This window comes from Coregonus clupeaformis, chromosome 23 (assembly GCF_020615455.1).
Source record: "Coregonus clupeaformis isolate EN_2021a chromosome 23, ASM2061545v1, whole genome shotgun sequence".
Lineage (NCBI taxonomy): Eukaryota > Metazoa > Chordata > Actinopteri > Salmoniformes > Salmonidae > Coregonus > Coregonus clupeaformis.
The window spans coordinates 4,953,181-5,014,128 of NC_059214.1; the positions used below are offsets into that span (position 1 = coordinate 4,953,181).

Below are 60,948 nucleotides of genomic sequence, written 5' to 3' on the forward strand. Positions count from 1 at the left end.
TCCCCATTTCCTGTTGTGCCACAGAACGGCCATCATTCAGCTTCCGCAGTCTAGCAAATCACCCAGCGCAGCCACAGGCCAGCAGAAAGTCAACACTTTATGGAGTTATGCCTCTCAGTGCCCATAGTGACCTCCATTATCTGCTAAGGTGTTGCGCATCGAGCATCTATGACTGAAACACTTTATATTTCAGTTGGAAAACCTCAAACAGACAACTGGATTGTCTGCGTTACAGAACCACAGTGCAACTCAACCACAGCCTGCAGCTCAGCTGGTAGAGCATGGCGCATGTAACGCCAGGGTAGTGGGTTCGATCCCCGGGACCACCCAGACGTAAAATGTATGCACACGTGACTGTAAGTCGCTTTGGATAAAAGCATCTGCTAAATGGCATATTATTATAATATGATTTAATTCTCAGTAGAACAATAATTAAACTCTTGCAACATTTCTTTAAATCACTAACAACTCTACCACAGGTCATTGCTGGTAGTTAATAAGAGTGTGTTCTCACTACTCAGCCAAGTTCATTGCTAAATTAAGGAGTAAGGAGTTGATGGCAGAATGCCATGTGATCGCTATGGACACTGCCCCTTTGCCCAGCTGCAGAGTCCACACACACACACACTGGAGAAGGACTGCTGAATGAAGGGTCTGTGAGACCAAATGGTAGCATGCCAAACTAGGGAGCGTCATGCCAATCCCGTCGCCGCACACACACACGACTTCACACACTCAGACTCTTTAGCAAACACAACAATCGTCCGGCTGTGCCATAGCACAATTCACTCAGTGTGTACACTCTGAGGATACACACCGCATTAAAAATGTCACTAGCTGCGTCCCCGACGAATGAAATACAACGTTGCAGTGAAACAAGGCAAGACCGGGCCTCTAAAACCCTCTTTCTTCCTCTATAGGATCATTCACATGTTGCAACTAAACCAGCCTGTAGCTCCGTCTGGAGCCAAATCAAAGGCTTCCATTCAAACCTCACGCATATATTATTCTAGGCAGCGAAAGAGAGAGGAGATGAGTACAAAGCAAACAGCATGAGGGTTCTGTGGGCCTGGATTGGAACGCAGCCCATCCTAGCAGCCAAGAGCTGTGGTTGGTCGGTTGGGACTCCATGGAAGGCCATCCCAGGCTGCTGTGGCGCACCTGGGTCATGTTAAGTAAGGCCCACCGTAGCGAAACGCTTTACAACAGAAAATCTCCCTGTTTCAAACCGTTCTCTCTTTATTTCCTCTGATGTTAATGTGGTGAATCAGGGCAGAGAACAGAGAATAGGAATGTCCTCATTCGGTTGACTATAAAAGAGGATAGCTGAGGGATCTCTGGTATAAAAGCACAACATTCTTGATTTTCACCAGGTGAGTGGTGTCTTATTCTAAGGTAGCCCTTTTTTCCTGCTCCTTTGTTTGAACACAAACCCTACAATCCAATAATCAAGGTGTGCATCGAGGGCAATGATTGGCTACAAGGACAGAAGCAAGACCACTGATTGGCTACAAGGACAGAAGTAAGACCACTGATTGGCTACAAGGTCAGAAGCAAGACCACTGATTGGCTACAAGGACAGAAGTAAGACCACTGATTGGCTACAGGTCAGAAGCAAGACCACTGATTGGCTACAGGTCAGAAGCAAGACCACTGATTGGCTACAGGTCAGAAGCAAGACCACTGATTGGCTACAGGTCAGAAGCAAGACCAACGGCAGGATGAGCGGAGGTTGGTTTAATCAGGGCTCAACGACGTCAATTGGATTTCTGCTTTCGATGACACAAATCTGTTGTTAAATTTCCCCTCAGCCTACGTAGGCAACCCATGAGCCCTAACCACGTACCCATAAAAATTCACTCACTGACTAGTGACGCACTGAATTAATATGCCAACTGGATAAGACTGGTATTGGAAAAACAGTAAATCTCTTTGTTGTGCTTGTGATGCTTGTATGTTGTGTCAAAGACCATGTCTGGGAATTAAGGGATCATTAGGAAATGCGCAACTATGCAAGAGCAGACGCTGTCGATTCCCCTTTGTAACACAAATACACATGTAAATATTTAAAATCGGTTGGTACTTACGGTTATCCGACTGGAAATCTGGGACAAACTGTTCATCATCAGGCACCTGAGCTGAAAGAGGGAACAGAGAGAGTTAAATGACTAACTTATGGATGGCATGCCACATGGCTGAGTCACTTTAATAGGCGTAAATAGAACAAACATAATGCACTTGATACAGTACAGTAAAAAAAACTTAAATATTTATGATGCACTTGATGCAGTACAGAAAAAAAAAAACGGTAAATATTTATGATGCACTTGTTAAAAAGAGGAAGTCATATAAAGTTTTAAATAACAACCTATATTTTCCTGTTTTTCCTGATTTAATAGCCTCGGGTAAACCACTGATGTTACTAAAAACAATGAGCATGATGCAAGATTGAAAACCTACTGAAAGACAAGAGCAGAACTCACCTTCTGCAATCCATGCCTCTTGAAGTTGCAAGAGGTCTTGAAAGAGATCTTCTGTGTCCTGGGCAAGCTCGGTGTCCACAAACTTTCTCTTCCGGTCGTTGAATGGCGCGTTCGCTGGTTCTTCCATGTGAGAATTCTGCTAGGACAATGTTTAAAATACCTACAACATTAGCGATTGCATTGATGTGGAAATGAACAATGATTAGCCTAAACATGATTGGTATCAAAAAATCCCTAAGCATCTATGTATCCTAAAAAGTAAATCAGGTGCTATCTTAATCCACTCTATGAAAAGTTTCAGATTAGTGCTTTGATCAAAATCCTACGTGGAAAAAATATCAGAGAAAACGTCCAGAGAATAGTCTAAATACTCACACTAGGGGGGGACATGAAAGGGACTTGCTGGTCGTAAAATCCGTCCATGTTGCCTGAATGTCTTCACACCCTCTGGACTGAAGTTGGTGTTGGAGGGGCTGACTGTAGCAGCAGGAGATCCTCGTCCGTCGGTCTGTTCTTTCTGTGGAGAGCCGAGAAAAGTGGCACGCAAGTGCGTCCCCTGGTCAGTAGCCTATACCCAAATCACCTGTCATTTAACGTCAACACAGACATAGGATGTTTCCCCAAATGGCAACCTAACCTATTCCCTGTATAGTGCACTATGCCCTTTGGGCCCTGGTCAAAAGTAGTGCACTAAAGGGCAAAGGAAGCCATTTGGGATACAACCTCAGCCTGCCTTCAGGATAAAACAGTTGTTCCTTTCCTCTGTCTTGGGTGTTTGTTTTGTGTTGTTTGTTTGCGTAACCCTCCCTGCATCGGAGTGTTGGCGGACTGTACACCATGTCAGTGAGCATGTACTCAATAGGCTGGGGACAAAGTCCTTACATAGGCATGGCAGCAAGGCACAGTAAGCTATCTGGGGATGAGACTGTTGACATTACAGTCTTTACATTAAGTAGAAGGACTAGGCGGGAGCGGTTTTGAATAAGTGTTCAACTGAGTGCTAGTAAAATAGGATTCAAATCAGGGGCTTGAGTTTAGTAGTCCTTGATATATGTAAAGATTGGATAAACTATTATTTAGGAATATTTAATTTCGAGTCAATAACAGAACGTATAAAAGTATACATGCAATAATCTGAATCAAAACATTATAGGTGACGTTTCAACATTATTTGACAAGTATTGGATAAAGTTAAGTTTTCAGGGCAGCAGGGTAGGAGAGGGTTAATCTCAGCAAAGAAAATCTAACCCAGTTCAAGAAGTAGCTAAACTCCCCACCCCCCCGCAGACCCTCCTCCCTCTACCGTTTCTTATTCCCCCCTCATGGCCCCAGCTTGTTTTTCTCAATGAAGTGAAATTTGATCCCTGAGCGAAAAGATGGGGGTGGGGGAAGGAGTCGAACCTTCCATTCATAAAATGTTAGAATCGTCTATGAAGATTCTGCATGCGCAGTAGCACGCCAAAATACTGCAACATAAACAATCCCACCTCAAAGTAAGTCATGTAAAAACATTTTCCTACGAATAAGAAAATGGTTGCCAAATTAAGATACATATAAAATGGCGTTCACATTGCTGCCCCCCCCCCACCAGATAGCTAGAAAATGCTTGCCAGAGAACTCGCATTCTATGGATGCAAGTCGGTCAAAGTTAATGCATCATTACAGGCGCTTGAAATAAACTAACGCAAAAACCTTATACGCATCTTTTTGTTGCGGTTGATAATTTGATGTGAAACTCACCTTTGCGAAGATGTAATTCCTTTGCAATGTTGAAAATAAGTTATGTTTCACTCCACGCTGTTGCAAACGTCCTTTCAGAATTGACGTCTATGCTCTTCTCACACAAAGCTTGATTGTGGATTTCTGAATGGAATCGTCTGGTTTTCCCTTAAGCGAAAATAGAGGACTCCATAATACACGCCCATTGGTTGTTACACTATGCCATTCAAGTGACTGACCAATCGACGTTCAGAGAGCTCTTTGGACCCCAGTGACCAATGGTGAGCGACCTTGTCTTGTTTTTTATGAATGACTGCTTTTCATTCACGTCAGACGGCCAGACACGGGGTGGAACGAAAAAGTTACAGTAGAAACAGATACTGACATCTTGAAACATATAAACTCGAGTACATTCACACAACAACCAGATAAAATGTTTTGCTACAAAGTTGTTACATAGTTATTACAGCATCTTGCTACATTGTTATTACAATATCTTGCTACATATTTGCCATTTTCAGTTTAGAAAAACAGTCTTGTCTGGGAGAACAGCAGGATATGCAGTGTCCAGTTTCACATGTTTTTTAGTTTTTTCTTCTGACATTGATTAACTGCTCAGGACAGAGCTGGCTGTATGGAGTCTGGACACAGTCGATCACACACACTTTACACGCAAACACACACACACTATTCTGCCCAGGGTTGAACTGCAGTCAGATAAGAAAATGTTAAAATGGTTACAGTCGATTAAATGCCAAACATGATCTGAGTTGCAGGGTAATTATAATGACCTCATACTACCTTGTTATGTAAAATGTTATGGTGGTACAGAGGATGCTCCATTGTCTGCACAGACTCTATAGTATTAAAGAGATATAACTATGGTGTTACAGAGATATACACTGAGTATACCCAGGGGTGTAAAGTACTTATGTAAAAATACTTTAAAGTACTACTTAAGTTGTTTTTTGAGGTATCTGTACTTTACTATACTATTTATATTTTTTTACTACTTTTACTTTTACTTCACTACATTCCTAAATAAAAGTATGTACTTTTTACTCCATACATTTCCCCTGACACTCAAAAGTACTCGTTACATTTTGACTACTTAGCAGGACAAGAAAATGGTCCAATTCACACACTTATCAAGAGAACATCCCTGATCAACCCTACTGCCTCTGATCTGGCGGACTCACTAAACACAAATGCTTCGTTTGTAAATGATGTCTGAGTGTTGGAGTGTGCCCCTGGCTATCTGTAGATTAGAAAACAATAACATTGTGTCATTTGGTTTGCTTAATATAAGGAATTGGAAATGATTTATACTTGTACTTTTGATACTTAACTATATTTTTTGCAGTTACATTTACTTTTGATACTTAAGTATATTTAAAACCAAATACTTTTAGACTTTAGCTCAAGTAGTATCTTACCGGGTGACTTTCACCTTTACTTGAGTCATTTTCTATTAAGGTATCTTTACTTTTACTCAAGTATGACAATTGGGTACTTTTTTCCCACCACTGAGTATACCTAACATTAGGAACACCTTCGTGATATTGAGTTGTCCCACCACAATCCATGTCTCAATTGTCTCAAAGCTTAAAAATCCTTCTTTAACCTGTCTCTCCCCTTCATCTACACTGATTGAAGTGGATTTAACAAGTGACATCAATAAGGGATCATAGCTTTCACCTGGATTCACCTGGTCAGTCTGTTTCATGGAAAGAGCAGGTGTCCTTAATGTTTTGTCCACTCGGTGTAACTCTATGGTGTAACAGGGATAGATAGTTAGTTACACATCCTAGCCTTCACATTGGTTCTATTCCCCTGGTATTTGTATTTACTGGTTATATATTGTCATGTCTGTATGTGTGGCTTTTTATTTAAACCAAGGTCTATGCCTTTAGGCTGCATTACAACAATCCACTTTGCACTGTTGTTAATTGACTAATCACCACACCACCACTGTCGTTATTCACCAATCACCACACTTTACACTGTCGTTATTGACCAATCACCACACTTTACACTGTCGTTATTGACCAATCACCATACTTTTTTCCATTCACCCGGTCGAAACTCAAGAGCGAAGGATAGGAGCATTACATTTACCTTTACATCATTTAGCAGACACTCTTATCCAGAGCGACTTACAAATTGGTGCATTCAACTTATGATAGCCAGTGGGACAACCACTTTAGAAGTAGAAGGATTACTTTTATACTATTGCAGTTCCCTTGGAGTTAGCTTTCTCCATGCTCACTCCTTCCATAATACATTGTCTCTCTGTTCCATCTCTGCTGTGTGGATTGCAGTAGGACTGGATCAGAGACCTGGTGTTAGTGGTGAGTGCTTGTCATACATTATTCATACAAGGGTTGTTATTCAGTAGTGCACACCCTAGCAAAATGTTTAGCAACGGAAAACAAAATGAGTGTTTCTTATTGGACAAGTCCAGGTAGTCCCTCCTTGTTTCAGTCAGGTTTCTTCCGTTTAGCGTCTAATGAACACGACACAGGTTTTCAAAGGGTCTTTCCACCACCCTATGCAGTCTAATCTTTGGAGTATTTGTACCCAAACCCACTGGCCTACTGACCCCTTCTCACCCTACGTTGGTACCCTTGGTACAGGCATGCACCAACATCAGCCCAGCCCAGGGTGCACATTCACAAGACCCCCAAATTCACACAGTCCTGTGATCCAATACAGCTCCCTTTGTCCTCATTGGCTGTGGTCCCAGATCACCCTCCAGGTCTCCTAGCCTCCTCCCTCTGAAGCCTGCAGACACCGTTACAGGCTTAGTCTTAAATGGCACCCTATTCCTTATGTAGTGTACTACTTTTGATCAGGTCCTTGTCAAAAGTAGTTCACTACATAGGGAATGTGGTACCATTTGGGACACACCCACAGTTTGGTAACAGTTCTCGGGGCTCTTTGATAGTATTTACCATGCAGTATCATGACTGTATGCTTCAAAGACTCTTCATCTCTCCCCCCTCCCTCCTGCCTTATTTCAAGCAGTATGTCTATCCAGCTAGAAGCAGCAGATTCCTCTCTAATTCCCCTTTGAACTAATTCCAGTTCATTACCCTTCCCATTGTTCCAAAGCACGAGGGATCTAGACCATGAAGCTCACCTCTCTCACCCACCGTTATCATAGTCTCTCTCTGTCTCTCTCTGTCTCTCTGTCTCTCTCTCTCTCTCTCTCTCTCTGTCCCCCCTATCTCTCTCTCTCCCCGAGGGTCGGCAGGTGTGGCGCGGAGTCCCCCTCTACTGTATCATTAGTGCTCTACTCTACTGTATCACTAGTGCTCTACTCTACTGTATCATTAGTGCTCTACTCTACTGTATCACTAGTGCTCTACTCTACTGTATGATTAGTGCTCTACTCTACTGTATCATTAGTGGTCTACTGTATTGTATCACTAGTGCTCTACTCTACTGTATCATTAGTGCTCTACTCTACTGTATCACTAGTGCTCTACTCTACTGTATCATTAGTGCTCTACTCTACTGTATCACTAGTGCTCTACTCTACTGTATAACTAGTGCTCTACTCTACTGTATCATTAGTGCTCTACTATACTGTATCACTAGTGCTCTACTCTACTGTATCATTAGTGCTCTACTCTACTGTATCACTAGTGCTTTACTCTACTGTATCACTAGTGCTCTACTCTACTGTATCATTAGTGGTCTACTCTACTGTATCACTAGTGCTCTACTCTACTGCATCACTAGTGCTCTTCTCTACTGTATAATTAGTTCTCTACTCTACTGTGTCACTAGTGCTCTACTGTATCACTAGTGCTCTACTCTACTGTATCATTAGTGCTCTACTCTACTGTATCCCTAGTGCTTTACTCTACTGTATCACTAGTGCTCTACTCTACTGTATCATTAGTGGTCTACTCTACTGTATCACTAGTGCTCTACTCTACTGTATCACTAGTGCTCTACTCTACTGTATCATTAGTGGTCTACTCTACTGTATCACTAGTGCTCTACTCTACTGTATCATTAGTGCTCTACTCTACTGTATCACTAGTGCTCTACTCTACTGTATCATTAGTGCTCTACTCTACTGTATCATTAGTGCTCTACTCTACTGTATCACTAGTGCTCTACTCTACTGTATCACTAGTGCTCTACTCTACTGTATCATTAGTGCTCTACTCTACTGTATCACTAGTGCTCTACTCTACTGTATCATTAGTGCTCTACTCTACTGTATCATTAGTGGTCTACTATACTGTATCACTAGTGCTCTACTCTACTGTGTCACTAGTGCTATACTGTATCACTAGTGCTCTACTCTACCGTATAATTAGTGCTCTACTCTACTGTATCACTATTGCTCTACCCTACTGCATCACTAGTGCTCTTCTCTACTGTATAATTAGTTCTCTACTCTACTGTGTCACTAGTGCTCTACTGTATCACTAGTGCTCTACTCTACTGTATAATTAGTGCTCTACTCTACTGTATCACTAGTGCTCTTCTCTACTGTATAGTTAGTGCTCTACTTTACTGTATCACTAGTGCTCTTCTCTACTGTATAATTAGTACTCTACTCTACTGTATCACTAGTGCTCTTCTCTACTGTATAATTAGTGCTCTACTCTACTGTGTCACTAGTGCTCTACTGTATCACTAGTGCTCTACTCTACTCCACTCTACTTGAAAATTCCCAAATTAGCTAACTTTTTACTCTCTGATACAAAACACATGGAATACACACATCTGAACAGGGACGGCCTGTTCAATAGGGCGATATGGCGACGCACTGCCAAACGGGAAAAGGAAGGGATTTTTTTTCTAATCAATTATATCACGGCAACAGTAGTTATCAGTGTTCACGTCTGATCTGCCAGCCACTAAATGTCAAATCAGGCTGAAGTCGTGCTTCAAATGGCCCCGCCCGTTTTTGGGGCGATTTCAGTCAGGTTGAAAATCGCCCAGAAGTCTCTCATAGCCTGTCATGTAAAATCTATTTTTTTCAAATTTCAAAGCTTTCAATACATTCTCTATGGGTGTCTGTGGGCTTGCACTTACGCGCTTTCGTCATACGTGACGTAACCATGAACGTAACTAAGACAATAGCGGCTAGCAGCGTCTCTGTTGCGACCTGCAGTGTGGCGTTATTTTATGTTTTTAATTTGTAGACTTAGTTTACAAACATTCTGCCAACCCTGGATTTCCAGTGGTGGTGTCATGAGGTGAGGTGTATGTGTGGTGGAAGTCAGGCGCAGGACACCGAGGCTCAGTCCAACAGAGTTTACTCAACAATTCCAAAGGAAACGGTAAACAAACGACCTCCAAAAATAAGAGGCGAGCATTTCCGCAACAAGCGTAAAACACTAAAATAACAAACAAGAAGCAAAACACGCAGCACAACGACAGGCGTAACAACAACACACAATCCTACCAAGAAAAAAAGACGGAACTTATAGGACAGGTGATGAATAGCAACAATAGACACAGGTGTGACAGACAGACAAAGGCAATCACACAGAAACATAGATCGGTGGCAGAGACTCCGGGGAGCGACCGCCGATGCCTGCTCGTACCAGGAGGGGAGCAGCCTCGGCAGAATCGTGACAGTACCCCCCTTGACGCCGCGGCTCCAGCCGTGCGCCGACCCGACCTCGGGGACGGCCAGGAGGACGCGGACCCGGCGCGTGGGATGTCCATACGGTGGAAATCAGTCAGGAGGGATGGATCGAGATGTCCCTCCTGGGCACCCAGCACCGTTCCTCCGGACCGCATCTCCCACTCCACGGAGATACTGGAGACCACTCATCCGGCGCCTCGAGTCCAAGATGGTCGGACTCTGTACGGGGGCTTCTCGATGTCCAAAAGAGCGGAGGGTCTCTCCTATCTCATTATCCTGGAGTGGACCAGCTACCACCGGCCTGAGAAGAGACACATGGAACGAGGGGTTAATATTTTTGTACTCTATAGGCAGTTGTAACCTGTAACACACCTCGTTCAACCTTCTCAGGACTTTCAAGGGGCCCACAAACCCGCCGACCCAGCTTCCGGCAGGGCAGGCGGAGGGGCAGGTTTCGAGTCGAGAGCCGACTCGATCTCCCGGTGCGTACACCGGCCCCTCACTGCGGTGGCGATCGGCGCTCGCCTTTTGTTGACGGATGGCACGCTGCAGATGGACATGGGCAGCGTCCCACGTCTCCTCCGAGCGCCGAATCCACTTTCGTCCACCGCAGGGGCCTCCCGGTCTGGCCTCGTGCGACGGTGCCAGGACCGGCTGATACCTAAAATACACTGGAAAGGTGTTAATCCGGTGGAGGAGTGGCGGAGAGAGTTCTGGGCTATCTCTGCCCAGGGATATACCTCGACCACTCCTCCGGCCGGTCCCGGCAATAGGACCTCAAAAACCTACCCACATCCTGGTTCGCACGTTCAACCTGCCCATTGCTCTCTGGGTGGTACCCCGAGGTAAGGCTAACCGAGACCCCCAGGCGTTCTGAAAGCCCCCAGACTCTGGAGGTGAACTGGGGACCTCGGTCGGACACAATATCCTCGGGGACCCCATAGTGCCGGAACACGTGGGTAAGAGGGCCTCGGCGGTCTGTAGGGCAGTAGGGAGACCCGGCAGTGGGAGGAGACGACAGGCCTTAGAAAACCGATCCACAACGACCAAGATGGTGGTATTACCCTGGGAAGGGTAGATCGGTCACAAAATCTACCAGAGGTGGGACCATGGTCGTTTATGGAACGGGCAGAGGATGTAACTTACCTCTGGGCAAATGTCTAGGTGCCTTACACTGGGCACATACCCGAGCAGGAGGAGACATAAACCCTCACATCCCCCTGGCTAACGTTCACCATATTTTCGCTAAGGCAGTGCACCGTGACCAATACCAGGATGTCAGAGGAGGGTGATGGTTTGGCAAGAAATAAGCCGATCCACGAACCTCGGCGGAACGTACGTCCCCCCACAGACACTCGGGGGAGTAGGGTCTAATACGCAGCGCCCGCTCGATTTTCGCATCGACCTCCCATACTACCGGAGCCACCAGACAAGACTCCGGCAGTATGGAGAATAGGCTCAATGGACCTCTCCTCTGTGTCATACTGCCGGGACAGGGCGTCTGCTTACCGTTCTGGGACCCAGGGATGTATGTGATCTTAAAAACAAACCGGGTCAGGAACATGTTCCACCTAGCCTGACGAGGGTTCAATCTCCTAGCTGCCCCGGATGTACTCAGGTTCACGGTGATCAGTCAGAATGAGGAAAGGGTGTTGAGCCCCCTCAAGCCAATGCCTCCACACCTTTAGGGCCTGGACTACAGCTAACAGCTCCCTGTCCCTAACGCCATAATTGCGCTCCGCCGAGCTGAGCTTCTTAGAGTAGAATGCACAGGGCGGAGCTTAGGTGCGTGCCGGACGTTGCTGACAGGACTGCCCCAATACCGGTCTCGGACGCGCCCACCTCTACTTGGAAAGGCAAGAGGGATCCGGATGCGCCAGCACCGGGGCCGAGGCGAACAGGTTCTTCAGCTTGACAAATGCCCTGTCCGCCTCAGCTGACCCACTGCAAGCGCACCAGACCCCCTTTAGCAGGGACGTAATGGGAACTGCAACCTGTCCAAAGCCCCGGATAAACCTCCGTGAGTAATTAGCAAAACCCAAGAACCGCTGCACCTCTTTTACGGTGGTTGGAGTTTGCCAATTACGCACAGCCGATACCCGATCTACCTCTATCTCCACGCCAGACGCGGACAAACGATAACCCAAAGAGACGGACTCCTGGAAGAACAGGCATTTCTCTGCCTTGACATAAGTCATGCTCCAACAGTCGTTCTCAATACTCGCGCACCTGGGCTACATGCTCGGCTTCGTGTAGAAGAGTACACCAGGATGTCGTCGATGTAAACTCGACACCCTGCCCATGCATGTCCGGAAAATCTCGTCAACAAAAGGATTGGAAGACTGAAGGAGCATTCATTAACTCCGTATGGCATGACGAGATACTCGTAATGACCCGAGGTGGTACTAAATGCTGTCTTCCATTCATCCCCCTTAATGCGCACCAGATTGTACGCTCCTGAGATCTAACTTTGTGAAGAATCTCCCGCGTAATGATTCCGTATCGCCGCAATCAGTGGCAGTGGGTAGCTGTATTTAACTGTAATCTGATTGAGACTACGATAATCAATACCGGGCGCAATCCCCCCGTCCTTCTTCTTCACAAAGAAGAAACTCGAGGAGACTGGGGAAGTAGAGGGCCGTATGTATCCCTGGTGCCAAGGACTCAGCTATGTATGTCTCCATAGCCGCTGTCTCCTCTTGAGACAGGGGATCACACATGACTCCTGGGAAGAGCTGCTCCAGTCTGGATATTTATCGCACAGTCCCCCTGTCTATGAGGAGGTAGCCTTGCTGCCCTCGATTTACTAAATACCAGTGCTAAATCCTCATACTCGGGGAATGCGCAGTGCGGGCACTTGCTTGGACTCTCTACCGAGGTCGCCCCTATGGAAACACCTAGACATCTCCCTACACACTGGGCACACCACTCCATAAGAGCCCTCTGTTGCCCACGCTATGGTAGGATCTGGGTACTTAACAGGGAAGCCCCAACCCCACTGGGTACGAGGAGAGTCAATCAGATAGGAACTGAATGATCTCCTCATGACCCCCCTGCGTAGTCATCGTCAGCGGTGCTGTGACATCCCTGATAAGACCCGACCCCAAATCGGCCGGCTGTCTAATGCATGGACAGGGAATGGACTTCTACCGGCCCAAGGGGAACTCCTAACCTAGCACAAAATTCTACGATCAATAAAGTTCCCAGCTGCGCCTGAATCTACTAGCGCCTTATGCTGGGAATGAGGTGCCACCTGTGGAACACGACCAGGAATACTCATGCTTGACCAACAGAGAGCTCTCTGGGTAAGTGTGGGCGCCTACTCACCTGGACTGACTCCCCTGTGCGTGACCTGTTGTCCCCTCTCTCAGAAGACCCTCCCCAGCACCTGGCCGTGGTGTGTCCTCCACGGCCACAGTTGGTGCAGGGGTTGGCCCTCCGGTTCTCCCTCCTCCTCTCTCTAGGGCCAGCACCCCCCGAGCTCCATAGGAATAGGCTCGGGAGGTGCTGGAGGATGGAATAGACGACCCCCACTCGGGACGTCCGCGGGTAGCCAGCAGGGTGTCTAGACTGATGGAGATGTCCACCAGCTGGTCGAACGAGACAGGTTGGTGTCCCTGCAGGCCATCTCACCTGACGAACGTCCTCTCGTAGGCTACACCGATAGTGGTCAATGAGGGGCCCCCTCTCATTCCATCCCGCATCCGCTGCTAGTGTCCGGAACTCCAGTGCGAACTCCTGTGCGCTCCTCTTCCCCTGTCGGAGGTGGAATAGACGGCTCTCCCGCCGCTTTCCCCTCAGGTGGATGATCGAAGACCAGTCCTGAAGCGGCGGGGAAAACTCGCGTAGGTGAGTGGTGGCGGCGTCTATTCCCCTCCATTCGGCGTTGGCCCACTCCAACGCTTTCCCGGAGACAGGAGATGAGGCGGAGACGCTCTCGTATCCCGAGGCGCCGGGTGTATGGTGGCAAGGTAAAGTTCTACCTGTAGGAGAAAGCCCTGACACCCGGCTGCAGAATTCGTCATATGCCCTCGGGAGCGAGAGCCGAATGCCACTGGGTTCCGGTGCTGAGAGAGGAGGATCTAGCCGTGGTGCTGGGAGAGTGGTGTGGAGACAACTTGGGCACCTCCCGATTCATCAACCCGGCGCAGTCTGTTGGACACCTCGTCTATGGCGACCCGAGTTGCCGGATCATGGCGTCCTGGTAATTAATCCGGTCCTCCAGGGAATCGGTATCGCCGCTGTTCCTGCTGACTCCATGGAGATGGTGTGTTGTTCTGTCATGAGGTGAGGTGTATGTGTGGTGGAAGTCAGGCGCAGGACACCGAGGCTCAGTCCAACAGAGTTTACTCAACAATTCCAAAAGGAAACGGTAAACAAACGACCTCCAAAAATAAGAGGCGAGCATTTACGCAAAAAGCGTAAAACACTAAAATAACAAACAAGAAGCAAAACACGCAGCACAACGACAGACGAACAACAACACACAATCCTACCAAGAAAAAAAAGACGGAACTTATAGGACAGGTGATGAATACACACATAGGACACAGGTGTGACAGACAGACAAAGGCAATCACACACAGAAACATAGATCGGTGGCAGCTAGTACTCCGGGGACGGCGACCGCCGATGCCTGCTCGTACCAGGAGGGAGCAGCCTCGGCAGAATCCGTGACAGGTGGGTTTTTGGACTGATCTTGTTGATCGTGTACATACCCGCTACTGAACGGACTAAATAATGAAAACGCTGCTGGCAGCGGAATCCCAATACAGCTGGGAGACTTGGCTGGATGACAGAGTCCCCGGACAGAGAAGTGGAGCCGGCCGGCTTCACCCTGGTCAGAGCGGACGCGATCCTGGTAGAGAGAGCGACTCTGTACCCCGACATTGAACTGCTTTCTGTGTCATTGCGACCTTACTATCTGCCCCGTGAGTTCCCCCAATTGTTTGTTACCGTTGTGCAGTGGCGGCTCCTGAAAAAATTCTCAGGGGGGCAATTTTTCTGATGATTTAGGTGACCTACACACATTTTTAAAAAGATATGTCCAGCAACAACATGAAGACAGGGGCAGCATATAAGTCAATACCAGAAGCATTTATTGACTGATCTCAAAAGTGTTGGCTTACAAAATCAAAATAAGTTATCACAGTAAAAATAATCAAGGGTGTTCTTTCACATTCCTCAACACTGCATAAACAATATGCATTTCCATAAACAAATGAAATATCAGCTGAAAATACAGCATCTTGGTATTTGTTCAGATTGCAGGATCAACAAGAGCTTTTACCACATTTTTTGCCTCATGGTTGAATTGGAAATATGTGCACCTGAGCATAATTCACAACAAGCAAGCAGGAGCTTTTGATAGAGGCTACTGAAAACATTGATGCAAGTTATTGGTAATAAGACATTTTTATAGACTTCCATATTCTGCCCTCTTGTATAGATTTGTGAAAATGAACAGTGATAGACATTTTGCTTGAAAACAGAATTTGAAAGTAATTTCTAGAAAAGGTAAACACAGCTATCTGTATGGCTTTGTAAAAATGAACAACCATATTCTGGCCAATTGTATAGATTTGTAAATATAAACAACCATATTCTGGCCAATTGTATAGATTTGTAAAATGAACATGAACAGATATTTTTTTTTGTTTTACTTTTTAAAAATGAAAAATAACTATTTTAAACAACATCAACTGTGAACTGATTTGGGCGTGTGTGTGTTAAAGAGACAGGGAGGGAGGGACAAAGAGAGAGAGAGGCTACATTACTTGTACTGAAACTGTTCTCTTCTCTGTTTCAATACAGCAAAGCGTTCAATGACTTTCTCATTGAAATCAGGCATGCTGAGGACTAGTTCCCCTCTCCATGGAAAGCATGGCCAGTGCATTCAGACGTTCCTGGCCCATTGAATTTCGCAGGAATGTCTTAACTCGTGTCAAAGTTGAGAAACATCTCTCAGCTTCAGCTGTTGTCATGGGAGTAGTTATGAGGATGTTCAACAGAGTCACAGTCTCAGAGAACGTCTCCTGGAGGTTGTAGCTCATGAGAACCTGGTACAGTGCCAGTGCACCACAGCCTCCCTTGAATTCAGGATTCTCATAGATCAGAGATAGTTCTGTCTTGAGCTTTGCCTTGCTCAGCATGGGGTATGCATTCACAGTGGCATTCAGAGCCTCATCAGGAAATGAATGGCAGTACCTTTCAAACATGTCTGCTTGCAGTAAGGTAGCACTCACAAGGTGGCCAGAGAAAGAGAACCTTTCTTTGGTGTGATCCAGGATGGTGTTGCAGACCTCTTCAGACAGCCTCTGCTTCTCCTCTTCTCTCAAAGCTGTTCTGGGTCTTTTGGCTCCTGTTGCTTCTTGCAGCTGCTGTTGAGAGGAGTCCCTGAAGGCAAACAGACCAATGTGTTTGTTGGCTTTGTACAGTATTGTTGTCTATGTGATGCACAGGTATATGCAATGTATCCATGATGTATAGTACAAATACTTCAGTTCCACTTAAAATGGGCAGGGATGCATAAAGTCTTTAGTGTTTAAGTTAGCCTTTGTGTCTCACATAGCCTGGATGTTCAGCACAGTATACAGTGGTGCTCATAAGCTTATGATCCCATGCTAAAGTTGACTAAAAAGAGGAATAAAAAAGAAAAGAAAATTGGTGTCCATAAAGGTTGGATTTTCCAACTTTTTAATTAAGTCATTAAGATAAATTTCCAAAGATTATTTTTTTATTTTTTTATTCCTCTTTTTAGTCAACTTTAGAATGTGTTCATACACTTATGAGCACCACTGCACAGTACACATAGTATATAAAATAAAATAGATTACACCACTGGCCATATATAATGAGAATAATGTAATTTCAAACACAAATGCAGTCTCCTTTCATGCATACATTTTTAAATAAAGCTCTGCTTTGAGAAAGATCGAATGATATTGTTTAATCTTACCTTATGGCCTGCACACTGCTTGTGAAGCTGTCGAGGCACTTTTGATAAAGACAGCATCGATGTCCTTCTTCTGTAGCTTCTGGTACAGAATGTCGACGTGGGGCATGATTTTTGTGAAAAAGCCGCAGGAAAAAAATAAAATCTTCATCATGCAGCATCCTCACGTAGCCAGATGCCTCTCTCACTGTGCCCTGGTCAAATGAACCCAATGAACCCGTCGGATGGCTTCAAAACATTCTATGAGGTCGTCTCGATTCTCGTAGACAGTGTTCACGACTCTGCTGTTGAAGTTCCACCGTGTGGATGAAGGTCTGGGCAGTCTTCGTGCAACAGTCTGGTCAAGAATGCTGGTGCGTTTGGGTGACCGGGAAAAAAAAGTTGTATGATCAAATTCAGCTGATGCGCATAGCAATGCACGTAATGGGCATTCTTGAAATGCTCACGCGACCTTTTCTGCACACCAGCCTTCTCTCCCCTCATCACACTGGCTCCATCGTAGCTTGCGCAATGAGTTTGACTTTCTGGTCATCGGCAAAAAGACCCGTTCAGTCTCTCCAAAAGTACACTGGCGATTGAGACAGGTTGATTCCGAGATGGGAAGGAACTCAAAAAAGCGCTCCTGCACTTTGTGCTTGCTATCTATGTACCTCAGCACAAGCACCAACTGTGTCTGTGTAGAAACGTCCGTGGTCTCGTCAGCTTGGATAGCTACGAGGTTCGCAGACTTCACCTCCTCCACAATATGTTCCCTCGTGACCGCTAGCATACACTCCAGTAGCTCGTTTTGAATGGTCTTTGATGTGCCCTTGAAAACTTTAGCATTTTTAAGATGGTCATCAAACACCTCATCTAATTGTGCCACAAAGTTGACAAGTCCAAGAAAAATACCAGGGTTGGTGGAGCCCTCAGTTTCATCTTTGCCTCGGCAAAGCTAACTCAAACACGCCGCAAAACTTCACACACTGGATTAGCCGGCTGAGGATATGGCGGTTCTTGCTAACCTCATCGTTGTGGCGGCGGACAGCTAGCCTGTATCCCTCATCCAGTTGAGTGGCAATATTCACTCTCCCCAAAGCAGAAATTCTCAAACAGCTATCCATGTGGGTCTTTGACAGCTCATGTTTCTTAATCTTTTCTGAAAGATGGTGCATACTCGGTTACACCAGTCGCTGTCCAAGCGGTGCTGTCTGAAGTGCCGCCTTCAGGGTGAATGAGTAAGCAGGGGTAGCAGAAAACTGCATTAGCTACATCGCAGCCTGCTAGCCAGGTTTTTCGTTTCATACCAATTTTTGGAAAATCCTCGGGTGTAGGACTTCCCCCCCCTTTAGTAGAAACCTGTTGAATTATTAAATTTGGTCTGGGAGGTCCTAATTGTTTCGTTGCCAATTTATCTTCATTTGTTCGCCGACAAAAAAGGAACTTATTTCAAAGACACAATCGAGTTGCACTGAAGCCTAGCCATGTTGATAGTAGTAGTGAATTGATTGAGGCTGCTACCCTCTCTTTTCTTAGTTACGTTCATGTGACGAAAGCGCGTAAGTGCAAGCCCAGAGACACCCATTGAGATTGTATTGAAGGCTCTGAAATTTGAAAAAAATAGATTTTACATGGGAGTCTATGACAGAAGTTCTGGGCGATTTTCAATCTGACTGAAATCGCCCCAAAAGGGGGTGGAGCCATTTGAAGCACGACTTTAGCCTGATTGGACATTTAGTGGCAGTGTGGCACTGTGGCAGATCAGACGTATAGATTACAACACTGATAACTACTGTTGCCGTGATATAATTGATTAGAAAAAAAATCCCTTCCTTTTCCCGTTTGGCAGTGCGTCGCCCATATCGCCCTATTGAACAGGCCGTCCCTGCCGTTGTGTACTGTTGATAATCACAAGTTTACTGGAGAACTGAGACCAAGTAGAGACTTTGGACAGGGTGGATATGGTATAATAAAGGCAGTTTATTCAGAGGTAAAGATATCTGGAATCGCGTGCATGGACTCGTTCGTCAAACTCTTAGGGAGAAGAGAGCCCCCGAAAACATTGTGTGCAGACATTTTATACAATAAATGATGTAGGTTGAATCTAGTAGTTCTGATCTTCTGATTGGTCCTGATGAGTTGAGGCGAGGTCCCTCCACTGTTGCATTGGCTCTGAGTCGGGTTCTCTGTCTTCAAATGTTCAGCCTAAAGAGAGGGGATTTTTGTGTGTGTGTGTGTGTGTGTTTAACAGTGATGATGTGTGTGTGTGTGTGTGTTATCAGTGATGAGTGTGTGTGTGTGTGTGTGTGTGTGTGTGTCCTCAGAGCAAGAACTCGTGAGTTGGAAGAACTGAGAGACCTATGGCGTGGGTGTTGTCCTTGGCCACCTGCTGACAAGGCTGACAAGATAGGACTCTTTTTGTCCATTGTTATAGGATAGGAACAGCATTGATTGAAAACAAACGCCCAACACAAAATGGGTCATGCACAAGATTTTAGTCAGACCAAGCTATAACATTATATATTTACTACGACAGTACATTCAACCAAAAGCTAATATAACAAAGGCATCAGAGATTATTTATAATCTGTCACAGAAACTGGAATCCATCTCCCCAGATCAGTCAATAAATGCTTCTGGTATTGACTTATATGCTGCCCCTGTCTTCATGTTGTTGCTGGACATATCTTTTTTAAAATGTGTGTAGGTCACCTAAATCATCAGAAAAATTGCCCCTCCTGAGAATTTTTTCAGGAGCCGCCACTGCATCTGAATAGTTTATGAAGTTATCTTTATAATCCCAAACATTGGGAAAAAATGATTATGGGGTCTCTATCACCTCCCTGACCCCTTCATGTTGCATCATGTGCTAGGCCTATATTCTTCCTCCAACTAACAAGCAAAGCAGCCAATCTGAAAGGGTCATTCCATCCCTATAACTAAGAATTTTTAACGTTCAACCTAATCATATTCACATTAAATTTTTTGTCATTTAGCAGACGCTCTTATCCAGAGCGACTTACAGTTAGTGAATACATCTTTTTTTTTAATACTGGCCCCCGTGGGAATCGAACCCACAACCCTGGCGTTGCAAACGCCATGCTCTATCAACTGAGCTACATCCCTGCCGGCCATTCCCTCCCTACCCTGGACGACGCTGGGCCAACTGTGCGCCGCCCATGAGTCTCCCCCCGTCGCGGCCGGCTGCGACAGAGCCTGGATTCGAACCAGGATCTCTAGTGGCACAGTTAGCACTGCGATGCAGTGCCTTAGACCACTGCGCCACTCAGGAGCACAGATCTACCACAGAGCCTGTCAGTTGTTCAGAGAGAAGGGTTTCTCTGGTTAGATCTTCTGCTTCACAACGTTTCTTTCTCACCGAGGCTATACTTAAAATCACCTCCAAATGGCCTCTTACATAAGACTGCTCAGTGATGCTCAGTGATGCTCAGTGATACTCAGTGCTTCAAGAGATTCCTGTTACTGCTGCTGATGCTGGTAATGCTGGTGATCTCTCTCCCTTTCTCTCTCTCTCTCTCTCTCTCTCTCTCGCTCTCTCGCTCTCTCTCTCTCTCTCTCTCTCTCTCTCTCTCGTTCTCTCTTTCTTTTTCTCTTTCTCTCTCTCTCTCTTTCTCTTGTTCTCTCTCTCTCTTTCTCTTGTTCTCTCTCTTTCTCGCTCTCTCTTTTTCTCTCTCACACACAAGACAAACTATCTCTCTCTATTTGTTCTACTGAGGGAGGATGGCTGCCAAACAGATCATGTCCAGACTTGCCCCCCTTTTAAATGCCCTGGATCAGGTAAGATAGGATGACTGAGATAGAAAGAGTTTTTAAATTAGTTAAACCAGTCATAAGTCAAGAGGAAGAGCCCTGGGTGGTTTATTACATTTAAACACGGTCATGCATAATGACAGGGGGAGTTTTTTATTAGACGATCTGAACTCTGTTTGGAGTTTTTGGCTTTGAAGTGGGTTCCATGTCACCATCATCAGCAGCATCATCCTCTATTCAGCCAGGCTTTGGAAAATATCACTGAGGACACATTCCAGTGCTGCTAGATGTACATATGTGTGAGTGCTGTTTTTTTCATACAAATGCGCTCACTCACTGCAGGACTGTTTCTTAAAGTTGTACTGTGGAAGTCATTGCATGATAAATGACCCACCAGTGTGTGGATCGATGCTTGGGCTTGCACTGCTTATTTGTGTGTTGAGGGAAGCAGGAAAAGAGTGTGTAATGATTTAGCTAAAGTGGAAATACAAGAGGCTGTGATATAAGTAAAGAGAATAGAGGATTGTGGGAAAGGAAACTACTGTATCGGTTTAATTTAACCCTTACTTTACCGGGTAAGTTAACTGAGAGCACATTCTCATTTACAGCAACAACTTAAGGAATAGTTACAGGGGAGAGGAGGGGGGTGAAAGAACCAATGAATTAAAGTGAAGTGTGTGTGAAAGCTTTTGATTATGTCATGAGCCAGATGACTTACAGTACATTGCTGCCAGATACAAGCACTCATACTGTATGTATAGACTGGGGAGATTAGATTAGAATCAGGGTTTCTTAAACTATGGGTCGGGACCCAAAGTGGGCCCTGGGCATGTGAGAGGTGGGTCGCATGTTTTGAGAATACATCTATAATAGCACACTATTTCTTCTTATTGGGGTCGTTGGAGGACGATTTCGGTCACGGGAGGATGGTCAATTTCTCATTTGGGTCTCGAGCTGAAAAAAGTTTAAGAACCCCAGGATTAGATAGTACATTATTGTCGGTTTTCACAGAAGTTTGTATTACGTTCAGAAATTGGACTGCTTAAAAGAGATCTACATCAAAAATCTCATCACGTCCACTTGTAAACCTATCAGGGACACATCACGTCCCCTTATAAACCTACTAGGGACACATCACGTCCATTTATGAACCTATCAGGTACTCATCACGTCCACTTAGAAACCTATCAGGGACAATGGCCTGTGTTGTCCTACTTAATCAAATATCCATTGTATTTATCCATCCTCTTATATCCTATATCCATGGTATTCATCCTCTTATATCTTATATCCATTGTATTAATCCATCATCTTATATCCTATATCCATTGTGACACAGTGATTGCATCAACTCATACACAGTATCACTTCATCTTGTCATTGTAATGTAAACAACAATAGTGAAGAAAGGCAACCAGCCTGACTGAGTGTGGATGGAGTTACTGATCACATATGGGTTTTCTGTAATATTTCAGGTAGCTTTGTATATTCAGGTATGTTTTCAATTGTGGGTATATTTTGTTATGAGCGAGGCCCTAATGTTTAACTGACTGACTGACTGACTGACTGGCTGGCTGACTGAATGACTGGCTAACTGAATGACTGGCTGACTGGCTGACTGACTGACTGACCGACTGACTGACTGGCTGACTGGCTGACTGGCTGACTGGCTGACTGGCTGACTGACTGGCTGACTGGCTGACTGATATCATAGGTGGAGCAACAGACAGAACTGTCCATTAGAGAGCAAGGGAGAGGAAGAGGCATGATTGTGACGATTAGAGTGAATAAATTCCTAAATTATGAAATTGGGCTACTGATTAGGTAATAGCAGCAACGATAATGAACCACTTCTCTCTACATTGTGTTTGTTCTACAAAAGAAAGGGTCGTTTCAGCAAAAGGCAAAATGTTGATCAACATTAATCAAATCTATAAGATCCTTCTCTATGCAAAGGAGGGCAACCGTTTCCATAACTATACAGTTAGTGCTAGAACCCATGTGACAACCTGTCAGTTGAACCAATCAGCTGAAGACCATTATTACCTGGGCCAGTGACTATTTTGAGCCTGGCTGTTGTGAATATCATCTGTGGGGATTATCACTAATCATCAAATTAAAAGCTAAAAGAAAACTAAAGCCAAATAAAGGTAAACTAGTAATATCCAACAAGATAGAAAAGATAGTCTGAAAAAGGTATGTTTCTATCCATGAGGAAATATTCTCTACTGTTGAAAACATACCCAGAACCAAATCAAACGTTTCCTACTTTAGTAATACCACAACTGCCTCCCAGACATTTTACCTTTTGACATAACAGAGGATCATGCGCTATGCTTGAATAACACTGTGAGTTGAGCAGTTTACATTGCAGTGTTGTAATGATGTATAATATGAAAGAGCAGAGTGCAGCAGGGTCGTATTCATTAGTGCAAAAACGAAGCAAAAAGGTTTTGCAACGGAAAACAAAAACAAGAGTTTCTTATTGGACAAGTTCAGCTAGTCCCTCCCATGCTGAGGGGAACACAACCCAGGTTTCTGAGTCAGATTCACTCTACGTTCTCCATATGCCAGAACCATGGCTGATTGGCTCTTATATAAAAACATGAAGCTGCAGGCATGGAGCCAAAAGAACACTGCAGCCTTAGCTACCTATCTGTGTTTAGCTCTCTCTCTGCAGCTGGTGTTGGATCTATTTTGGTTGTCTTGGCATTTTTTAGGACAACATTGAGCTGTTTTGTCACAGACGCATCCCCTTTATGTAAATGCTACTCTCCTATTAATTATGTTGTTGTGTGGGCAGAAACAAGTAGGACAATAATTTTTAGGAAGAAATGGAGCTGAGCACTGTGCCTTGGGGGATCCCAATCAAACAAATGAAATATTTTTGCAACAGACGGTTAAGGGAGAGAGATGTAGAATGAGAGGAGGATGATGGAGGAGGAGGAACACACAAACAAAGAAACCCTGGCAACTCAGGTAAAGTCAATTATAGCTTCAACAACAGGCCATTTCCGTTCACTCGCTCCTCAGAGTGAACTTCTCCCAGTGCGTGGAATCTCTGAGGACTAACGATGTATGACACGCACACAGTGAAAATGAAAGCCTGTACTCTGTGAGCATATCTTCAGGTCATATAATGAAAGCTTGTACTCTGTGAGCATATCTTCAGGTCATATAATGAAAGCCTGTACTCTGTAAGCATATCTTCAGTTCATATACTGTAATGAAAGCTTGTACTCAATGAGCATGTCTTCAGGTCATATAATGAAAGTGTTGCAGGACCGTGCACTGCGTTTTAGCCTGACTCATAGGGCCAAGATCCCACGCTCTGACTGATCTTCCTCAGTTGGAGTCAGGAATCAAACTGTACTCCATTAGCCTCCCTGTATTTATAGACCTTTAGGCTTCTAGGCTTATCGTTTTCTGCTTGCTGTTCAGTTGGATCTATTTTTATTTTAGTCACAGCTCAAATAAGGTTAGTGCATGTATTACTCATAAGAATGTGTGTGTGAGTGTGTGTGTAGACTATAGAGACCCTGTCACATGCCCATGCCTATTGTGTGTGTAGGCACTCCTTTGATGACCTACTTCGACTCTATACAGTACGCCATTCCATGTGAGAACGTTCTAGAAGCTAAGGCATATGTTTTCAACAGTCATTTCAGCCAAAGTCAAAACGATTCATAATGTTGGAGCAAAGACATGCAGCGTTAAACACGTTTGTAAGATCCAATTGTCCTCTGTGCAAAGAGAGGAGGTCGCTGCCACTTGTAATTCTACAATCTGGACAGGATTGTAGAAGAGATAGAAGGTTTAAAAGTTGGGCCTGGGCAAACGATGGTGAACTCTCCTGTGATAATCCACGTGATGGACTGGAATATGGGCTATAATATGCTACCAGCTCACAGTGTCACGTCAGAATTAGACGTTCATCCATGTTTCTGAAACGTCAAATTTCTATCTTGTTCCAAATATCAAATGTCGAAGTGTTTAAGGTTAAGTTTAGGCATTAACTCTGAATTTGTAAGGTTAGGATTAAGTTCAGGCATTAACTCCAAATTCTTAAGGTTAGGCATTAACTCTGAATGGTTAATGTTTGGTATAGGCTTAAAACAAAAATATCAAAAACAACTTTCTATCGCTGGATTCAAACTTGCAACCTTCGGAAATGGAGGCAGATGCTTAAATCCATCCCTGTCCACAATGGCCTAGCAAAACCGAAACCTACTTCAAAGTAACAGGCTCACTGTTGCCCCTAGTGGCCGGTTTCACGTCATCTCCCGACGTCCTCAGACAAGGATGGACGTCTAATACTGACTTGTATCACAGGTGACCTGACTGATAGTATGAGAATCATATCTAACTCTGGATCTACTGTGGTGTATCTACTCGGGATTGGATCTACTCGGGATTGGATCTACTCTGGATTGGATCTACTCTGGATTGGATCTACTTTGGATTGGATCTACTCGGATTGGATCTACTCTGAATTAGATCTACTCTGAATTGGATATACTCTGAATTGAATTGAATTTATTTTGGGTTACAGACATATACAACAGAATGTACAATGTGGACCCAGAGGATATCACTTGAAAGTATTGATTAAAAACGTTTGTTTCCAAAGTGGTCCTCCATGGTAAAAACAATAACACATATAATGATTAAAAGGCAAGACAAAATGACAAACAACCATAAATACATTCATTTATATTGACACTGCACTTTCCCCTAACCTTAAAACGAACTATATTAATTTCACATTAAAACAATCTATTCATTGCACAGCATGCTTATCATTCAAATAAATAAGGTCTCCCGAGTGACGCAGTGGTCTAAGGCACTGCATCGCAGTGCTAGCTGTGCCACTAGAGATCCTGGTTCGAATCCAGGCTCTGTCGTAGCCGGCCGCGACTGGGAGACCCATGGGGCGGCGCACAATTGGCCCAGGGTATGGGAGGGAATGGCCGGCAGGGTTGTAGCTCAGTTGGTAGAGCATGGCGTTTGCAACGCCAGGTTTGTGGGTTCGATTCCCACGGGGGGCCAGTATGAAAAAAATATAAAAAAATAATAATGTATGCACTCACTACCTGTAAGTCGCTCTGGATAAGAGTGTCTGCTAAATGACTAAAATGTAAATACACATGACCAGCAGTAGGGGGCACAAGGGGCAGTGGAGTGGTTTCTCTCACTTAGACAACCTTGTACAAATGAAAACCTTTGCCTGCTATTTCTACTTTTCTTTGCTTGATCTCCAAGGGAGGCTATTCCGTAGACAAATGCCTGTATAGAAAAACATTCCCGGCAGTACTGTTTACTCTTGGGATTTTACAAGACATGAACTAGCTCTGGTATTGTAGCTCTGGTACTGTGTTGGTTATAGACCATATCAATGTGGTTTTTCATATAACCTGGGGGCACAATCATTTAAGATGTCAAACATATGATTAAGTTTAGTTGGTCCACTCTGGACTCCAAAGGCAACAAGCCCACCTCCCGGAACTCCTGTACCCCTATGGGTCCTAGGGGGAACATTCAGCATATACCTGATAACATTATGTTGCATCACCTGCATTCTCTTTTTCAGCTTTTCTGATAGCCCACTATACCAAGCAGAGCATAATCAAAATGACACTGAATCAAGGTTGAGACAAGCAGCTTCTTAACTTTGATGTTAAAATATCTAGTGATAAGATATAACAATTTCAATTTGTTTGCCATTTTAGAAAGCATTTTAGCAGCAATCAGGTCTCCAGAAGGAAGGGTTTGATCTAGGGACACACCAAGGTAAGTTACACTTGTTTTAGATTCAATCTCCTTGCCTGCACAGTTTACCTTTTATCTTGTCAGCCCAAGCAATCTACGTTTTGTTCCAAACAAAATCGATTCAGTTTTTCCCAAATGTAGCAACAATTTGTTGTCAGTTTTCCAATCTCTAACAAAATGCAATTCCTTACTCAGGGTCTCCTCTATGTAAACTGTATCCTTCCCTGATAGCAGTATGGCTGAGTCATCAGCATAAAGCAGGAGTTTGCACTTTACTGTATCGGGCATATCATTAACGTATATAAGAAATAAGAGAGGCCCTAAAATTGATCCCTGCGGTACTCCACAGGATATTTCTTTGGCCTCTGACAGAACATCACCAACATTACATACTTGTGTTCTGTTGGTCAGATAAGACCTAAACCAATTCGCTGCTGCATCATTTAGACCCATGCCTTTTAATTTCATCAGGAGAATATCATGGTCCACAGTGTCAAAACTTTCTGCAAGTCTAACATGACCATACCTGTACAGTCGTGGCCAAATGTTTTGAGAATGACACAAATATTAATTTTCACAAAGTCTGCTGCCTCAGTTTTTATGATGGCAATTTGCAGATACTCCAGAATGTTATGAAGAGTGATCAGATGAATTGCAATTAATTGCAAAGTCCCTCTTTGCCATGAAAATGAACTTAATCCGCAAAAAACATTTCCACTGAATTTCAGCACTGCCACAAAAGGACCAGCTGACATCATGTCAGTGATTCTCTGTTAACACAGGTGAGAGTGTTGACGAGGACAAGGCTGGAGATCACTCTGTCATGCTGATTGAGTTAGAATAACAGACTGGAAGCTTTAAAAGGAGGGTGGTGCTTGAAATCATTGTTCTTCCTCTGTTAACCATGGTTGCATGCAGAAACACGTGCCGTCATCATTGCTTTGCACAAAAAGGGCTTCACAGGCAAGGATATTGCTGCTAGTAAGATTGCACCTAAATCAACCATTTATCGGATCATCAAGAACTTCAAGAAGAGAGGTTCAATTGTTGTGAAGAAGGCTTCAGGGCGCCCAAGAAAGTCCAGCAAGTGCCAGGACCGTCTCCTAAAGTTGATTCAGCTGCGGGATCAGGGCACCACCAGTGCAGAGCTTGCTCAGGAATGGGAGCAGGTAGGTGTGAGTGCATCTGCATGCACAGTGAGGCGAAGACTTTTGGAGGATGGCCTGCTACTTCTCTCCAGAAAAAACACCAGGGACAGACTGATATTCTGCAAAAGGTACAGGGATTGGACTGCTGAGGACTGGGGTAAAGTAATTTTCTCTGATGAATCCCCTTTCCGATTGTATGGGGCATCCGGAAAAAAGCTTGTCCGGAGAAGACAAGGTGAGTGCTACCATCAGTCCTGTGTCATGCCAACAGTAAAGCATCCTGAGACCATTCATGTGGGGGTTGCTTCTCAGCCAAGGGAGTGGGCTCACTCACAATTTTGCCTAAGAACACAGCCATGAATAAAGAATGGTACCAACACATCCTCCGAGAGCAACTTCTCCCAACCATCCAAGAACAGTTTGGTGACGAACAATGCCTTTTCCAGCATGATGGAGCACCTTGCCATAAGGGGCAAAAGTGATAACTAAGTGGCTCGGGAACAAAACATCGACATCTTGGGTCCATGGCCAGGAAACTCCCCCAGACCTTAATCCCATTTGAGAACTTGTGGTCAATCCTCAAGAGGCGGGTGGACAAACAAAACCCACAAATTCTGACAAACTCCAAGCATTGATTATGCAAGAATGGGCTCAACACTGCCAAATATTGACTCTTTGCATAAACTTAATGTAATTGTCAATAAAAGCCTTTGACACTTATGGAATGCTTGTAATTATACTTAAGTATACCATAGTAACATCTAACTAAAAATATTTAAAAACACTGAAGCAGCAAACTTTGTGAAGACTTCAATACTTGTGTCATTCTCAAAACTTTTGACCACGACTGTATAGTTCCCCTTCTCACTTTCTGCTTGATGTGGTCAAAAAGGTGGATAACAAGTATCAGTGGAATAGCTGTTCTAAACCAGGTTGGAGTTCATAAAGAGTTTGTGCTTAGAGGTATCCCTCAAGTTGATTAGGAGCGAATCTCTCAACAACTTTGGATAAGGTGCTGAGGATCGACACAGGCCTGTAATTTCCTCTACATTTGTTTTACTGCTCTCTTCTTGTGTGGGAACCTCTAGGGTTGTTTTGAGATCATTGGGAAATGTACCACTACAAGTAGAAATGTTTACAATATGCGTTATCATTTTAGCAGTGACACAAGCACTATCCTTTATGAATCTTGCAGCAAGGTTATCCAGCCCAGTTTCTTTGTTTGTGCTCATTAAGCATAGTAGATTGGAAACGTTGTCCTCTGTTACCATGCACAGCTCAAACAAATAATTTGTGATACCTTTGTTGGTAAAAGTTGTTAATGAAAGACTGGTCATAGTGTCCAGAGCAGTCGGTAACTTCTTAACCAGAGATGAGGCCTATCGTGGAAAAAAAAATAATTATAAAATAATTTGCAACCTTTGCCTGGTCATAGCATAAACATCATCAATATCCAGGCCAATACTATAGGATTCTACTTTATGGGGGAGTTTTTCAGCCAATGTCCTTTAAACTATTCCACAGTTTACGAGACTTATGTAAGTTGTCATTAACAGCGTCTATGTAATGTTGGGATTTGGCCTTATCCATTTTGTATCTTGCCTGGTTTCTACAGTTAATATAACCATCATAATCTTGTTGTAGATTTGTCCTTCTGAATTTGGCCAGGTAGAGATCCCTTTTCCTTATGAGGTCGAATTTGTTTAATTGGAGCCAGAGAGTCAAGTGCAGACAGAAACAGATCTTTAAAAAGATACCAAGTTTGATCAACATCATCACAGTTTAGTACATGAGACCAATTCAAAATTCCAAGTACTTCTACAAAACGTTCCTTTGAGTATTTTTTAAATTTATTTTTAATTTCACCTTTATTTAATCAGGTAGCCAGTTGAGAACAAGTTCTCATTTACAACTGCGACCTGGCCAAGATAAAGCAAAGCAGTGCGATAAAAACAACAACACAGAGTTACATATGGGGTAAAAACAAAACAAAGTCAAAAATACAACAGAAATAAGTATATATACAGTGTGTGCAAATGTAGCAAGTTATGGAGGTAAGGCAATAAATAGGCTATAGTGCAAAAATAATTACAATTAGTATTAACACTGGAATGATAGATGTGCAAGAGATGATGTGCAAATAGAGAAACTGGGGTACAAATTAGCAAAATAAATAACAATATAAGGATGAGGTAGTTGACGGGCTAATTTCAGATGGGCTGTGTACAGGTGCAGTGATCGGTAAGGTGCTCTGACAACTGATGCTTAAAGTTAGTGAGGGAGATAAGTGTCTCCAGCTTCAGAGATTTTTGCAATTTGTTCCAGTCATTGGCAGCAGAGAACTGGAAGGAATGGCGGCCAAAGGAGGTGTTGGCTTTGGGGATGACCAGTGAGATATACCTGCTGGAGCGCATACTACGGGTGGGTGTTGCTATGGTGACCAATGAGCTAAGATAAGGCGGGATTTGCCTAGCAGTGATTTATAGATGGCCTGGAGCCAGTATTGTTTCATAGATCACTAAAAACAATATTTAAGACTCCTGACTGACAGATGTTCTCTTGGTCTGATACAATAATCAAATCCAAAGTTGATTTAATGTCATTACACACCGGGTTGGCTCAACAATCAGTTGTTTCAGTCCAAATAACTGATTAAATGTATACAGGGCATTTACTAGTGTACTTTTCTTGGGTGATAACTGCACATTTGTATTAAAATCGCCAAGCAGAATACATTCCCTATCAGCAAATACATTGTGATCACAGCAAAGTATTCTGCTTAGGAGGCCGATAGCACACCAACAAGTATAGGACAACATTTAGGAAGGAGTATATCTACCCATGCAACCTCAAGACCATCCATTTTTAGATCTGAACGAGGGGTTAAAATGCACATAATTCCTAGTAAAAGCAACACGCCGTGGATTGGATCTACTGTGGATTGGATCTACTCTGGATTGGATCTACTGTGGAGTGTATCTACTGTGGAGTGTTGTCACTTTCAGAATGTGTCCTACTACTGCTACAACTACTACTACTGTTAGCTAAATGTTACGGACATGTTTTTGTGGTGGTATCTGGGATTCACACCCCGGCTCTCGTGTTCAGTGTCCCAGTCTTAACGCTGGCCGATTGGGCAGACGCTGTTCTTAAAATAGGCCAGCTGCCAGGGTGAAGTGCCCAGGCGATCGCTCTTCCCGCATGCATGGTGAGAGTGGCGCTAACTGGGGCGTGATGGTGCCCACTGCACAGAGCTCAACCCCCTCCTCTCCCTTGCACTCGTCTCCTATCCCTCCCGCAACACAGTGAAGAAATAAATGGAGATTAAATTAGATTAGATCAGAAAATCTTTCAAATTCACATTGAGGCAATTCATTTCGCTGCATACATAATACACATACACACCACTACACAGCAGGCCTGTTTAAGAGGCTGGAGGGGTCACTAGAGAAAAAACACTGCCATATAGGATAATGACCAGGATAATGACCTTGATAATAGATATACAGTACCAGTCAAAAGTTTGGACACACCTACTCATTCCAGTTTTTATTTTTATTTATTTTTAAACTATTTTCTACATTGTAGAATAATAGGAAGACATCAAAACTATGAAATAATAAATATGGAATCATGTAGTAACCAAAAAAGTGTTAAACAAATCAAAATACATTTTTATATTTGAGATTCTTCAAATAGCCACCCTTTGCCTTGATGACAGCTTTGCACACTCTTGACATTCTCTCAACCAGCTTCATAAGGAATGCTTTTCCAACAGTCTTGAAGGAGTTCCCACATATGCTGAGCACTTGTTGGCTGCTTTTCCTTCACTCTGCCATCCGACTCATCCCAAACCATCTCAATTGGGTTGAGGTCAGGGGATTGTGGCCAGGTCATCTGATGCAGCACTCCATCACTCCTTCTTGGTAAAATAGCCCTTACACAGCCTGGAAGTGTGTTTTGTCATTTTCCTGTGAAAACAAATGATAGTCCAACTAAGCCCAAACCAGATGGGATGGCGTATCGCTGCAGAATGCTGTGGTAGCCATGCTGGTTAAGTGTGCCTTGAATTCTAAATAAATCACAGACAGTGTCACCAGCAAAGCACCCCACACCATAACACCTCCTCCTCCATGCTTTACAGTGGGAACTACACATGCAGAGATAATCCGTTCACCCACACCGCGTCTCACAAATACCGGCGGTTGGAACCAAAAATCTCCAAATTGGACTCCAGATCAAAGGACACATTTCCACCGGTCTAATGTCCATTGCTCATGTTTCTTGGCCCAAGCAGGTCTCTTCTTATTATTGGTGTCCTTTAGTAGTGGTTTCTTTGCAGCAATTCAACCATGAAGGCCTGATTCACACAGTCCCCTCTGAACAGTTGATGTTGAGATGTGAAGCATTTATTTGGGCTGCAATTTCTGAGGCTGGTAACTCTAATGAACTTATCCTCTGCAGCAGAGGTAACTCTTCCATTCCTGTGGTGGTCCTCATGAGAGCCAGTTTCATCATAGAGCTTGATGGTTTTTGCGACTGCACTTGAAGAAACTTTAAAAGTTCTTGAAATGTTCTGTATTAACTGACCTTCATGTCTTAAAGTAATGATGGACTATCGTTTCTCTTTGATTATTTGAGCTGTTCTTTCCATAATATGGACTTAGTCTTTTACCAAATAGGGCTATCTTCTGTATACCCCCTACCTTGTCACAACACAACTGAGTGGCTCAAACGCATTAAGAAGGAAATAAATCCCACAAATTAACTTTTAAGAAGGCACACCTGTTAATTGAAATGCATTCCAGGTGACTACCTCATGAAGCTGGTTGAGAGAATGTCAAGAGTGTGCAAAGCTGTCATCAATGCAAAGGGTGGCTACTTTGAAGAATCTCAAATATAAAATATATTTTGATTTGTTTAACACTTTTTTTGGTTACTACATGATTCCATATGTGTTATTTCATAGTTTGATGTCTTCACTATTATTCTACAATGTAGAAAATAGTAAAAATAAAATAAAGCATTTTTTTCTGTTGATAAGACTATCCAGGTGTGAGTCACTATAGTAACCTTTGGCGAGCGTCAGACTTTCCTATTAATTCGAATGAATCCTGGGCTCAAGCAGTGCGGCTCCACGAGAGTCTGTCGCTGCTCATCTTAAAATTACGCTCTGGTTCTGTTTTCAAGAATTTGACGCACGACCCACGTCCGAGAACACTTGATAAAGTGTCTCGCAGCTGGATCATGCAGGCAAAGTTACTCATCCCCAGTGTAGCAGCTAAAAACCTACTGTTTTCTCCACACCCCAGTGTAGCTCCCCACCTGTCTGAGCATGGTTATCTCAGTAGCTCTATCACAGACACCTCCCTGTGACTTCTCTGCTTGACCTCCCTGTGACTTCTCTGTGACCTCCCTGTGACCTCCCTGTGACTTCTCTGTGACCTCCCTGTGACCTCCCCTGACCTCCTGTGACCTCCCTGTGACTTCTCTGTGACCTCCTGTGACCTCCCTGTGACTTCTCTGTGACCTCCCTGAGACCTTGAGTCTCATCTCCAGACCACCACTCCCTCTGGCCTCTCACTACCCTCACAGGACTTCTGATTAGTCAAGGAAATGCGCTCAGAAACCTTATTGGCCGTGGAGAACGGTGAGGTGCCCCAGCTGCTTTGCCCTTAGTCAGAATAATGTGTTCACCTCTTTAAGATACCTGGAAATAATTTACGAGCTATATCGGGAACCAAAAGTGCCAGCATAGATACAAAATCAGACTAAGCCTTGAAGGATAGATTTCACTGTTGATTATGGCTGAAGAAATCCAGTCCAAAAGACAAGTCTTTGCTGGCATGTTTCCTGGTACAGTATGTTGCTGACTGGCATGTTCTGCTCTGCACAAGGACCGTTCATTCAGGTAGCACTGAGTTATAGACTGCAGTTTATAGGCTGAGCTTGCAGTACGTGCTTGATTAGCTTAGGTCTGTGAGATAACAGAGATAAAACTAACTGAATATTTCCATTCTGTCCTCTGAGGTCAGTATTGTTAGACCCCTCTGTCACTGATTACCCAATGCTCTTGTTTACATCTCTCCTGGGCTAGTACACACACACACACACACACACACACACACACACACACACACACATGCACGCGAACGCATGCGCACATGCAAGCGCTTGCACACACACACACACACACACACACACACAGTAATGAGTTTATTGGGACTTTTCTTGTCCTTCTTGACGTTATAAATGACAATATTACATCCTGTATGGCGATTAGATTACTATATCAAAGGCCTTCTAGAAGAATGCGATTATTTTAAGATAGAATCAAAGTATGAAATGGAATCAACTGAAGGGCAATCAGTACCAGTGTAACCTCTGGGGAGGTCAGTCCACGGCCGGAATGAGTCACGTACAGATGTTGGATCTTAATTTGATCACCCTTGCAGGAGAACTTTCCTGCAATGCAGGACTTTTTAAACTTGTAGTGCATTTGAGGTTTCGAAAGGCTTCTGAATTTTGTAATTTCCACTTTGAAATTTCAGACTTGATTTTCCCTCACATAAAATGTATCAACCCCTACAAAAATGTCCATTAATTATAATCCACATAATAATTCAAAATGTCTGTTGCTGCAGGATTCTTTTCCTGCTGTAGCAAACTGGATCAAATTAAGATCCTACATCTGTTGTTCGCAAACAGAACAGCACCGTTTCTTTCTAATAGTTTAGTTGTGCTTGATTGAGCTTTCTAGACACAATGGAACCAATGGAATAAACCCAAAGTGCAAAGCCCACCCATCTGGCACTCAAGGCAGGCTCAATCAAACGTTCAATCAGACACTTTAAAGAAAACAAATACAATGTGATTACAGCTCGTTGGAGTGATATTGTCAAGGAGGACTAGAAATATCAATGTGTTCATAATGTATTTCTTTTTTTATTGAACAATCTCTAACGCTCTATCAATGAAAAACATGGTGTAAAAGATAGATGAACAGAGGACTGATTATAGTGTGTTTGGCTGGCAGAGTGTTCCTCTCTACCAAGGAACAACATGCAGTAAAAGATAGATGAACAGAGGACTGTGTTTGGCTGGCAGAGTGCCACAGGGGCAGAAGTGGATTAAAAACATCCAGTAGAGGCATCAACAGAGCTTGTCTTATGACATTGACTCTCTCTGTAACACTGCTGAGTTGTGTAGTGGCTACAGTACAGAGTGATCATTGTTCCTCAGATGCCTCCCCATGCAGTCCTCCCTTTCTCCCTCTCTCTCTCTCTCTCTCTCTCTCTCTCTCTCTCTCTCTCTCTCTCTCCCTCTGTCTCTCCCTCTCTCTGTGTCTCTCTCTCCCCTCTCCTCTCTCCTCTCTCTCTCTCTCTCTCTCTCTCTCTCTCTCTCTCTCTCTCTCTCTCTCTCTCTCTCTCTCTCTGTATCTCCTTCTGTCTCTCTCTCTACCTCTGTCTCTCCTTCTGCAGTCCTCCCTTTCTCCCATCTCTCTCTCTCTCTCTCTCTCTCTCTCTCTATTTCCCTATCTCTATTTCCCTATCTCTATTTCCCTCTCTCTCTCTCTCTCTCTCTCTCTCTCTCTCTCTCTCTCTCTCTCTCTCTCTCTCACTGTCTCTCTCTCCCCTCTCTCTCCCCCCTCTCTCTGCCACTAGTCTGATTAGCTAACAATATCACAACAAAGTAAACATTCCCACACCACAAACATAACATGAGGACATTAAGTGATATTGCGCAACATGGCTTCAGTCGGATGAATTGAACATTTCCAACTGACCCAAACCCTGTTGCGTAAAATGAAGCCAAAAGTGCAAGATGACAAAACATGACATAACCAGGCTAACAACTCTCAGGTTTTGGCCATGACTGTTCGGGTTTTGGTCACTAGATGTCCCCATTGCACCTTTTTTGTACCTTTTGTTTTTCTTGCTCTAATTATTGTTTGCACCTGTAGGTCATTCCCTTGTTAGTATTTAAACCCTGTGTGTTCCTCAGTTCCTTGCTCAGTGTTTGTAGTTAGCACCCAGCCCCAGCCCAAGCCTTGTTTTATATAGATATTTCTCTGGTGGGATTTTCCAGAGGTTCTCTGGTTTAGTTCTTGTGTTTTGTTTGAGTAGTCTTTTGAGGTTTGTTTTTCCCTGCTGTTTTTTACCACTTTGTGGAGTTTCTTTGTTTTTTGGAGGTTTTCCTCTTTGTGCCTCTTGGCTTTATTTTTTGGACTTTGTGGATTTAGTTTCTTTGCCTGAAGATGTTGTTCTTTGATTAAACCACCATCTCTAGTACTGCTGTGTCTGCCTCCATCCTCTGGGTTCTGACAATTATTAGTGACTGTTTCTTGCACCGGGTCGTGACAGAAACACTGAGCCATTATTATGAAACCAGAGGCAGCCAGTACCAGGATCTTTTTTCCATGCTGTCCCACCATGGGGGGACTGTCCAACGCCACGAGGCTGCTCTGGTTCAGCAAGAGGCCCTTAATGGCTAGACATTCTCAACTTCTGTCAGAGATGCTGACTTCCATAAAGCAGATTTCGGATCGACTTTCCCCGGCAACCGCTTCTGCTCCAGTTCATCCGATTCAAGGGCCCCTGGCAGTTAATCCCCTGGCTGAACCTCGTCTGCCGCCTCCCCAACGGTTCTCAGGGGATCCAGTGTTTGTAAGGGGTTTTTTCACCCAATGTTCTCTCTCCTTTGAGCTGCAACCATCGTCGTTTCCCACCGACCGGTCCAAGATAGCATATATCATCACCCTGCTGTCGGAAAAGGCCTAGCCTGGGCTACTGCTGTGTGGGATGCCCAAAGTCCCTGCTGTGCCAGCTACTCTACCTTTGCTGAAGAATTCAAGCGAGTGTTTCAAGGTCCTACCAACGGCCCTGACTCAGCCAAACAGCTTCCTGACTCTCCGCCAAGGTCGGGCGCAGCGTGACGGACTATGCCATCCAGTTCCGCACTGTGGCAGCAGCAAGTGGCTGGAACGACGAGGCGCTCACAGTGTGTTTTTGAAGGGTCTTTCTGACACCGTCCAAGATGAACTGGCCACTCGGGAACCACCGGACAACCTCGAGTCCCTTATCAAGTTGGCTTCACGCATAGACCAGCGTCTGAGAGAGAGAGAACAAAACCATGGACCGCTCACTAGCTCCTATCGGTTCCAGCTCCGAGTCTCCACCTTTATCCTCGCTGGCTCCACCAGAACCCATGCAGGTTGGACGCATCTCCCAGGCTGAGAAGGCCGCCGGATGAGGGAGCGATGCTGTCTAATTGCGGCAAACTGGGCCATTTCCGCTCCACGTGTCCCGGGCTCCAGGGAAACGCACTCTCCCGTGCAGGCCTGGGAGGACTGTAACGAAACATAACCTCCTCCCATCCATCCAACTCCCGCCTGCTCATTCCAGTTACCCTTTCCTGGGACGACCACGAAGTTTTCTCTTCAAGCCTTGGTAGACTCTGGAGCCGCAGGTAACTTCATGGATGGGATCTGGGCGAAGGAGAATGGCGTTCCTTCTGAACCTCTAAGTGACCCCATAAGGTTACTACGTTGGATAGAAGTCCTTTGGGATCTGGACTTGTCACTCGTGCCACTACCCCCCTTACGACTTTCAGTTTCCCAACACCAGGAAGTGATGAACTTTCATCTGATCTCCTGTTCCAGTTCCCTCTCGTCCTTGGTTATCCCTGGCTTCACAGCCATAACCCTCCATCGACTGGTCTGTGGGCACTATCAAGCAGTGGGGTCCTACGTGCCAAGCCACTTGTATCTTCCCCGAGTTCCCAGAGTTCTCCTTCCGAGTCTCTAGAATCCATCGACTTGTCCCGAGTTCCCGAGTGTTACCATGACCTCAAACTGGTATTTAGCAAACAGAGGCCACCAAACTACCACCCCATAGACCTTACGATTGCACCATCGACCTGTTGCCGGGGACCTGCCCTCCCAGGGGTCGGATCTTTTCCCTTTCTCCTCCCGAACGAGCTGCTATGGATACCTACATCAAGGACGCTCTGACAGCAGGCCTCATGCGTCCATCTACCTCGCGGCGGGAGCAGGGTTTTCTTTGTGGCCAAGAAAGACGGTGGATTACGACCCTTGCATCGACTACCGGGGACTCAATGCCATAACCGTCCGTAACCGCTACCCGCTACCCCCTTATGGCCACAGCCTTTGAGCTGCTCCAGGAAGCAGTTGTCTTCACTAAAGCTTGACCTGCGGAACGCATACCATCTTGTGCGGATCAAACCCGGGAACGAGTGGAAGACCGCTTTCAACACGCCTACTGGTCACTACGAATACTCGGTGATGCCCTTCGGCCTGACCAACGCTCTGTGTTCCAAGCGCTCATAAACGTGTGCTTAGAGATATGCTTAACATCTTTGTGTTTGTTTACTTGGATGACATCCTCATCTTTTCGAGCTCCCTTCAAGAACACACTAAGCATGTCAGACAAGTGCTCAACGCCTCCTAGACAGTCATTTGTACGTTAAGCCGGAGAAGTGTGAATTCCATTCCTCTCGAGTACAATTCCTGGGATTTATAGTGGAACCCGGATGAGTCCAGATGGACCCCAAGAAGGTAGAGGCGGTAGCGGATTGGCCCACCCCCAAGTCCGTTAAGGAAGTTCAGCGTTTCCTGGGCTTCACCAACTTTTACCGCAAGTTCATCAAGAACTTCAGCTCGGTGGCAGCCCCTCTCTGGCGGTAACCAAGGGTGGCAACACAAGGTTTCTGTGGGGAAGAGAAGCTGAGACGGCCTTCCAGGACTCAAGCAGCGCATCCTCTCTGCTCCCATCCTGACACTACCACGGCGGATGAACCTTTTGTGGTGGAGGTAGACGCATCAGAGGTTGGGGTTGGAGCTGTCCTGTCTCAGAGGTGAAGACAAGAAGCTTCATCCTTGCGCCTTCTTCTCTCACCGGCTTACCCCGGCCGAGAGGAATTACGATGTGGGGATCGTGAACTCCTAGCGGTTAAGATGGCATTGAAGGAATGGGACACTGGCTCGAGGGGGCTTCTCAACCGTTTCAAGTGCTTACGGACACAAGAATCTGGAGTATATCCAGCAGGCGAAGCGGTTGAACGCCAGACAAGCTCGATGGTCTCTTTTCTTCAGCCGATTTCAGTTTATCCTCACCTATAGACCGGGTCGAAGAATCTCAAACCGGACGCCTTGTCACGAATCTACTCTCCTGCCATTCGAGAAGATACTGGCACGACTGTCCTTCCGGCCGCTAAGATCGTGGCTCCGATCTCGTGGCAAGTGGAGGATACCGTGAAACAAGCTCAAGCCATCGAACCGGGCCCTGGAGGAGGTCCTGCTAATCGGTTGTTTTGTTCCCAAGGCAGCAAGGTCCCAAGTCCTTCGGTGGGGGCACTCCTCTCGCCTCACCTGTCACCCGGGCGTAGGCCGACCTTGGAGTTCATCCAGCGTAAGTTCTGGTGGCCCACCATAAAAGAAGACGTTGCCACTTTCATCAAGGCCTGTTCCGTGTGCTGCCAGGGCAAATCTTCTCACCTCCGCCCTCAGGACTCCTTCACCCTCTATCTATTCCCCACCGACCCTGGTCCCATATCTCGTTGGACTTTATTACTGGCCTTCCTCCGTCCCATGGTAATACTACGATCCTAGTCATCATCGACAGGTTTTCTAAGGCGGCAGGTTTGTTCCTTTGACCAAATTACCTTCTGCCAAGGAAACAGCTGAGTTGGTGATTAACCATGTGTTCGAGTCTTTGGGATTCCGCAGATATGGTTTCCGACAGAGGTCCCCAGTTCGCCTCAAGGTTTTGGAAGGCCTTCTGCCAAGCTCATAGGGGCCACGGCCAGTTTATCTTCAGGGTACCATCCGGAGTCCAATGGCCAAACTGAGAGGATGAATCAGGAGCTGGAAACCACCCTCAGATGCATGGTTTCCAACAACCCCGTCCACTTAGTCATCCTTCATTGTTTGGGCCGAGTTACGCGCACAACACCTTGTGCTCCTCCTCCACTGGTATGTCCCCGCATGAGTGTCAGTTTGGCTATGCACCTCTATTGTTCCCGGACCAGGAGGCAGAAGTCAGAGTGCCTTCAGCCTCGAGGTTCATCAGACGCTGTCGGCCACGTGGAAGAAGGCACGTCTTAATCTTCTGCGTTCCTCTCAGCAGTACCAACGACAAGCCAACAGAGGTCACCGTCCGGTCCTACCCTGTAGCCCGGCCAGAGTATGGCTCTCAACTAAGAACCTACCACTACGGGTGGAGTCTCGCAAGCTGTCCCAGAGGTTCATCGGTCCCTTTAAGATTGCCAGGAGAGTCAATCCCGTTACTTCGCCTGCACTTACCCAGATCCCTTAAGATCAATCCAACATTTCACATTTCTTTATTAAAACCTGTTGTTTTTTCTCCCCTTATCCCGGCAGGCAGACCTCCCCCTCCGCCCCGTGTCATCGGTGGCCAGTCGGCTTATACCGTCCCACCGGATACTGGATTCCCGCCGGGTGCAGCGGTCCTGGCAGTATCTGGTGGACTGGGAAGGCTACGGTCCCGAGGAGCGCTCCTGGGTTCCTGCCAAGGACATACTGGACCCTGACCTCATTCGTCAGTTCAGGGCCCTCCACCCTGAGAAGGCTGGTAGGAACGTCAGGAGCCGTTCCTAGGAGGATTCTGTCAGGTTTTGGCCATGACTGTTCGGGTTTTGGTCACTAGATGTCCCCATTGCACCTTTTTTTTGTACCTTTTGTTTTTCTTGCTCTAATTATTGTTTGCACCTGTAGGTCATTCCCTTGTTAGTATTTAAACCCTGTGTGTTCCTCAGTTCCTTGCTCAGTGTTTGTAGTTTGCACCCAGCCCCCCAGCCCAAGCCTTGTTTTATAGATATTTCTCTGGTGGGATTTTCCAGAGGTTCTCTGGTTTAGTTCTTGTGTTTTGTTTGAGTAGTCTTTTGAGGTTTGTTTTTCCCTGCTGTTTTTTTACCACTTTGTGGAGTTTCTTTTGTTTTTTGGAGGTTTTCCTCTTTGTGTCCTCTTGGCTTTATTTTTTGGACTTTGTGGATTTAGTTTCTTTGCCTGAAGATTTTGTTCTTTGATTAAACCACCATCTCTAGTACTGCTGTGTCTGCCTCTCATCCTCTGGGTTCTGACAATTATTAGTGACTGTTTCTTGCACGGTCGTGACAAACAACACCATAGCTATGACATAATATATAACATATTGTTACGCCCAGCACTATTTCGGCAATGTTTCCCATAGGATTACACAACATTAGGCACTGTAAGAATAACCTAAATATTTCAGCCCGTGGTGGATGTCAACTTAGAGCAGCAGCACAGGAATATGTCAGTATCAGATTGGAGTGGGGGAAGGTTTTATATAATAGAGTTGTCACTAGGCTTCATGTATGAGGTTCCATGCTGCTAAAGCCTCTCTGTTTTTGTCTCCCTCTGGGCAAGCTCCAATCATACTGGCCTACTTATAAAAAACCAGATGTGTTTGGGCCTTCTTACAATGCCTGCCGGTGAATCTGAGCAAAAAGACTCAAAACACAGTATTGTTTTCACCAGTGAGAGAGATAAGTTAAAAGAAAAGAGAAACCCGTACACTGCTCTTGCTCGTATCACTTATCTTATTAAAGCTTGAAATGAGATCAGACCAGAGTCAGACTTCTGAACATTTTACACGTCTTAGGTTATAATAAACATTAAGGGGCAATCTGCAGTTGCTACATCCATTTTTGGACTCATAAATTAATGATATGTACCCATTGATTCTTGAAGAATATAACTTAGAAATGCCTCATGAGCTTAGTTCAACTGTCGTACCCCATCAGAACCACAAATATGAGCTTGTTTTATTCCAATGTTTGTAAACAAACACTGTATATCCTTAAAACATGGTTAAAACTATAATGTTGATATCATGGATGGTCAGTCTTTGCATACATAGCTCTGTCTATGAATTTGAGAGGTTACGTTTCTCCAGCCCCATCCCTTTAGCTTTTTAATGAAACGGGGGCGGGTAGGACTCTTTGATATAGTTTCAACTGCTGATTGCCTCTTTAAGGTGAGGCGAGTATGATGTTAGAAGACCTAGTGATAGCCAATATCCACACCTCTACTACTCAGTACACCTCTACTACTCAGCACACCTCTACTACTCAGTACACCTCTACTACTCAGCACACCTCTACTACTCAGCACACCTCTACTACTCAGCACACCTCTACTACTCAGCACACTTCTCCTACTCAGTACACCTCTACTACTCAGTACACCTCTACTACTCAGTACACCTCTACTACTCAGCACACCTCTACTACTCAGCACACCTCTACTACTCAGCACACTTCTCCTACTCAGTACACCTCTACTACTCAGTACACCTCTACTACTCAGTACACCTCTACTACTCAGCACACCTCTACTACTCAGCACACCTCTACTACTCAGTACACCTCTACTACTCAGCACACCTCTACTACTCAGCACACCTCTACTACTCAGCACACCTCTACTACTCAGCACACTTCTCAAGTCTTCCCAGGACAAAATAATAATGTATATTTTCACTGTAATCTGTTTTTCATGCTCAACAGTTTCCTGTGTGTATCAAGAATGGTCCACCACCCAAAGGACATCCAGCCTTGACACAACTGTGGAAAGCATTGGAGTCAACATGGGCCAGCATCCCTGTGGGCAACGCTTTCGACACCTTGTAGAGTCCATGCGCTGATGAATTGAGGCTGTTATGAGGGCTGAAAGGGGGTGCAACTCAATATTAGGAAGGTGTTTCTAATGTTTTGTCCACTCAGTCTCAGCTAGAAAGGAGTGATTCATATGCTTTTGAAGCTGTGCTGCAGTGGTTTCACAAGGCCAACACAGGTACTTCAGAGCAAGACTCAAAGGGCCTTTAATCTGAGAGGAGGCAGCAAATGTAGTGACGACAGAGAGTATGCGTCCAAAATGCCACCCTATTTCCTATGTAGTGCACTAATTTTGACCAGGGCCCATAGAGCTCTGGTCAAAAGTAGTACACTATATAGGGAATAGGGCAACATTTGAGAAAACACAGAGAGGATTGATGGGGGCACTCAACTCTTTCATCCTCTCTCTGCAGCTGCCCAATGTAACACCGACACCATGGTCCATGTCTGACTGCTGGACAGAACTGCAAGTGACACTCCCCTCTGCTGGCTAATGTTGGTAACTGCAGCCCTTATCAGCTCTAATGGTAAATTCAGCACATTTGATTTCAACAATAATAATAATAATAATAATAATAATAATAATAATACAAGCGCCTCATAAATATTGGAATGTGTCCATTTCTGTTGCATATACCTTTTCCATCAAGTTAGATCAAATTGAATGGTTTTGGGTACAATAAAAAATAGCAAGTAGATTCCTTCACAGATAGATGCTTTTAGTTCCTAGTAAAAGTGCACTGCACAGGGATTAGTTATGTGCAAAGACATTGCAAAGGCTTTGCTATGGCAGGTTTGCATAAATCCGACCCTATGGCACTTGAGAATGATTCCCCCTGCTGCAGGGTACCCGTACTGTGCATGTGTGCAAAGGGGATTTATGAAAGAGATTTAAAAGGGATTGAGTGAGAGGATGCACTTACAGGAAAACAATGCAATAAAAATGTATAAGTTAATAATACAGGTAGATTAGACGAAAGTAGGATGTAGGGAATCCTTTCATGAAACTGTATTGTTGTAACACATTATGATTTTAATTGCGAATACAGAAAAACAAATAAATAGCTACAAATGCATGAATGCACGTAGGGAAATTTAACAATGCAGAAAATTCCAGACAGGATCAACACAGACAATCATCTTCCATGAGTTCTAGGTCCCCTAACTAACAGACTCACCATTTATTTGTTGGTGTGGATTGGAAGATGACAAATAAACAGAGGACGGGCGAGAATCAATGCTTTTAAATACTATTGATAGTATTTCTATAAAGTAGCTACTTGGAGGGTTCCATTGTACCATTCCTGTCATCTTATAACGCTGGATACTGTAATGTACTCGACTGTACTGTGCATTGCATGCTGGGTGAATAGCAGGCTGGGTAGTGGTAGTAGTGTCCAGAGCTGGCAATGGTAATACATTGGGCTGTGCAGACCCAGGCCAACCAGACCCACGCCTGGTTTTTGATTGTCCCCAGCCACCTCTGTGTATAAAACAACTGTGTTATTTCAGCCATCCCTGGCACCAACCTGGTCTCAGAGCATTTCATTATTCTGTACTTAAATCCGAGACACTCCATTTAGTATGACATGTTACGTTTCGTATGGTATGTATTAATTTGTGGATGTCCATCGTCCATTTCATATGATAATGTTACGAATTACAATTCGTATTAGATGTTACAAATTTGCAAAATGTACAATATATTATGATTTGCAAGAATGTACAATATGTTACAAATTTACTAAACAGATGATATGTAATGAATTCTAGCTACATTTACATTTTAGTCATTTAGCAGAGCGTTCTTATCCAGAGCGACTTAAAGGAGCAATTAGGGTTGTGCTTTTTGCTCAAGGGCACATCGACAATTTTTCCCTAGTCAGCTCGGGGATTAGAACCAGCGACCTTTCGGTTACTGGCACAACGCTCTTAACCACTAAGCTACCTGCCGCTAGGTGGCTAACGTTAGCTAGGCTAGGGGTTAGGGTTAGGGGTTAGGTTAGGTTTAGGAGTTAGGTTAAAGGGTTAAGGTTAGGGTTAGGGGAAGGGTTAGTTAACATGCTACAGTGAGGGAAAAAAGTATTTGATCCCCTGCTGATTTTGTAAGTTTTCCCACTGACAAGACATGATCAGTCTATAATTTTAATGGTAGGTTTATTTGAACAGTGAGAGACAGAATAACAACAAAATCCAGGAAAATGCATGTCAAAAATTTTTATAAATTGATTTGCTTTTAATGAGGAAATAAGTATTTGACCCCTCTGCAAAACATGACTTAGTACTTGGTGGCAAAACCCTTCTTGGCAATCAGAGGTCAGAGCGTTTCTTGTAATTAGCCACCAGGTTTGCACACACATTTCTGGAGGGATTTTTTGCCCCACTCCTCTTTGCAGATCTTCTCCAAGTCATTAAGGTTTCGAGGCTGACGTTTGGCAACTCGAACCTTCAGCTCCCCTCCACGGATTTTCTTGGGATTAAGGTCTCCAGACTGGCTAGGCCACTCCAGGACCATAATGTGCTCCTTCTTGAGCCACTCCTTTGTTGCCTTGTGCCGTGTGTTTTGGGTCATTGCCATGCTGGAATAACCATCCACAACCCATTTTCAATGCCCTGGCTGAGGAAGGAGGTTTTCCCCAAGATTTGACCGGTCCCTTTGATGTGGTGAAGTTGTCCTGTCCCCTTAGCAGAAAAACACCCCCAAGAGCAATGTTTCCACCTCCAAGTTTGACGGTGGGGATGGTGTTCTTGGGGTCATAGGCAGCATTCCTCCTCCTCCAAACACGGCGAGTTGAGTTGATGGCAAGAGCTCGATTTGGCCTCATCTGACCACAACACTTTCACCCAGTTCTCCTCTGAATCATTCAGATGTTCATTGGCAAACTTCAGATGGGCCTGTATATGTGCTTTCTTGAGCAGGGGGACCTTGCGGGCGCTGCGGATTTCAGTCCTTCACGGCGTAGTGTGTTACCAATTGTTTTCTTGGTGACTATGGTCCCAGCTGCCTTGAGATCATTGACAAGGTCCTCCCGTGTAGTTCTGGGCTGATTCCTCACCGTTTTCATGATCATTGCAACTCCACGAGGTGAGATCTTGCATGGAGCCCCAGGCCGAGGGGAGATTGAGAGTTCTTTTGTGTTTCTTCCATTTGCGAATAATCACACCAACTGTTGTCACCTTCTCACCAAGCTGCTTGGCGATGGTATTGTAGCCCATTCCAGCCTAGTGTAGGTCTACAATCTTGTCCCTGACATCCTTGGGAGCTCTTTGGTCTTGGCCATGGTGGAGAGTTTGGAATCTGATTGATTGATTGCTTCTGTGGACAGGTGTCTTTTATACAGGTAACAAGCTAGATTGGCACTCCCTTTAAGAGTGTGTGCTCCTAATCTCAACCTCGTTAACAAAAGACACCTGGGAGCCAGAAATCTTTCTGATTGAGAGGGGTCAAATACTTATTTCCCTCATTAAAATGCAAATCAATTTATAACATTTTGACATGCGTTTTTCTGGATTGTTTTGTTGTTATTCTGTCTCTCACTGTTCAAATAAACCTACCATTAAAATTATAGACTGATCATGTCTTCGTCAGTGAGCAAACGTACAAAATCAGCAGGGGATCAAATACTTTTTCCCTCACTGTAAGTAGTTGCAAAGTAGCTAAAAGTACTAAGTAGTTGAAAAGTTGCTAATTAGCGAAAATTCTCCAAGTTGTCCGTAAGGAGATTTGAACTCGCAACTTTTGGGTTGCTAGATGTTTGTGTTATATGCCTATCCATCCACCCCGACCAACCACCCTACTTTCGTTTTTGCTGTAGCCCTTTCCTGCAGTCAAATGACCTACTGGCCTCATGGGTGGAATGTTCTAAATATTTATCATAATTTCATTAATTAATTAACTTATATTTGTATTTTTAAACAGCCGAAAATCCTGTGTTGTTTCTATGTTAAACTTTATTGTTATATTTTAGTCTTCTGTGATGTATATAAAGTGTAATATTGGGATGCAAACTCAAAATGTAATACATTTCAACTCTATATCTGACATGGTACAGGTGTCTTCTTTTTGTAAGCCCATAACCATGTGTGTGAGGTGTATTCTTTCATTTCAAAGTAGATTTGTTTAAGACTACCAAGAAACACTCTGTGTGACCTGATTTCGCACACTGAAGTAAATTAAGTAACCATCTGTCCTATGTAACCATACCAAACTTAACATTTCATACTAATTTGAGCATTCTGGATTTACTTTTACTATGTTACATCTAGTCTATGAGACCAGGCTGCTGCACAGGCTCATCAGGCTGCAACCTCAGCACAAACCCCCCCACTGACATTGCTGTGGATCCTTATTGGTAAATCCCCCTGAATCATCACTGGGGTTTTACTGACCCATTGTTCAGGCTTTTATCACATGCCCATTGACCACCACCTGACCCACCTCTTACCCCACCCCAAACACACTCCCCAGCTCGCCCCTCCCTCCCAATCCAAATAACCTCTGTGTATTGATGTTAGGAATCATCGGGTGGCTTCATGACAAAAGATAAATGAGTGATACAGTATTATTGTTGTATCTCTTCCTGAATGTTCCTCGTAAGTGCGGCTGGTGGGCGAACAGCAGCAGGGTCGAATTTCGTGTGGTCACGTGGTCAACAAGGGCACATCAGGGCGCAAACACTGTACACAAGATTCAGTTGACCTCATATGACCGAGGATGTCACCATGACCACACACCTACCGTACTACACAGTCTGGTTGTTCTCAAAATATCTCACCAAATACCAGCCTGGTCTCATAGACTAGACGTAACATAGTAATCCGAGACACTCAAATAATGGTTTACTTAATCAGAGACACCAGATGGTTACTTAAGGCAAAAACGAAGTAGGGTGGTTGGATGGGCGTATAACACGATCGTCTAGCAACCCCAAAGGTTTGAGTTTGAATCTCATCATGGACAACTTTAGCATTTTAGCTAATTGGCTACTTTTCAACTACTTACTACTTTTTAGCTAAATTGCAACTACATTGGAACCCTAACCTTACTTTTAGCTAACCCTTCCTCTAACCCTAACCTTAACCCCTTTAGCTAACCCTTCCCTTCCCTAACCCTTTAACTTAACTCCTAAACTTAACCCTAACCTTAACCTAACCCCAGCACTAACGTTAGCCAGCTAGCTAATGTTAGCCACCTAGCCACCTAACTAAAATTTGTAACATATAATATGCTTTGCAAATTCATAACATATTGGACGTTTTGCAAATTCGTAACATATTGTATGTTTAGAAAATGTGTAACGTATAACACTAATTGTAATTTGCAACATATCATATGAAATTAATGATGGACATTCACAAATGAATACATACCATACGAAACGTAACATATCACACTAAATGGAGTGTTTGAATTTACATACAAAATGCTCTGAGGCCAGGTTGCAAATACTGATGTATTATTTGTCATTGTTATTTTCTAATGAGGTCCTGATCAATTGCTTTAATTGATATGCTATTGAAGTTTTATTTTTCCCTTATTGGGTCAGCTCATTTGGTATACCAAGGGCATTCTTGATGCACTCCTACTAGTCTATACAATGCAGCTTACTACATTCATGTGGTGTTTGAAATTACAGATCATGCTGGTTTGGATTTGTGTTGAGATTCTATTGGTAGATATGATGGGACAGGCAATGTGTGCCCTAAAGGTTTTGATGGGGCAGGCAATGTGTGCCCTAAAGGTTTGATGGGGCAGGCAATGTGTGCCAAAGGTTTGATGGGGCAGGCAATGTGTGCCCTAAAGGTTTGATGGGGCAGGCAATGTGTGCCTAAAGGTTTGATGGGGCAGGCAATGTGTGCCCTAAAGGTTTGATGGCACAATCTTACTGTGGGCTTACACTCAAGTGCTCTGATGATGTCAGACAATAGTGCAAATGTAGCACAATTAAAGATAAAGTTTCCCAAAACAGTTCTATTTTTGTTTCTTTGTTAAAATATGGTTGGAACTTGGTTGAGATGTAGTATAGTACAGACATTTGATTCAAATGCCTACTATTTTTACAGTGTGCTGTCAAATCTCTCTATGTGGACCAGTACAATTGATGGCCCTGCAGAGTCCCACATGGAACCAAGAGATATCAAGAGAAGAAGAAGCAGAGAGGAAAATGACAGAAGTAAAAAGTCAGACGCCTTCTGATTGGCTGTTGAGCATAACAATGTCTTTGTTTGATCACCCTGTTGCAGGAGAACTTTCCTGCAATGCAGGAAATTAAAAACTATTTGAGGTTTAAAAAGGCTTCTGAAGTTTGTAATTTCCACTTGATTTTCCCTTAAAGAAAAAATGTATCTACCCTTACAAAAATGTCCATTCATTATAATCCACATAATAATTCACATTTCCTGTTGCTGCAGGATTATATTCCTGCTGTAGCAACCTAGCTCAAATTAAGATCCTGCATCTTTATGACACTGATGGTCTAAAAAGTCCTGGACGCGGAGGAGGCCACGTTGGCCTGCATACCCCACTGCGCTGTGGCGTCTGTACTCGCCCTCTCCAGCAGGTACTGGCGCCCCCTGTAGTTGGGGTGCTCGTAGAAGACCACGCGGCGCCGTCCGGCACGTTGGAAGAGTGCACCTCGCGGTGGCGGAAGCGCTCTGACAGGCTGGGGCTGTCCTCACTGAACTCCATCATCTGACCCGGCAAAGTCGGGCGCGTCACCGGATCCTGTGCATGCCAGAGGTCTGCAACACAGTTGGAACACAGTGGAGCACAGTTAAGCTCCTCATACGAACACCAACATCAAGTTTCAGCAGATTAAAAGAACACTGTGGTGTTAGAATGGAAATGGATGCACTATAATCATTACATTTGGTCCTGTGTTTGTGTGTGCGTGTGTGTGTGTGTTGTCTGGTTTGCATGCGTGCATGCATGGATGCGATTTGTGTGTGTGTGCGTGCATGCATGTCTGTGTGGATCCCTGAAAGAGTACTCAACATGTACCACTTACCACCCTCAAATCATCTCACAGTGGCTTGACATACATGTCTGATGATCCGGCAGGACCTCATGGTGTCGTTGTAGCCCATCCAGCGCTGGTAGTCGGGGGTATTCTCCCCTGGTCAGGATGTACTGAGAGCCCAGGTAGTTGGGTCTCTCGTAGACCACCCAGGCACCACTCTCCACCCTGATGGAGTTGCAGCGGCTGAAATGAGAGCTCAGTTCGGGGCAGTCGCTGCTGCACTCATAGTGGAGGCCCTGGAAGTTCCGGTCCTCATAGAAGAAAAGAGATCTGCAGAAGGATTGTTGTCTTTTAAAAAGGGTTACTTTTTTTTAAAAAGAGGAAGGAACACACACACAAATTCTCCACAGCACACACACACACACACACACACACACACACACACACACACACACACACACAGCCACCTACAGTACCTTCCCCTGCATGCGGTCCATGTTTGGATGATTCTTTTTAACACTATTCTACACACAATCAAAAATATCCCTCTAGACATACACAGTAATGTTGCAACACTGCCCTGGGGGAGTTTTATATATGTTGACATGGAAATGCATGGCCAGTGGAATCATTGTCCTTCTCAAACGTGCACCACTATTAACTAGGGCACAACAGCGCTGATGCTGTGTTTGTTTTAAAACCCGACGGCTTTATGCCAAGTTTAATGGTCTGTTGTATAGACGCTGACCTTTTGATCCTACGGAGACCCTGATTCCAGAAAAAAAGATTGATTTATCCAATCAAATTGTTGCCAACGGTGAGCAGCAGTTACTAGAACCATAGCTATTAGTCTGAATACACTGTGGTCTCTGATAGTTCCAGTTTGCTATTCCTGTCTGTAACACTTTACCTAAAGCCAGCTGCTATAATGCCTTATCATGTAGTTATAATGCATTGGAAGACTTGTCTGAACATGTATGATCCCCTTATAATCATCTCATAATGATCCTCACCAAATACCAGTCATTTTGAGTCAGTTGAAATGTTGATACATAGAGAAACGTAATATTATAAGCCTTGTGAGAAACAGAAGGAAGTGAGGTGCTGCTAAGGTGCACAATAGTAGGTTTTAGTGACAGAAGGTGTTGCTAAGGTACACAAGTAGATTTTAGTGACAGAAGGTGTTGCTAAGGTACACAATAGTAGATTTTAGTAGACAGAAGGTGTTGCTGTCACTAAGCCGGGCTAGAAACTCCGGTCTCAGATGTGGAGCTGGGGTCTACCCCTTAGCCACAGAGGAGGTGTTGTAGGACCCAAATGAAACACCCAAGGCAATACTCAGGCAAGTAGATTTAATGTTCCAAAACAGAGGCAAAACAAAACAACTCCCCGAGGGAGAAAAAACAAACTAAAGATAACTTTGAACAACTTACTAGGACAGACACGGTGGGACAAAGCAGGAGACACATAGTCAGGACGCAATAACCAAGTGAGAAACAAGGGGAAAACACACAGCTAAAATACACAGAAACAAGGCACAGGTGACTGGATCAAGCTAATTAGAACACATAGAGGAAGAACTAAGGCGGAGGGGAACACAGATGCCTCTGAGGCCCGGAACAACAGGAGGCAAGAAGCTGACGAGACTAAGGCAGAGGGAACACAGATGACCTCTAGAGGCCCGGAGACAAACAGGAGGCAGGAAGCTGACAGGACCCCTCCTCTGGGAAGCGACTCTGACGTTCCTTCGAAACCCCCCAGGTGCGAAAATCTCGGATCAAACCTGGGTCCAGGATGTCCCTGGCTGGAACCCAGGGCGCTCCTCCCGGCCCGTAGCCCTCCCAGTCCACCAGATACTGCAGAGGTTTCTGGACCCTCCGGGAGTCCAGTATCCGGCGGACACTGCTGGCCGTAATGATCCTGGGAGGTGCGGGGGTCGTGGGGGGGGCAAGGGGGAAGACAAGACAGGTTTAAGGAGTGAAACACGGAAAGTGGGGTTAACTCAGGGAGGGAGAACCAAACGATACGACACAGGGTTAACCTTTCCAATGCGGAAAAGCCCGAATGTATCTCTGGGAAAGCTTTCTGGATTCGACCCGGAGGGAGCAGGTTCTTAAGTGGCCAACCAAACTCTCTGACCAGCCTCGGAAACCAGGGGCCGTCGGTGGCGATGCCTGACTTTGGTATCTCTGGGAGGTCCGAAGGAGGGCACGCCTGGCCTTCTTCAGGTCCGCTACAGCGTTGGACAAAGCGCTGGGCGAGGGAACACCAACTTACGCCTCCTCCTCTGGAAACAATGAGGTTGTAACCGAACTGGCATTCGAAGGGGACAATCCGGTGGCTGAGGACTGGAGGGTGTTGTGGGCATATTCAGCCCAAATGTATAGGTGGCCCAAGGCGTGGGATTACTGGCCGCCATACACCGCAGGGTGGTCTCCAGATCCTGATTAATCCGTTCCGTTTGGCCATTAGACTCTGGATGGAACCCCGACGATGACTGGCTGTGGCCTAACAAGCCTGCAGAAGGCCCCCAAAACCGACGAGAGTGGGGACCTCGGTCAGAGCACCACGTCCAGGGGAATACCAAATATCCGGGAAGACATGGTTCATGAGGAGCTCAGCAGTCTCCTAAGCGGGGGCAGCTTGGGCAGGGGAATAAACCGGGCAGCCTTGAGAGAGAACCGGTCTACCACCACTGGATGACGGTGTTGCCCTGGGATAGAAGTCCCGTAACAAAGTCCAAGAAAGGTGTGACCATGGCCTTCGAGGGAACAGGTAAGGGATGGAGCAGTCCCTGGGGTCGCTGGCGTGTCGACTTTCCCTGGTTGCACACAGGGCAGGCCTCAACATAGACCTGCCGTCCTTCTTGATGGGCGGCCAACAAAACCGCCGTCGGAGGAACTCAGTGTGCGAGCACTGCCAGGATGGCATGTCAAGAGACTCATGACCCCCACTCAAGACGCGGCCGAACAGAGAGAGGCAACTACAGGCGACCGGCGGACCACCGCCTGGATCGGGCTCCTGGACAAGAGCTTCTCGTGCCCCTCTTTCTAGTTCCCACTGAAGAGGTGCGACGATCCTAGACCTCGGAATAATCGATGCCAAGGGCTTCTCTTGTAACTCGGGAGAATAGACTCGAGACAGAGCATCCGGCCGTTCTTGGTGCCAGGTCGGTAAGTCAGGAGGAACTGGAATCGATTAAAGAAAAGGGACCATCGTGCTTGCCGAGGGTTCATCCGCTTAGCCTGTTGGAGATATTCCAGGTTCTTGTGGTCTGTGAGAACCTGGAAAGGGTGCTGAGCCCCTCAAGCCAATGGCGCCACTCTTCCAATGCCAGTTTACCACAAGCAACTCTAGATCCCCCACGTGGTAGTTGCGCCGGCCTCAGACAGGCGGCGACATGAAGGCACAAGGGTGTAATCTCCCATCCGCACCCCTCTGTGACAGGGACGGCTCCCACCCCCCACCTCTGAGGCGTCCACCTCCACCACGAAAGGTCTCTCTGGGTCAGGGGTACCAGAATCGGAGCAGACCGTGAAGCGGCGCTGAGATCCTCGAGGCCCCTGCTGCTTCCGGACCCCAGTGAATCTTGGTCCCTCCTCCCTTGGTAAGCGTCGTCAAAGGGGGCTACACACCCGAGCTGAAATTTTAATGAACTTCCGATAGAAGTTGAAAAGCCAATGAACCGTTGAACCTCCTTGACCGTGGCAGGTGTGGGCTCAATCGTGGACCGCCTTGACCTTCTTGGGATCCATCTCTAGGTGCCCGGGAGTGACAATAACCGAGAAACTGAGTCTGAGAAACATGAAATTCACACTTCTCAGGCTTAACGTAGAGGTGATTGTCAAGGAGCCTCTGGAGAACCCCTGCTAACATGCCCCTCATGCTCCTTCAGTGACCTCGAGAAGATGAGGATATCGTCCAGGTACGAGACGAACAGATTAAGCATATCCCGGAGAACATCATTAATCAGGGCTTGGAATACTGCGGGGGCATTGGTGAGCCCGAACGGCATCACCCGATATTCATAGTGCCCGTGGGCGTGTTGAGAACGCCGTCTTCCATTCGTCTCCTTACGGATCCGCACGAGATGGTAAGCATTGCGGAGATCCAGCTTAGTAAAAATGGAAGCCCCTTGAAGCAGCTCAAAAGCAGTGGCCATGAGAGGAAGGGGGTATCGATTCGAACCGTGATCTTGTTGAGTCCCGGTAATCATACAAGGCCTAAGACCCCCGTCTTTCTTTTCAACAAAAGCCCGCCCCAGCCGGAAGTAGAGGCATAGATGAGGCCGGCTGCCAAGGACTCCTTAATGTAGGTGTCCATAGCTGCGTGCTCGGGGAGGACAAGGAAAAGATCCGACCTCTAGGAGGGCAGCACCCAGGGAAGTGGTAGATCAATGGCACAGTCATACGTGCGATGAGGCGGTAAGAAGTAGCCCGGGCCTTGCTGAACACTGCCTTGAACCGATGGTAAACACTGGGGACTCGGGAGACGTCAACAGACTCTTGGAAACTGGGTACTAGGGGCTGAGGGGACTCTGAAGCATGCAGGTGAGTTGGCAGGAGGGACCCCCAGCTTAGAATGGTGCCCGTAGGCCAGTCGATCTGGGGATTATGTCTGCATAGCCAAGGGTGACCCAGGATAATAGGATACTCGGGAGAGTCAATGAGATAGAAGGTCTCCTCCTGCTGGTGTTGAGAGATGGTAAGTCGCAGGGACTGAGTCGCCTCGGTAACCTTTCCTGGTTCCAGAGGTCTGCCATCTAAGGCTGTAACTGCCTGGGGTTGAGGAAGTAGTTGGGTAGGGATCTTAAGTTCCTTAGCCAAGGTTACATCCAGGAAATCACCTGCGGCACCGAATCGATCATAGCCTGGACCCGATGCTGGTGGCCCCCCAGGACAGAGTGGCTGGAATAGCCAGGACAGCGTTAGTAGGAGGCGCTCTAACTCTCCCCATCACAGCCCTCCTGTAGCTGGGCGGGGGACAGGCGTTCCAGCTCGGGGCAAGTGGAGCGGAAGTGGCGGCAACCCCGCAGTAGAGGCACCGGCGTTCCCTCATGCGACGTTCCCTTTCGTTGGGAGAAAGCCTGGAACGGCCTAACTGCATGCTCTCCGGGGGAATCCTGGAGCAGTTCAGGAGCCGGGAAGCTCTGAATGAGGAGTCCAAACAGGAGAAACAGAGCTGCTCAGAGGAACTTGGGAATGAGACACCTGACGAGCGAGCCGTTCTCCGCTCTCTTAGACGATTGTCCAGGCGGATGGCCAAGGCTATGAGGGACTCGAGATCACCAGCTGGTTCTCGGGTGGCTAACTCATCTTGAAGGGGCTCAGATAACCCTCCCTGAAAGCAGACCCAGCAGCGCTTCATCATTCCATCCGCTCCTTGCTGCTATGGTCCGGAAATCAATGGCAAAATCTGCCGTGCTTGTCCCTGACGGAGAGACAGTAGGCGCGGCCTCCCGCCCACTGACAGGATGATCGAACACCCGCTTGAACTCTTCTACAAATGCAGCGTGGGAGTCACAACAGGCCTCCTGGGACTGCCACACCGCAGAAGCCCAGGCGAGCGCCTTGTCTGAAAGAAGGGGTAATGATGTAGGCAATCTTGGAACGGTCTGTGGGAAAACTTGAGGGTTGGAGCTCGAAGGTGAGGGAGCATTGGGTGAGGAAACCCTGGCAAGAGCTTGGATCCCCAGAAAAGGGCTTGGGAGGTGGTAGTCGGGGCTCCGCCAACCGAGACGACCTGTCGTCACTGGGGGGGTGACCTGGGGAAAGGGAGAGGACCAGGGAGGCGTTCAAAGAGCTGGCGGAGGGAACTCATCATTTCGGCCAGGAGTTGAGAATGACTAGCCATCAGCTCCTCTTGTCGGCTGAGAACGGCTTCATGGCGCTGGAAAGAAGCCTCATGTCGAGTGATCACCGCCAACAGGTCCGGGGGAACTGAGTGTTTCTGGGTCCATGATTGTCTTGGTTATTCTGTCACAAGCCGGGCTAGAAACTCCGGTCTCAGATGTGGAGAGCTGGGGGTACTACCCCTTAGCCACAGAGGAGGTGTTGTAGGACCCAAATGAAACACCCAAGGCAATACTCCAGGCAAGTAGATTTAATGTTCCAAAACAGGAGGCAAAACAAAACAACTCCACGAGGGGAGAAAAACAAACTAAAGATAACTTTGAACAACTTACTAGGACAGACACGGGTGGGACAAAAGCAGGAGACACATAGTCAGGACGCAATAACCAAGTGAGAAACAAGGGGAAAACACACAGCTAAAATACACAAGGGGGAAACAAGGCACAGGTGACCTGGATCAAGCTAATTAGGACACATGAGGAAGAACTAAGGCAGAGGGGAACACAGATGACCTCTAGAGGCCCGGAGACAAACAGGAGGCAGGAAGCTGACACACACGAGGAAGAACTAAGGCAGAGGGGGAACACAGATGACCTCTAGAGGCCCGGGAGACAAACAGGAGGCAGGAAGCTGACAGTTGCTAAGGTACACAATAGTAGGTTTTAGTAGACAGAAGGTGTTGCTAAGGTACACAATAGTAGGTTTTAGTAGACAGAAGGTGTTGCTAAGGTACACAATAGTAGATTTTAGTAGACAGAAGGTGTTGTTAAGGTACACAATAGTAGGTTTTAGTAGACAGAAGGTGTTGCTAAGGTACACAATAGTAGGTTTTAGTAGACAGAAGGTGCTCTTTGGTAAAAGGGGGTAAATTGCTCATCATAAAGAAAGGAGGACCAAGGCCCTCTTCATATAATAATTAAAATGCCTTTATTTGTATGCCATGTTCAATGGAAACAAAGTTTTTAAACTCTGATGCGTTTCGGCTGCATGGCCTTCGTCAGGGAGTACAAAGATATGATAATACAATGTCCTCTTTTGAACAGCTTTTTCCAATCAACCCTGATTTGAAGAGGGAGTGAGCAATACTATACTCATTAAAAGTGAAATACTGTAGATATGTTATCCAATGAATTATGTAACCACTCCCTCTTCAAATCAGGGTTGATTGGAAAAAGCTGTTCAAAAAAAGGACATTGTATTATCATATCTTTGTACTCCCTGACGAAGGCCATGCAGCCGAAACACGTCATAGTTTTAAAACTTTGTTTCCATTGAACATGGCATACTATAAGCCTTGTTATAAGACATTATAACAGCTCATATACATGCTTATAGCAAGTTATAAAGCATATACCGATATGCTTTACCTTTCTGTTGAATCAGTACGTGCACTCTGACCAACTACCAGCATACAGTCTTTCTACAGAGGACTTCCTCTGCAAAACTATAGCACAGGGAAACAGTTGTAGGCCCATCCCAGCCCCCTTCGTGGATTAGAAATCATAGATAGTTGTAAAAGTGTATAGCATCCTCTTTTGCAAGCCTTCTGCTGCTATTGACTTATACAACCACAAATTGCAGTTTTATTTCTGCAGGTCTTTAGGTCGGTGAGGTAAAGCCGTAGGATTGTGTGTTGTGAAATTCACTCCATGGTTTAATGCCTGAAATGAAAACATGAGGACTACGTAGGTATAATGTACAGTATATTTTGCGGTGTTGAGAGGGGAAGTTGTAGATATCAGAATGAATTGGACATTTGGACAACATCAGCTATTTCAATCAGCAATGTCTTATCTTTTATTTTGTTTTTATTAAATAAAAAGTGTACTTTTTAGGAAATGTTTAATATATATATATTTACATATTCTTTCTTTAGTGGTTGTGCATCTACAGATCCTGGAACAGGGACCTAGCTAGCTCACCTGTAACAGCTTGGTAACCTCTGACCTTTGTTTTGGTTCAAACACAATTATTTTGTGGATATTTCCAAGATAAGTATTTTGGTCAAATGTATATAATTAATAATTACATAATTACATATATATTTTACTAACCAAAAAAAGTGTGTGTTTTTATAAAAATGGGAGAGTATAAATATTTGTATGTTTTTGGAAAAAACGAGAAATGTGAAATAAGTCTAAAATGAAGAATACCCTATTAGCTCAATTCAGTCTGTCTGAAGTTCAAGAATACATAAAGAAGAACAGAAGAGAATAACTCTTCCTCTCTCTATGTTGATAAATGTTGCATGCTATAAAAGGTAAGTTAGTGAAAAATAAGACTATTCCTTTGTGCATAATGACCTAAGATTGAGTGGTACATTTGATGTTTTAAGTCATACTTGATTTAACTGCTCTGGTATTTCATACACTCTAGCACTGACTTTGCTGATAACTTCTTTATTGAGGAAACATGTACTTAATACGGCTTTGACATGTGGAATTGTACGAATAATTTTTGTGAGTTAGCAAGGGAGTAATCTCTAAGTAACACTTTAATTAGAAAGGAACATATTGCAAACAAGCTTTTTATTTTCAACACATCTTTATTTGTACTTCTTACACACAATCATACACATAATCAACCCTTGGTGGTGACGTGTCGCACTACTTGACACAGCGGATATCTTATTTAGCCTTTGGTGGTGATATGTCTATTACTCCTTGACGCGGCGGATGGAGCCAACGTTAGCCTGCATGCCCCACCACTCGGTGTGGCGTCTGTACTCGCCCCTCTCCAGCAGGTACTGGCGCCCCCTGTAGTTGGGGTGCTCAAAGAAAACCCAGGCGCCTTCGAACACCTTGCAGGAGTTCACCTCGCGGCTGTGCCAGCGCTCCTGGAAGGAGGGCATGTTGTCTGCCACCTCCATGCTCTGGCCCTCAAAGTTAGGCTTCTCCCACAGCTTCATTCTCCACGAGTTGCCCACCTGGAATCACAACAACAAAGAAATGTTAAAGCATAAAAATGTTTTAGGGAAGATATGACCATCTAAATAGAAAATGATATCTTGACCTGCCCCTTTATGGTTGAATAATAACTGCTGCACAATCGGACATGTAATATACATTTAGAGTAGGGTAGTAGGGTTTTGTTAGGAACAAGCTCTGTAAGTGTGGGGGTAAAATGATTACAGGTTGGTTATACTTCTCTATTCCATATGAACTCTTTCAAAGAGTCTCATATTGTCCATCCATCCGCTCTACTCACATTCCTAATGATGCGACATGACCTGACGGTGTCATTAAAGCCCATCCAGCGCTGGTAGTCAGGGTACTCTCCAGGGGTCAGCACGTACTGGAAGCCCATGTAGTTGGGCCTCTCGTACACCACCCAGAATCCTCCCTCCACCCTGACCGAGTTACAGCGGCTGAGGAAGGTGTGCAGGTCACTGGAGTCACTGTCGCACTCATAGTACCGCCCTTGGTAGTTCCGGTCCTCGTAGAAGGTGATCTGACACGAAACATCATATAATTAAGTGATAATGCCCGAGAAGCCGGTGGTAACTTGTGGAATAGACACCGGCTGGAATGCGGTTTTTAACCAATCAGCATTCAGGATTAGACCCCCCGTTGTATAATACATATTATGAGTTACTCTGCAACTTCAAAGACATATGCAGTTTGTATTTAACTTATTATAGAGTTATGCTTTATGATAACTTAGATAACTTTGTGATAGCTTTATCAATAACTTCATGTGATAGCTTTATCAATATCTTAATGTAATAGCTTTATCAATAACTTAATGTGACTGCTTTATCAATAACTTCATGTGATTGCTTTATCAATAACTTTGTGATAGCTTTATCAATAACTTTATGTGATAGCTTTATCAATAACTTCATGTGATAGCTTTATCAATAACTTCATGTGATAGCTTTATCAATAACTTTATGTGATAGCTTTATCAATAACTTTATGTGATAACTTTATCAATAATTTTATGTGATAGCTTTATCAATAACTTTATGTGATAGCTTTATCAATAACTTCATGTGATAGCTTTATCAATAACTTTGTGATAGCTTTATCAATAACTTTGTGATAGCTTTATCAATAACTTTATGTGATAGCTTTATCAATAACTCTGCTTACCTTTTCCATGGTTAATGATCAGTAGGCCAGGCGTGATACATTAAACATTAAACCACCAGGCTCCACCAATATTCTCTTTATACGCAGCCAGGACAATAAAAGCAAGCACATGGTTACTTAGCACTGTTTGAATTGGATATATTCAATCAGCAATTGAAATATTTATCCCGACTCATCACATTGTTCGAAGCACTGATGCCCCGATCTACAAACAAAGACAAATGCAAACCATCCCAAATGTTGACCAAAACAAGGGCACTAGAGGACATTGGTTTGATATCAAATGTTTTGGGTCGGGGCCCATCCTTTTTAATTTGTCAAAGAACCTGTAACAGGTCTGGTCTCCACAACAGGACAACAGATCTGGTCTGCACGACAGGACTATTAATGTGCATATTTTTGCCACTGCTGATGGTGCTTATGATGATGCCTATAACAACTCTTAAAGGGATAGTTCACCAACATTTCAAAATGACTAATTTGTTATTGTACCCTGAAAGCAGGTTATGGACAAAGAGGAGAGACTGCATGGAAACTAATGGAAGACAATGTAACATACCAGATATCAGTGTTGTAGTACTCGAGAGGTCTCGAGACCACATATTGAGTGTCTCGGTCTTGTCTCGATGTCCGGGATACATTTGCACTCGGTCTTGACTGGGTCTTGGACAGTGAGCACTCATCATTTCTTCCCGAGACCAGTCGAGACCAGCGGATAAAAATTGTTTTTATCAGCTTCCATTCAGTCAGCACATAAAACCACTTCGCCAGGCCAAATATATACACTCCTTTCTTTAAATATTAATATCCTAACAGCCGTTAGACATGTTTGAGCAGTGGCGAACCTATAGGCCTTCAGTGTGACAGGTTCGTGATGCTGAAAGGACAGCAACCGTAATACCAGCGCACTCATGTAGGAGTGCACTTTTTGTTCAACAAAGGGCCAGTGGTGTAGTGGAGGATATACACAGGTATAAACCGGATACCCACTTTTTTTCAGTGTGCATTGCTTATACTCACTTCTTAATCCCTACTGTTGCGTATCAAGGTAGTGTAGTGGAGGTGTACGATTGATCAATTATGTGGTACAATAGAGAAATCATGCACAAAGTAGTTTACACAATCGCAAAGTACGTGAAATATATTCACATGCGCTCTGCACACATTGCCTAGTTTCAGCTGGAATATCATCTGCAGGCAACAAGAGTGTGCAGCTCTCAACTGGTTTTATCATGGAGCAGCTCACCGTAGCGGGTATTGTAGGAAAGACGTTTCAATTTACGATATCTACCAGTAAATGCTAACTAAGGCAACAATGGTTATGCAAACCAGGTACTGAAAAAGTTTAGTACAAAGTGTTGGTTAGTAGGCTATTTGTGATGCACAATTGTCATCATGCGCTGTTTGCATCAGGGGGTAGACATGGATGGACAGAGGCCCACCCAGTCAGGCACTGACAGGCCCACCCAATCAGATTGACGTGGTTTAAGCATTGTTGTGGACCTAGACCATCAAATGTTCGACTTTTTTCTATAAAACATTTTATTTATTTATTTTAAGAGTGAAAATCGGAAAAATCTATAGGAAAACTCATTAAAAAAACATAGGAAAATTCTGGGCAACATTATAGTATACTTCTCCAGGCACCACTACACCACTGCATAGTTAAATGATAAGCAGTCCACAAACTCTGACATAATAAGCCAGTAGGTCCCATAAAAACACAACCAGTAAGCATTTCCCAATCGAAATGTACAGCTATTGCAAAAAACATTTCCGTTTAGCATACAAAGTAACCGGTGACCCAAAGTTTAAAGTGGAACTGACAGCGTTTTAACTACATTTACATTACTTTTTTAACTACTTTGCAGATATGAAATAAACATATTATCAGTAACAAATATAAAATCCCCAGTTCAT

General features: G+C 44.9%; 2 protein-coding genes, 1 long non-coding RNA gene and 1 pseudogene across 3 annotated transcripts in view; 1 reads left to right on the forward strand and 3 right to left on the reverse strand.

Annotated features, from left to right (window-relative positions):
• LOC121582940 (ETS translocation variant 5) overlaps positions 1–4,343 on the reverse strand; it is a 9,720-nt gene extending 5,377 nt beyond the window's left edge. The window contains 4 exon segments of the mRNA XM_041899116.2: positions 2,088–2,138; positions 2,484–2,619; positions 2,859–3,000; positions 4,224–4,343. Coding sequence (XP_041755050.2) covers positions 2,088–2,138; positions 2,484–2,619; positions 2,859–2,906 — 235 coding nt within the window. The 5' untranslated portion in view covers positions 2,907–3,000; positions 4,224–4,343.
• A 16,375-nt stretch (positions 4,344–20,718) lies between these two features.
• LOC123481682 lies at positions 20,719–48,257 on the forward strand. The gene is made up of 3 exons (XR_006657232.1): positions 20,719–20,826; positions 42,537–42,650; positions 48,187–48,257. It is a non-coding gene; the product is annotated as an uncharacterized LOC123481682 (long non-coding RNA).
• A 342-nt stretch (positions 48,258–48,599) lies between these two features.
• On the reverse strand, positions 48,600–49,579 carry LOC123481662 (annotated as a pseudogene).
• Positions 49,580–57,590: 8,011 nt separating this feature from the next.
• Positions 57,591–58,402, reverse strand: LOC123481663 (gamma-crystallin S-1-like; the record flags this gene model as incomplete). Its single annotated transcript, XM_045206399.1, has 2 exons — positions 57,591–57,860; positions 58,142–58,402. Coding segments are annotated over 2 exons (531 nt in total), but the record flags the coding sequence as incomplete, so codon positions are not given.
• Positions 58,403–60,948: the final 2,546 nt, after the last annotated feature.